Raw genomic sequence first — 58,693 nt, forward strand, 5'->3', positions numbered from 1 at the left:
AGTTTTTCACCCACTGTAACTTGCAAGGAGTCACCAGACTTCTCCTTCTCCCTCCATGAAAATTAAGAGGTTAGAAAACTAATCATCACTATTTCTTTCCCTCCCTCTACGAGACACTCAGGATTAAACAGAAACCAAATGTCCCATCAAAGCAACATTTATTTCCTCTCACCCTGAATAAGCACTGATTAGCTAAATTTCATGCTCAACACATTCCATTTCTTTCTGGTGAGACGTTTTGCATAGATTTGATTATTTAATATACACTACATAAGACAATTATAGCTGCATGCACATGTACAGAAATATGACAAGTGGGCTAAGGTTATCACTGTAGTCATGGGCTGTGTCTGAAATCAGCCCCTGGTTCACTCACTCACTACTCCCTATATACTAGACACTCAATATTGAGCAGTAAATCGAGATTTCATACACCTACTAACCATCGTCATCTTGCGACAGCTGTAGAGACAGACAAAGGTACTTTTCACATCTGTTCAATGCAGAGCATTGCAGTGTGGTATTGTCAGCAGTGGGCAGTGAATTTGCCATGGACACTATCCTTTGTTCCGATGGGGTTTTTTTTGAGGGCACCATATAGGGGATACATTAGCACTCTCAAATAAAATGGTGGCAGGTATACGCAGTCCACTATGTAGTCAATACAGCGCGATTTTGGACACAGCCATGGTGAAAAAGGGATTTGAAGGTTTTAACAGAATGAAACCTGAAACAGTTCACCCTCTAAATCCCTTAAATGTGAAAAATTCAATCTTGCTCTTATTGTGTTTGATTTTTTTTTTTTTAATTTGACATTTTCTTTCTTTGTAATTTCAGAAAACTACAGTAAAATACAGAAAACTTTTACTTTTTTCTAGATCATCTGAAACAGAGATTCTCAATGACCAGGCCACAACACGGTACTGGTCCGTGTGGTGTAGGTTAATGGAAAGATTATATCTGAAAAGAACAGACATCATCTATACACTAATCTGAGGTATGTTGTGCTATTTTTATCAAAGTTTATAGGATTATTATACAGCATTTGATCTTGTCATATGTTGACCATAGTCCACATTATCTTTTTTATTCGTGTCATATTTTTGTGGGTACGGATGCAGTGCGGGTAAACCTGCGCTAATACGCAATAATAACAACTAATCGCTACTACTAAAAGAACTTTTTTATTAATTTTTTATAATTTTTTTAAACTTGCGTAACGTTACAAATAATTTTTGATCTTACAAACAGCTGTTGCCGCCTGCTCGCCGAATTCCGGTGCTCTTAATTCAGTTCAGCTGCCTTTCTTATCACTTCTGTCGTGCATCCAAACTGAACAAGGGGGAAAACCTTACTAGCCTTCCTGGGCCGACCTCTGTCAAGCGTTGCGCCGCTGTGTCAGCTACGAGAACAAAATTAGGGAGTGGAGGAAAGCAGGAAATACCCTCTGCTTTACACTGACATCAAATAGAGTGCCGACGTTAACCAAATTTCCAGAGGGAAAAAAGGCATATTAACTCAGGTTCCTCAGCTTATCTGAACAATTCTACATCAACAAAACTGACCACTTGATAAGCCCCACCCCTCCTGTTGCTTCACCTAAATTTTTTTTATAACTTTTAAAAGAATGGGTACTTGAGTGCACGTAGCAGAAGCAGGCTTTCAAGTTCTAGCCAGTGACCATCAATTTGCAGGCTGAAAAAACAACGGTCGCTGGTAGATTTGATCAGCCCTAGCTGGCTAGATAATTAGGTTAACATCAGCTCTATGAGTTTGTTGAAAACCCTGTCTCTGGCTGCCTTTTTAACATACCCCGCTCACTCGTTTTACAAGAAGACTGCTGTAAAGGAAAATAACCAAATATGCACTTGATCACATTACAGAAGACAAGGCTTTTAACAGGAGGACTAACTAATTTGTTTGGCGAACCTAACTAACGTAACACTTTCTTGTTTAACAATTCAGGCTGGGGTTGCTGGAGTGGAAATGGTTAAGTTTTTTGTTTTGTTTTTTTAATGTAACCTTTTACCCCACAGAGTAATGTAGTATTAGATGCTCCTTGGACTTGCAGGCCACGGTACTACCATATATTGTCGATCAAAATTTGCAGCGGACAAACATACTTTTTAATCTGTTCCTTGTATATTTTCTCTTGAATTTTTGGTTTTGAAAGGCTAAAAAAAGACACCACCCTCCAAATTCTTCCTATGCCAATTATCACTCTCACAAAACCCTGCACACTGCTTCAACACGTAGAGAAAGAGTGACAGGTCCACCATGCCTAGCTATGGTTGCTAATACCCCATTCAGACCGACAAAGTGTCGCAGATAAAAGCTGCGTAAGGGAACTGTTTGCATGGGTCAATTAATTCAATAATACAGATAATACACTATAATACAGAGCCCATTCAGACCAACACAGTAAAGTATAATTCAGTGAAATTCTCAGGTTTATCAGTGAAGTGTTGGAAACCACACTGCAGACTGGAGTTTCTGCTGACAGCGAGAAACAGGGTGACAGTTGTGTCACGAATCAGTCCAATGTGGGTCGAACACAGGTTGAACTGATCCGCGTCATTTACAGGTCTGCTGTCTAAGAGCGCTATAAGCTATATTGGATGATTGCTGTTTAGAGAAGGGGTTTAGCAAATGGTCGGTTTTAGATACATGATTATCCTGATCCTCTACTTGCACTCTTGTCTGGATTGTTTTTTGGATCTTATTTTTTTTAACTCTGTTACAATATTTACATTGTATTTTATGGTTATATATTACCTTTTGCAACTGTATGCTGATACATTTTTAAAAACTTTTGCTACAGAGTTTGGACCAGGAGCTACAGGACAAGAATGTGTGAATGCTAAATATCACCTCTCCACCTTTACAATATCAAAATACAGAGACAAACATTTGGGCCCCCCAGTGAACATCTTTCTCAGTCAGCACCGACAGGCCGACTCTCTATTACTTTAGACTAATGACAGCTAAGGCCAATTTAGATGAAAATCCGCTGTTAGAGTGGTTGCCAGGTGCCTCATTATGTTCACAATGGCTCTTATTCACTGCTAAATGCATTCTCTCTCAGTGAGGGGCGATGAGGAAAGAGATGAAGCGATTTTTCTCCATCATCCTGTCATGATATCCAGAGAATCCCGCAGGGGGCTGCCCTGGTTGCTGCGTGCCTGCCTTAACTGCCCTCTCCCCTGGATGCACAGCATTAGTCGTGTCCCTTGAAATGCCCGGGGCCTCATTAGTCATGTGCCAGTCATGTTGTGAGCTCGAGTAAGAGTCCATTTACCAGTATACAGCAACAGATGACATTTAGGAAAAGGACAATCCTTTTTTTGTGTTTGTTTTTCATAATCATCCCATTTCCTTCTTCATCTTCATTTCCTCTTCCTCTATTTATCTGCTTTCATCTTGTTCTTATCAGGGCGTCAATAAGGCTATCAGGAAATCAATGCTCAGGTTAAATAAGATTACTTTTTCTCTAAAGTCCCTGAGTGATGCCTGCTGACATTGGCGTTGTCAGCCAAACAGATCAAGGCCACGAGGGAAGAGAGCTGTGGATGAAACTCCCCCCCTCCCTCAACTCTCTCTCCCTCTTTCTCACTCACGAATACACACCCACACACACACACACACACACACACACACACACACACACACACACACACACACACAAAGTTTTTAATTGGCATGCCTGATCCAGTTTCAAAATTCATGCATGCTCTAAAGCAACACAGATTTTTTATCTTGCAATCCTTAAATTATGTGAGGATTTTATTAGTGTTGTTTGTACATACATTTCTACGGAATAAAAAAAGTCAATATTGTCAGAAAATGCATTCATAATGTTTTTTTTGTATCTAAGGGAAGCTGCACTAACCAAGATTTTCTTTTTTTAAATGTATCTGTCTTGTTAGTATAAATCACAGACACAACAATACAGAGATTTAAGTGATACATCAAAATGCTACAATTTGCAAAGGTTGAGAACACTGGATGCCCCAGCAGCTGGATTTGAGGTGAAAACTGGCATCACGTTTTTTATTGGTCTTCTAACGTTCATAAATTTTCCACTGGAGCAAGCCAAAGCACAGAGTTTCCGAATGTAGCTTTAAATTCAGGATGGAAAGTCCACCTTAAAACAGAACTAACAGACAGTGTGTTATTTTATAGGTATATTTACATTTTACCATGGCCATGGAAAAAACATGTGGGCTGGGCAGGTGTCCACCTACATAATCATAAATCAAGACACCTCAAACGTAGCTCCGATTACTTATCTAAATCAGTGCTCATCGTGGTCCAGCCTATTAGATTGTTCAACTAAAAGACACATAAAGATAGATACTCACTGAGCTAAACAAATAAGAAGTTTTTGTTTTCCTTGGATAGAGGCCATTGTATGAACCGGTTTTCTCTACATAATCCATTAGTCTTAGGGACATGTTCTGATAGCCGGCATTCATTTTGAATTCGCTTCCATGTTGGTAAAATGCTCATGCATTAAGCTCCAAGCCAGTAAATCCCTTATTAAATCGTTCATTCGCAATCTCTCTGAGAGATGAAACTGACACAACGTGCAAAGAGAACAAACCTGGTGGCATATAGGAGTAAAGTTAAGTCAAGTGAAGTTAGTTCACCGCCACACTTGTTAGCAAGGCTGACTGACTGAACATGGTTGATCCATGGATGTATTAAGGAGAACTGGATACTGCATCAAACATGGCGCTCCATTTATTCCTATGAAAGTTGCTCACTTGTTACATTCTGCGAAAAAGCGCCTGCCATGTTTCTGCAGGCTTCCTCATGCTTCTGTGTTTCTGGGCCCATAGTGCATGCGCACTAGAGTCCTTCTCCATTAGATCCGGATGAGCGCACATTTGTCTAAGACTTCCTCTGGTCGACTCAGCTGCCTTCCTGATCACTCCACACACATGAATGAATGGGGTTTATGATGTTCAGAGAATGTATTCACCCTTTTACAGCCGCCCTTTTTCCAGTGATTTTATAAGGGAAAAATGCTTTTTCAGCCAGTGTGCGTCACCTGATGACGGCGGAAGTCGTTTCAACGCAGTTTGGCCACTGCGCCGAAATTACTTCGCAGCCAAGCACCATTCCTGGGGGGTTGGGTGGACTGCCTTCACTGAAACGTTTCAAAGTGTGGATACACTTAACCAGAGTCAACCAAACAACTGTGAAATGCAATATTTTTGGGAGGATACTCATGACAAAGGGGGGAACGACAGGTCCCTTGCTTAAATATCTCCCATCCCTCATGTTAAATAGGAGCTTGTGGCATTGGTGATATCGTGAAAAGGACAAGTGCTCCAGCCTCAGCCTACCGCTGGTGTTACACCATATTCTGTGTACTATCAGATTCTGTGACCTGTTGCTGCGCACAAACACTACACCTTCAGGTAACGGTAAGTGTATTGTGCTGAAGAAAATTAGGCCCCGTATTTATCTGACATTTTCTTCAATAAAGATTCAATAAAACACCTTCAAACCCCATCCCTAATTGTTTTACACAACAAGTTAATATTTATGTCTCCATAATATTAATATGGAGACATAAACATGTCTCCATATTAATCTGGGGACATTTTCTGATTTACAGGAAGACCTGTATTCAAATAAAACTTGTATTGAATTTAATATCTAAAACACAGACTCTTTGAGCCCATAGAGTCAGTCATTAATTAGAAATAAACAGCCAAATGTACAAAGTTTCACCCGTTGACGTTAGCATTTTAAGTCGTCATAGTTAAAAATGTTGTTATGGTGTTAATCTTGTTCATTATTAAAAACACTAAAAAAACTTTGGGATCGTAAACATTTCAACAATAACTGCAACCCAAAATTACCATCATTCCAAAATATGTAAGATAATAATATGTCAATTAATGGCTAAAATATGGCTGCCGTTATTTGTTATTTTTGGTTTGCAATTCTCAGCTTTTCTTTGTGCTTCTCAGTTTTGTTCTTCTCATTTCTGAGCTTGGCCAGAATTTGACAAATGTTCTGGGGGTCTTTTTTTTCATAAAGACCTAGGAGCTAGACGTGAGCATTTCATTTGCTGTGTGCTATTAGAGCCAATGCTAACACAGCGTACCTTGTGGGTTTGGCTAGGTTTAACTCTAAATAAGGTAAAGTCAACATCAAGAACAAACACAGATAATTATTGGAGTCTGTAGCTACTGTATCAAAGGTAATTAACTAGCAGTCATTTCATATGGTGCACTGTTTGAATAATGTTAAAGTTAGGGTCTCTGTTTCCCTGTGAACGGTTTTTCTATTTAGAAATAGATGATACTCAGCATACTGGCAGTGGTTTTTTTTGTTGTTTTTTTTAATTTAATCATATCATATTCAAATATTCTCAGAGAGAAGATATAGCTGCTGCGGTCCAGGGCCCTCCGTCCATTTTAAAGCAAACACTGGATCAGTGGCTACTATCTGTAAGATTCAGGCACATTGCTGCTGTAAATCAGAGGCACAATCATGTGGCTCATCATCAGGGTTAAAACTATTCTACACTGTATATGGTGAAGAGGAACGTAATGTGAAAAGCTATTCCAAAAACATTCATTTCCTTTTTTAAACTAACATATGCAGTTGTATTGGATTATAATGTGACCCCTTGTCTCACATTCAGCAACTGCTACTTGTCTTGTTCTAGAGAAAACACATGCATGTTTTATGTTTCTTTCTTATATGTTCGTGTTGCTTCCTGTGTTTTGTCTCATCTACATGAAATAACATTTAGGGGTTATCAATACTGTCCTATTTATGACAGGATGACCCTTATATTCTACCATCAATTATTATCTTTTATGCATTTGTCTGCATATGTCTGTTATCTTACTTTATACTTTACGTATAAACGTTTTCTTGCCATTATTTTTTATTAGTCCTCTTATGATCTTATATTCATTTTGTCTCTCTTTTTCCCCCAGACATATTATTAAATCTGGTTTTATGGTATGGTGCCATGGCATTAAACCATTTATGAATCTTTCTTATTATTATTGTATAGTCGTTCTTATGATTAACGTATTATTGCTGTTGTTATTAGCATTATTATTATCTTTATTGTTGTTAATAGCAGTGGTGGTACAAGCGCCCTCTTCCCTCTTCTCAATTCCCATGACCAGGCCCACACATTCGTGCACTTAGTACACTATCACATATGCAAACACATTCTTTCTAATGACATGTATTTCAAGTATTTCTCCCACATATCTCTAAATCTGTACTAATTTAATGACTCTATTTTGTATCACCGTGTGTTTGTTCTGTCCTGTTATTTGTACATTCTGTCTGTACATGTTGTTGTGTTGATCAGTAGCAAGTTGCTAAATTTGTCTGGCTGCCGTATGGTGCTGGGCAGATAGTACACCTGTTTGTTTGTTTTGATGTTTGTTTTTTGTAGTCATTTTTCAATGAATACAGCTGCAGCTTGCGACTGGAAATGAATTCACTTTATCATTTGATCCATTGTTAATATAAAAGTATTGATTGGTGCTTTTTTTTAACACACAGAAAATAAACGTATTTCCCAAATTGTTGAAATATTTTTTTAGGTGACTGAGGTTTTGTTTTTTTTTTCACTTTTGCCTTTAAACTTTTCGACCTGTCAATTGTAAAAATAAATTCAAAATGCATGACTTTGTTTTGTAAAGACCATTATATGGCACTAAATCTCAGCACTCAAACCCAGGCTAATATGGTAAGAAAAGAATTACATGCGCATGGAAAATGTTATATAGATCATCCATCATATGTTTGTCCAAGGCCGACAGTTTAATATTGCTGTGTTGTGTGTTCTCAGCCCGGTTTATTAAATATGATGCCAAAGTGCATGTCTCTCCCTGTTTCCCCTGTAATAATGACTCAATTTCTCCATGCTGCCCGCTCGTATCAGAGGTAAAGGTCGGCCTGTGTTGAAGAAAGTGGTGATCATGATGAGGCTCTCTTGCAGGTCCACTGTGACCCGCTGTCTGCTTCATAATAATAGCATCATCTGCCTGTTTTGTTGCGCAGAGGCAAAGGGAGAGTCCACCTCTTAGACAGCTTTTATGATACAAACTATTTTTGTCGATAGCATGAGTTTTGTAGGCCATGACAATCGCGTCTGATATTGTCTTCTGTATGTCTGCATTCTTTCATCCGATACAATTATGTTACAGCTCAGTTTTCGTGTCTTTTGCTCTTTCAGACTGGCAACATCTCCTCATGTCTTCATAGAAACTAAGGAAGTGTAATCAAAGGAAAAGGAAAGGAAACCCACACTCTTCAGTCAAGGAAGAAGATGCAGCGGGCTGAAATCGACCCGTTCCCTCATTGCCAGTTCCTTTTTTCAAGTCCACTTTCACCCAGAAAAGAACAAAGACTCTGAAGCACCACTTTGGAATCAGAAACTGAAAAAAAACAGAAAAAAAATGAACAGGTGCTTCTCTTTGAACAGGCACATCGAGGAACACATGAAAAAAGATGAACGCGACATACCTCTTTCGTGAAAAATGAAAGACCCGATGGCAAAACCATTCATCCATTTAAAAAATGGCAGAGACTAGGCCAGTGTCCTACTCTTAAATGTAAAAATTTCAACCTGAAATGTTATCTTGAAACACTACGTTTCAAAGTCTTAGGGAGCCTGGATACTGAGTTCTGGATCTGTTTTCTTTTAATTTCTCTGATAGGAATTGACATTTAAAGAAGCCCAGTTTGTTTGTACAATAAGTATTGGCTTAGAGAGTGGTGGACTGGTAAACGTCCATTATCCTCTCAAAATATTAAGCTGTCAGCTTCATAGAGTTGATAACTTCCAAAAATCAAAAATTGTTTAGCCTTAACTTACTGTGACAATTGTGCTGATGCTATGTGAGTGTTTTAACAGTAAACAAAAAAAACTCTACCAACACATGTAAATGTTGTATCACGACAGCAGCAAAAAAAAAGAAATAACCTGGAGATGATAAAAGTATTTCAATGAAAATACAATGCAATTATTACCATTAACGGGTATTAAAAGTTGTGTAATGTAACCAAACCGCAACAGCAGGCATCAGAAATTATGAATAATATCCACAGGCTATCAGGCACTGAGGCACATAGATTTTATTGACGTGGCAGCCGGCAGAAAAAGGGGCCGGGCTTGTTTCGTGACAAACCATATGCTTTTATAATCTACTGTCAAGTTGCAAGCTTTTATTTTACTAATATAGAAAACCATATATTGACTGGAGTATACCATATGGATATTTTCCGACTAAAGAAACCTACTGGTAGTAGACGCATCTATTGGCACTGTTACTGACTGGCATCTGGTTCATAGAGGCTTAAAACAATAGTGTCAATCACATACCTTTTGAATCATCATATACAAAAAAATAATAATAATAAATCAGAATTTTATAGGAATAGTTCAGCATTTTGGAAAGTACACTCACTACTTACTGTTATACTATACTATGCACTCCATACTTGTTTTTTGTGCCATTTTAGACTGTCCTCACACACTGATGAGTATTATATCAACAATAGCAAATATGTTTTTCTTAATTTGAAATATTTGAAATATTTGAAATTTGAAATGAAATATTTTGCATTAAATATTTTGTTCTTTCTAACCTTAAGAAATATCATGAAATAGTTTGCAGTGAGTTAAGTCGACTCACATGAAATACTTGGATTTTTTTTTTCCTTCGTGTGATAAGACAAGCAGGTCATTTACTGACAAGTTGAAGCCATGCATTTGTCCTAACCTATAAATATATGGTATTTGAAGTGACTCCATTAGTTTTATGAATACAAATATTACACACATAACTGCTAAAGTTTTATTTTTATTTTGAGCAATGTTTTGTTATTTTTCTGTCGTTTTCATTCTCTCGCGATCAAGCCCTTGCGGTGACAATGGCAAGGATAAACTCCATATTAACAAGTAGACGCCTTGAGCGGAACTGGACTCTGCGTAGGGAGCCGTCTGCCCGGACCAGTTGGGTTGAGAGAGAAAGAGAGTGGGTGACAGAGAAGGAGACGGAGAGAGAGAGAGGGAGGCGGAGAGAGAGAGCGAGCAGGAGGAAAGAGAACATAGCACCATGCCTCATGGAGATGTATAATGATAATAACAATAGTAGCCTAGTTGAGATGGGGTCTGTGAGAAAGGTGGCAGTAGCTGCCTGCACCAATCGGTAAAGTTTAGCAATTAGTCCTTGTACGATGGCAATAACATGGGAATTAGCTGCTTGCACCATTCTGTAAAGTATAGCTTTTAGTGCACATGCCATGCTATAAAGAGTAGAAGCTGTGTTTCGTGCCACACCATACAGGGAATGTGCCATGGTAAAAACTGCAGGCTTTCCTGCTCGCTCAGACTGGTTTGGTGTGGGGACATCTTGGTGACCCTGCTGTGCTCGATGCGTGCCATATAATGGTGAGGTACCAGGAATGTGTCTGCCCAGAAAACCTTGTTGGATACCGTTCACCATAGTGGTAGGGATAGGCTGAAGCATCCAGCTGCCGGGAAGCCTCCGGTGTCTGCTGAAGACAGACGTTAGAGTATGCAGTTGCTGCCTTTGTTGAATTTGTTGACTGAGACTGATGGAGCCTGCTGGACTGCTGTCAGCGGATGAATCTAGCGAACTTTGTTCAGGAAGTCGGCCGAGGCTTCGGTGCAGAGAGTTACTCCAGTTTGGTGGCATCACAGGTGTTGAATAGCTGACCTGGGTTCCCCTGGGATGATGTAGTCCTAGACCAAAAGGCACTGATCTGAGGACTTTTGCAGTAGTTTTTGAGAGCCAACCTCTTAGGATGGACATTTTTCAGAAAGCTGGTCTTTTCCAAGTGATTTCTTGCGTTCTCTTATGAGTAATGTCCTCTTCTCTTACAGGATGTTGAGATTAGTAAGACAGGACAGATATGCCTTTAATGTAATGTATCTCACTGATGACATCACACTTTATATGATGACATCATTCATGGGTTTCATCTGTGATCAAAGCAACATTCTGGAATGTGACTGATGACATCGCAGTTTATGTGACATCATCATTAATGGAGGTCCTGAGCGGGGTTAGGGTCAGCCTCTCAACAACTGCTCATCCAAAAAAGGACAGACAAAAAGACGGACAGAGATTTCTCCATTTATTAGTAGGATTTCTGTGTAGCTTTAGACACACGGAGAGCAGATTCTTTTTACCTCTGGACAGAGCCAAACCAGCTGTGATCCCGTTTCCAGCCTTTAGGCAAGGCCAATCTAACGGGCTCCTGTCCGCAGCTTCCTATTTAACGGACTGCTGTGAGAGTGGTATCAAACTTCTGATCTAACTCTTGGCAAGAAAAGGCCCATTTCCCACAATTTGAAATTACTTCTCTAACTCCCAGGCTGAAATTGCCCCGGGCACCGAACTTTCACCGACTCAAAGAAATTGTAATTGGTAAATATGCACAAGTAGTAAATGTCAATCCGATGAGTCAGTGTGTACTGTATGTGCGTCACAGAACTCTCAACATAGCCCTAATCTCTGATAACCACACAAAATCCCTGAGATCATTAGCCAGCCCCCAAAGCAGACCAGTGTGTGTCCAGAATTTAACTTGTGCTGATGAGTATGTTTAAACACGCTCCTGTCTTTGTCTAATCCACCTCTCAGGACTTCATTTGCTGTATCTTTGAAGTGTAACATAAACTGGTTTTGCTAGCAGAGGATCTCTTTTGACTCTTTCATCTCTGAATCTCGCTGCCATTTCAATAGGAATGCTATTTTTAGCTGTTTGGTTTGGTTAACCATTAAAAATCAATGGGTTTACAGGGCAAATTTGAGGCCAGCAGAAACAGAAATATTCTGTTTCCTGTTGTGATTTAAAAAACAGTTCCAGTTTAGATTTGTGCTTGTGTGTTTTTTTTTACAGCCATTCTCTCATACACATGAAAACCCCACTTGTCTGGGCACACCATTAAATATGAATCCTATTTTTTTGTCATCTATTTCAGTTTTAACAGCCAGGAGGCATTGCTTAATTATGCTGAAATGATAGAACAGAGTCCAGTGAAACAGCACACTTGAACCTTTCCCCACCTTAGAGTGAGATTTTCTCAAACAGCATTTGTTTCCATAAATAAACACTAACAGTTTTAATGGGAGTGGGTAGGAACAGTTGGATGAAAGTGCCGAAGAGCAAAGGGAGCCAAAGTAATGGGATTAAATGTAATTAAGAAACCAGTTGGATCAGACAGGCAGAATCAATCAAACCACCTGAAATGCAAGGAAGAGGATGGTGTAGGTCAGCGCTTTTGTATTTTATCATATCACATACATGGTATAGTACATACATAGTATTTTCACATTGATTAAATTGAATAAATAACTGCAGTTTTTTGTAGCCAGAGACAAATAAATCTTTTCAACAACTACAAAATAAAACATGAGCATTATACAGGGTGATTTTTACCAAATCCTTACTATCATAACAAGCTTTGGATAGAAAGTGTCATAAAATAACAATAGTTTCATTCAGTCAATGCACAGCACCTCCAACATGCTACAACAGTGCTTATCTATGTGAAATCCAGCATGAAAAGAAAAGTTTCCAGGAAATAAAAGGGTGATTTGGATTACTTGTAAAAAATTATGATTTACTGTATTGACATTTTCCTGTTATCAAATATCTGCTACTCTAAGAAAAAATTACAGTGGCATAGACTGATACAGGGAACATATAGAAACCATGGCAGATGGTCCACAGAAGGCTTGGAAAGGTTGTGAGCTGACGCTGTTGAATTTAAAAGTGTCATCTTCACTTGGCTGTTACATCTGTGATTCAGTGTGATATTATACAGCTTCATATTTGAGTACATACAAGAGAGCAAGCCAAGAACAGTGATAATGCTGACACCCACTGGACACTTTGGAGCGCCTCATTCATAAATTCAGTGCTTGTGTACACAGAAAATGTTTCACAGGGTGAAAAAAAAACACCACAAATTACAGATGCTTGACATCGTGTGAAATTAACCAAGTACAACATGACACTTAAACCTGCCAGAGTTTGGAGTCAATATTTCCACTCGGAGCTCTGGATGGGACAAGGTACACAAGCATGGATCACTGAACTGGACAGACATGTCAACAAAACAGAGAATATGGTCAGATTACACAGTAAACAAGCACCGTTATCTACTAAGTGCAGAAGTGTTGAATTAGGGTGGGTGAATCTTTAATACATGCAATTCAAATCATTACCCACTCTAATGCAAACACCTCTATTATTGTAAAGACCTTTAGAGAGTGTGAGTGAGTATGAATGTGGGTTATGAGGCTACATTTAAGGTGTACTATTGTCTTGACTTTTGATATTAGAAACACACATTACAGTTAAAAACCACATGTCAGTCAGGAGAGACTAGAGCAGGTTTACAAGAGCTTTATCTGTCACCAGTTCAGACTGTTTCTTGTATGCTGTATCGTGAATTTCCTTCTTAAAGCCATAAAGGTAGGGAAATTCAAGGTGTTGATCAAAACTTTGGCATAAAGTCATGTTTGTGAGGGAAAAAAACTAGAATCGTAACATCCAGGCTGTACTGAATGAAAGGGAGATAGGACAGATTTGAAAACTTAAGTACAGTAAACCTAGTGTTCTACTTTCACTGGAGATCGATTTGTATTCGACTCTTTGAAAAGACAATTCCATATTAAAACTTACAGTAATGCTGTTTGACCACGAGAAAGACATTTTATAGAGAAGAAGATCATGTCATCGCTTTTGAGAGCATCGGTGAACTGTTAGGATGTCTCTTCTGTGTGCCCATACTATATACGTAACTACTGTAACAGGGATGGCTATAAAAGAGCTTCTTGTGTTCCTTTAAACACAATTCTCTCTCGCTTGAGTACGAAGTTAAGTGCGGCACTTCTGCTTGAGCAGGACAACCTACTACTTTACACGTCCGGTTAACGGATACAAAATCTTCAAGGACTTAGCCCGTGAAACCATAATTAAATTGAATTATCGGTCATTACGCAGAAATCATCTGTCATAAATTGGACACTACAGGTTACATCTCTGGAGTCATCTGCCCAACTCTGAAAGTGCATTAAGTGACCACAAATGGTTTGCTTCAACTTTTACTCGAGCATGTCAATGTGATCCATGTGATCCACATTGGGCTCATTCACCTGCCTCTCCGGCCTCTCTTTCTTCGTTTTGTTTTTTCTATCAAACTCTGCAGTAATCTCAGCCAGCGTCTTGCCTTTGGTCTCTGGTAAGGTGAACCCCAAAAACACAGCAGACACCAAACACACGGCCAAGAAAGGCAGGAAGCAGAAGTTCCCCAGGCTGCTGACTATGAAGGGGAACAACATTCCCACCAAGAACAGGCTGATCCACATAAGCGAGCCAGCGACCATGTATGCTGCCGGGCGAGCCGCCTGGTCAAAGATCTCAGCGGGCAGGATCCCCGTCACCCCTGCAGGGCCCAAGCCAAAACTAACGATGTAGGCAAAAACACATGCCATGCTGAGGTAGGGAAGCCCCGCCACCCTGTGGCTCTGGAGGGTAAGAGCTACCGTAAAGACTACAGTCCAGCCAGACATAAGACTGTACCCTCCAACAAGAAGGTACCTGCGGCCCACACGTTCAATCAGGAGATTACTCAGTATAGAAGCAGTAAGCTCAGATGCCCCTGTGCCGATGGTGGCATACTGGATTTTCTCCAGAGGGATCCCTGCTTCAAGAAAGATGTAGGAAGCATAGAAGTAGAAGGAGTCATTGCCGCAGAGCATCATGGCACTACTGGCAGCCATGACTGTTCTGAGCTGGGATCGCAGGTCATGATCCTTAAACAGGGACCAGGGTGTCTTGGGAGAAGCTGCACATCCAGAATTTAAGGCGGTCAATTGCTGCTGCTGCTGTTGCTCCTGAAGCATCTCCTCCATCTCCAAGACAGGAGCCTCCCCGCCACGGAGTCTCCCAAGTGCCCGGACACATGCTTCCATGTCTCCCCGGTCAATGAGAAGGTATCTGGGGCTTTCAGGAAACCAGGGTAGGGCAAGCAGCTGCATTAACCCAGGCAAAGTGTTACTAGCTAGTAAGTAGGGCCAAAGAGACTCTGTGCCCAGCAGCTCAGTGAGCCCCACGACCTGACCCAAGAAAATCCCAAATGCGGTGAAGACAGCTGAGGAAAAAGCCACAGCACCTCGGAGGTGTTTGGGGGCGCTCTCCCCAAAATACATAGGCTGGATGTTCATACTTACACCTGAGTTCATCCCCACCAGAAATCGAGCAAGGATGATCATCTCAAACGATTTCGCCACCCTGCACGTTAGCACCAGCACGGCGCCAACAAACAGGAAGGAATTGTTGAGAAGCAGCGAGTTCTTCCTCCCAAAGTGGACTGCCATAGGCCCTGCTAGCAACGCACCTAGCAAACCTCCCATTGGGAAGGCTGATACAATCAGAGTCCACACTATGGTCACCTGAGGGATGTCCAAGCTTGTGCCCCTGCGCTCCATGTAGGTACCATTAATGAATCCCTGGATGTAGCTGGAAGGAGCGTTGATGATTGAGATGTTGTATCCATACTGGAAGGTGCCTCCAATGGCTGCAGAGCACACAGTCAAGGCCAGGATCCTGTCACTGCGTGATGGTTTGCTGATTTCTTCTGGCTCAGTATCGCCTGTGGAGTTCATCTGAAGCCCAGCTGTCCCAGAGGAAAGGCAAACGTGTATGCCCTTCCCTCTGTGTCCTACAGCACTCTATCTCTTACAAGAACTACAGTTAGCTTGTGGTAGCTTTAGCTTAATAGAAAGCTTTCTGGAATACAGTCAGTGTCTTTTGACTTCTGCAACCAAGCTAATGTTCTCCTTTGAAATGCAGGGAAACTGACCTCCTACTGTTAAAACCGGTTTCATTTGATTTATATTTTTTTATTTCCTCAGTATAACCTGTCAGGCAACGCTCCGACAATAAAATACGTCAGTTTTGCTTCAGTGAACCAGCCACAACTGCATCACACGGTCGTCCTAAGCCAACGGAAAAGTTCGAACGGTAACACTGTAGAAGTATTTTGCGTTGAACTATTACCATCAAATTTCTGAGCAGGGATAAGAAGGAATAGATAACTTGCGAAAATAGGAGAAAATACCCTGACAGCCTATTTTGAGGGAATCAAATTTTAGCCAGTGTTGCGTGTCACTGCCTGTGTGCGTACAGTGTTGTGATTGGTTTACAGCAAGCTAAAGCAGTACGTTATCTCTCTGCGACTATAAACTGTTGCAAGTAGGCGAAAAAGATGTAAGTAAAGGTTACCATTTCACTTAGTGTTTCTTTTTTATATTTATGTATGTGCAATAAGTAGCAACGCAGTACTGTCAGAGTCGAAGAACTACAATATTTTGGCTTTCAACACGCGCACCTGAATACCACCACAACATCCTAAACCAATATTAGCTCCCTAGCTAATGCTAACACGAACAGGTGTTTGGCTAGCTGAGCACCGTCTAAAGGGATCTATTTCGTTCTGAGTGGGCCGATAACAGTCAATAATCTGTGTACAGATCATGCAGTTTTAGCGAAACCACTCGAAGACAATATACAGCTGTATAGTCGAAATAACGACACTAGTGCATTTTCATTGCAAAGTGATGCATTGTCGTTGCATGTCTAATTTTTTTTATATTTGCGACAAAAACTGAGCGGTCAATCTTTGCTGCAAATTAGATGTATATTTTCCTGTATATTGTAATGTATTGGGAAGCTTTTATACGTGAAGAGACAAAATGATTACAAAGTTTTGTGGCTATTTTCAGTTTCAGTGAACACTGACATGAATTGACAGTACCTACGTGTCTTCAAAGTCTGACTTTAATTTTTTTTTTTAATCAAACCCATGTTGTATGATTAAGCACAATTAATTGTGCAGCCATAATGGTTTTTTTTACTAAATGTGGCATCTTATGTACTGCTCAGTGTTTCAAAAGGTTTCAAAACTGTGGATACCTATGCGTTTAAATCTTAGACAGCAACTTGTAAGTTTACCCACTAACCAACAGTCAGCTTGGAATTTTGAACTTACTGTTTGCAAACACCAGATACACTAGATATTTATACATCGATTTTTTTTTTTTTTTTTTTTTGCTTCTTGTGAAAATGTCCGATCCCATATCTGCTAAGTGACATCCAGTACCTTAAAGCTTGACTCTGGTTTGCTTTCTTCTCCTCCAACAGGGCGCCTTCCCCAACAAAGAGGAAGGAGGATGACAAGAGTAAACAGCGAGGTAAGGAGAAGTCCGGAGCCACGAAAGAAGGGACTGACAAAGACCGGGGCCGAGAGAAGAACCGTACACGGCGCAGTGCTTCCAGTGGGAGCAGCAGGTCAGAGGCTAATTTTACAAAATAAAACTGGATGCAGCTGCCAGGTTCCGTTTTTGCTTCATTCCTTCATTTTTCATTAGGAGAGAAGGAAATGTTAGATGAAAGCAGGTCTGTGTTGACTTTGGCACAGGATCGCAGTAGTGTTTAACCTTAGTATTTCCTATGGATAGTGGGAGATTCACACTTAAGGTCACACTACATGCTGGTTCAGCCACTTCCTCCCATCCCAAAACCTGCTGTTGTTTAGGTCCAGCTCCAGCTCCAGCAGCAGCTCGGGCTCCAGCTCCGGCTCCTCCAGCGGCTCCAGCTCCTCGGCCTCCAGCCACTCGGGCTCATCCAGCTCCCGCTCTTCTTCCTCCTCGTCCTCATCCTCCTCACCGAGCCCCAGCCGCCAGCGCCACAACAACAGACGACGCTCCCGCTCAAAGTATGGAACGGGTCATTACGAAATAGTTTTATGAATTAAGAAAGTAGTTAAACCTTATTTCTTTTATGTATAAATGAAGAATATCTAAATTCCTCACACTACAGTCAGGCATTATTGGTGATGTTTCTGAAAAATTAATTAAAGTAACAAAGTACATTTACTCAAGTAGGTGCCATATGTAAATTTTTGCTACTGCTAAACAGCCAACGTTAGCATTAACAGCTGTTTACGTACCAGTCTAGAAAAACCCTGTAAGTTCAGCATCAAACTTTACTCCTTTACTTGCCATGAGCTGTCTCCATGGTGGAAAGCAATGCCAGTGTTTACTCTTGTTTTGCTTAACGTCTTGTCTTGTAAACGCAACAAGGGCTGAAGCTCTTGGCAAGCGGCCATTATCACCACCAGCACCACCACCCGCTCCCAGCAAGAAGCCATGTTTGGTGGCAGAGAAAACTTACATTATAGCACCTTTTTAAGTACATTCTTTGGGTACTTTTACTTTACTTGAGTATTTCCATTTTATGCTGCTTGATACTTCCACTCTACTACATTTCAGAGGGAAATATTACACCTTTTACATCACTACATTTATTTAAAAGCTTTAGCTACTAGTTACTCGTGGGATGCCAATTATTAATACAAAATATAATCAACAAATAAACTATGATTAATATTCCCTAAACTATCCAGTGTTATATATATATATATATATATATAGTAGTTAAAATTAGCCCTACTTTTACCAGATGCTACATTAAAATGTTACATTCATGAATGTGTCAGTGATTATATTCTGTCAGTATAATACGTATTATTCTGAACTGGGCCATATTCATTCTGCATAATGAATACTTTTACTTTTGGTACTTTAAGTATAATTTGATGCTAATATTTTGAACTTTTACTCAAGTAAAACTTGAATGAATGCATTTATTTTACTTGTAACAGAGTATTGCTACACCGTGGTATTGCATCTCTTACTTGAGTAAAGGATCTGAGTACTTCTTCCACCACTGATAATAACTGATATGTGAACGTCACTGTAGGTCAAAATCAGCAAAGAAGGATGAGAGGGACCGACGACGTAGGAGCCCCACACCCAAACCCACCAAGGTCTACCTGGGCCGTCTGACGAGAAACGTCATCAAGGTGAATTCTTAAGCACACTACGGACCTCAGAGAAACACCCCTATGAGTTCGGCAGCTCATAGTGATGCTGCTGATGTGTTGTGCTTTGTAGTAGTTCACACTGCTTGACTGACTGAATTTAGTCTGGCGACCAGATACATTTTTTTTAGAATATTTGCATGATCGATACAGGCAGTGTGCATCAGGCCAAAAGGCAACACATGTAAAGCCACAAATCAATTTCATATTTCTCCTTTTTTACATTATGTTGGGATCAATGAAAATTGGGAAGATCAGAACAAATAAAGTGTGTGTAACATAATTAGATGTAATATACAAACTTCTCAGGCACTGCATTGAACTCTTTGCATTTTTGTTAGAAGATTAATAGTGACGAAGGTGCAGGAGTGTAGTTGTTAATTCACTGCGTGGAAGGTGCCTTGCAGGAAAGGATGTTAGTGGCACAGTGTAAGTGGAAAAAAAGGCAGAGAGACTTCATGCTTATTGTGTGATGATTGCAGGCTCCATTTTCCTGTGTGTACGCGAACGCAATTTTTTAGGTGGGAATATTTTGAAGCTCCTCCTGTCTGGACAGGAGGAGTATATTCCCGAAATGCTGGGAATTGATATTTATGCTACATATTTTTTAAAAATAAAAAACATTGGATAACGATCTCTGCTGACTACTTGAAAATATGAATGTATATAGATGTAGATGATGGGGCAAATGTCAGTGTGTTCTCTTTCGTGCCTTTGAAGGAACACATCCAGGAGATTTTCTCCACCTATGGCAAGATTAAGATGATTGACATGCCCATGAACCGCGTCCACCCTCACCTGTCCAAAGGTTACGCCTACGTGGAGTTTGAGACACCCGAAGAGGCGGAGAAGGCCCTGAAACACATGGACGGAGGTAAGAGGATGGGGAAGAACATGAACGTGGAAGACCGCTGAACATATTGTATAAGAGCCATCTTCTAAGCCACGTGTAATACAGTGTAGCTGACGCTGGAGGGGCATTTATACTAATGTCTAGAAATTAATGTCTAGATTTTCCTGGATGTACAAAAAAAAAAAAAAATTTCTTTCAGGTCAGATTGACGGTCAGGAGATCACAGTCACAGCCGTGCTGACTCCCACAGTGCGCCCTCCCCCTCGCAGGCTGTCCCCTCCCCGCAGGATGCCTCCTCCACCCTCGATGTGGCGACGCACTCCACCTCGGATGAGGAGAAGGTAAGCAGCATGTGATGAGTGCTGCTGCTGGATGGGGTGCAGATTTTACCACGGCTGATACAATCTCTATATAAATTTAAGTTTGTTGCGATGGCATTCAAACTCTACAATACTGTGTATTTAAAATGAGTAAGATGTTCCTTTTTACTCTTGTTATTTCTGATTTTGTGCTTGACACTGGCCCTTTGTTCTTACTCTTGCGTTCTGTCTCTTCTAGGTCTCGGTCTCCACGGCGACGCTCTCCAGTACGGCGCAGATCTCGATCCCCTGGCCGCCGACGTCACCGGTCACGCTCCAGTTCTAACTCCTCCCGCTAGTGATTGCGGGAAAACCACGCCCCCCACCCCCCCAGATCTGCTCCTCCACTGTGTCCTTTTGATCAGTGTGACCAAGCAAACATGGAAAAAAAATACAAGGTTTTATGGTTAAGGGTGATGAGAGCATGGACATCCAAATCATTACTGTTTCACTCGGTAGATTGTTTGAACCAGTGTTTGATGCTAACGTGAGAGCGTGCGCTGTATTACATTGCCTGTATTAAACAGGCAAGCTCTGTCTGAAAGACAGAAAGAAAAATCTTTTTAGCAGCTCTAAAGCTAAATGGTAATATTAATCTTAAATAATACGTTATTGGTGGTGGTGGAGAAATGGATTTATAATTCTATAAATAACTTGCTGTACGTAACTGCTAGATCTGCTCTACATGTTTCAGCTAGAACGGCCTTCCATGGGTCATGTGGGTGGAGAAAGTGGTTGTTCAGCGGAGACATCACTGTGTAGCGGCTGGATATGAGGTACTGGTAGCAATTTTTGGGAGTTTAAAATATCTGATAAAGATACATCTGCCGATAGTATTAATAATCAAACAATCTTGATACAGATCCCTAAGATTTTTTTTTTTTTTTTTTTTTTAAATTGTTATCAAGGTACATGCTAAAGAGGACATTTTACAATGTAAAAATAAAGGTGTCAGTGCTCCCTGATGGACACACTACGACAGACTGTTTGCAAATGACCTAAAATCTAGCTTTCAATTTCTGCACATCAATTTCTTGTTACCTATGGGCTGACACACACACACACCGATACCGGTATATCCGCGATGAGCTAACATTAGCAGATCTATTAGTCTAGCTCTTCTGGTACGTGTACCACAAGTATGCACAGGTGAAGGCTAAAGATATATTTTTACTGTAAGTGCTAAAATGGCCTGCTTTAGTAGAAATTGCTTACACCAGTTGAGTTAGTCCTACCACTATATCAGTGATGTGCTGGAAAGACACCAGTACGGAGTTGACATTTCATTTAAAAAAATGTATTGCTCCAAAAGCCATGTAATAAACCCTGAAGACAGTAGCCAAGTTTCCATACAAATTAGCGCAAATTTTAAATACATTTCCTGAAACTCTGAAAAAGAAATTCCAAAATTAATGCACGTTTCCAAACACTACTGCAATGTGAATATTAGGAGTTGGGCAAACTGAGATAAACGTAATTGACGCAAATTTGTTTTTATTGATACCTCTTTTTTTCTTTGTTTTTTTTATATATGTAAATTGAAAATGCAAATAAGGGATGGAAAATGGATGGATTGAGAAACGTGTTTTATTATCACCTACCATCATCTGTTGAAGTCGTGTTAGCACGGAGCAAATCATCTGCTGGGAATACATGATTGGTTCTCGTGTCTGTGCTCTCATCACTGAACCAGTAAACTGACTGATGACTTAAAGACAGACTTGAAATAAATCCTACAGTGGAATATGTCAGTCAGCGTTCTCTGAAATCCATCTGGCAGATCCAAGATGTCCAATATTAGTGACGTCAAGTGCCATTTTAAAAAATTTCAGATTTTGAATTGTGCTACTGGTCATACTTAAAGTATAGATCAATACCGAGTTTTAAAACAAGCCCCACTGTACCCCTCCTCCTCAGCTAAGGGCCACACAGTTAATCTGCGTATATGTAAATGACAGATAACAAAATAACAGAAGAACCATAGAGTTCAGTTGCCTGCAGTGACAGGCAGTCTGCTGACTCCCATACTGTTCATTTTTCGGTTGGGATTGGACTGAAACACCTGTGTTAGACATATGACGTCGTTATTGCAACTTTCCTTCTCGTCCTGACACAATTAGCTGAGTCTGCGACTGATGCTCCAGCATCACAGCTCATAGTAAATCACAAGTACAAAGGCAGCTATACACGTGAGTCGTATTGCGTAACATGCCAGTTAACAATATATGTCTCCTTTTAAGATAAGTCCAAAAATTCCAGTCATTACAAACAGGTCAGAGTGTCACTGCCTGGATTACTGGTGCGTCAGGAATTTCCATTTCTGTTTTCCACCTGTTTTTTATACGTCACACTGTGAACCTCTGATTCAGACGTTTGTGGTTTTAGTTTTGGCACTGAGAGTTGTGTTATATCCTGTCCTCAGTGGTGGGCTGATGAAACCTGCATGACTATGTTTGTGCGTGTGTCTCATTTTGTATCGCTGGCTTACTGTGCCGTTCAGTCCAACTCGCGGCTTGACAATAAAGGTCACGGTTTGAACACACTTTTGTCCGTCAGTGACTGAAACACATCACACCATGAATCAAGTCAGTACTTAAAGCTTTTTTTAAAATAATTGTTTCTTTGGAAGGAACACTAAGCAACCAGAATGAGCAATGACCAGCATTTCCTCATATTAGTTGGTTTATACGAAAGATTTTTCATCTGGGAAGTCAGTGCTTTACCGTTCCTCCTCTGTGACAGGTCTTCAGAATCAATCGCTTCAAGGTTTGCTATTCCCAAGCGAGTGAGGCTTTGAATACTAGCCTTTGAGGGGTCACTAAAGACAGGCCACTAAACTGAGTGGGACGTAGAAAATAACACTGTGTTCAGGCACAGGTTGAATTCAGAACAAACTATACTCCCATCAGCTGTGTACACAGCTGATGGGAGCATTGATAACTCCAACTTTTCCACTGTAGGGCAACACAAGCGCGTGGCCTCGATGACCAAATGTAGAACAAGTCCTTTCCTCCTGCCGTACGACAGCCTCAGAGGTCCACGCTGGGGAAAGTGTCAGCGCCTGCTGTGAACAGAAGCAAGGCATTTTTTCCTAATTGTAATATACATGCATACATGTAAGTAAAAGCCTCCAATCACACACAAGCTTCATTCGCTGCCCGTTTTTGTGTTGTGGCGCGTGAGCAGGCAAACCCGAATTAAAGTGAAGGGGAGAGAGAGAGGCCATCTGGACCTGTGGCACAAGCGTAACAGAACACCTATTATATCACTGAGGTGCAATTTTCAATCATGGGCCCAAATAACATTAAAGAAATAGTTTGACATTTTTACTGTTGCCAAGAGTGAGATGAGAAGGTCAATCCCACTTCCCTGTCTGTGGGTTAAATACAGAGCCGGAGGCAGGACACAGTTGGTTTACCTTGGGGTAAGACTGGAAGCGAGGAAAGCAGCTAGTCCCAGGATCAACAGTCCACCCACCAACAACCCTAAAGCTCAAAGCTCACTAATAAAGTGTTTTTCATTTGTTTAGTCTGTACACAAACAGAAAAGTAAAAATCATGCAGCGGTCACGTCACAAAGGGTCCTCCGCTCGTCTGAGTTTGACCTATCCAACATGAGCGGCTTTTTTTAATTTGAGTTTATAAACCGTTGTTTAAAAAACTACCTCAAATTACATTTGAAATAGCATAACTTGAAATTTCACACTGAAAAACGGCATCAATTCAGACAGATGATTTCAAAGTAAAATGTTTCATTGCCGAAGGATAACATCTTTTGTGTCTGTGATTTCAGTACATCACACCGCTGCTGAAGACGTGTAGAGTTGTCTTCCCGCAGGTTTTTCTCATCCCTACAGGGAGGACACATACTGATGAAAAACTGAGCAACCACCCAAAACCACAGCTGTTCCTTTTTCTCTGGAATGAGGCTGTGTGTGTACGTGTGTGCGTGTGTGCGCCATTACATTGGTCTCATTTATACCGAAGATTTTCCTTCTTGAACATCCGAGCTTCACAGTGTCCAGGGCCAGCGAGTGTCCACAATCAGTGCTCTTATTTATTCACTCTGGTGCCGAGACACGACTGTCTACCATGTCTTTAACTTTGCTGCTTTTCTTCCTTGAACAAAGCGAGTGTGGCGTAATACACTGTCGTCAACTAAAAAGAAAGACGTGTCTCTGATTCCTGTCAGAAGTTAATATTTTGGGCACGGGAAGTTTTCCTGTTGTATTACACACTGATGGAAAAGGCTTTTCTTGGTCCTTTGCATATTGGAAAGGCCATCGTGCTATTTCCACAGGGACCATTGAGGCAAATGAGAAACAGATGCTGCTGCAGGATATTTGGTCGTCTGCTGGTTGACTGGCAACCTTACAGCGACCAAGAGACTCCAGGAGCTGCGCCCAGCCAAGAAATAGTCCGGCACATGTTCTCTACGACGTGTCGTTTTTACCCTCCAGTTTTTCTGCAGATTTGTTTGGTTTCTTCACTTTACTTAATGTTTTAATAGGGATCACATGATATTCACTGGTATCCTATCCACTGTTTGTGCTTCATAAAAATGTACGAGAAAAAAAATGCAAGCGTATGGATGAAGGCTCTTAGGTTTATTTTTGTGCTTTTCCCCTTATAAAGATTTTGCAAAGTCCGGTATTCCCATTTCAAATCAAAGGCAGCATGAATAGGGAGAATCTGAATATTCCAAAAAAAACGTAGGACCTTTTGTTTCCCACCGATGAATTTAACTTGTTTTTCTCCACAGAGGGGGATAAGCTGCCTCACCCTCTGAAAGGCCTTCAACAGCCAAAACGAAGATGATGCACGATGACCTGCTAAGTAGAAATCTTCACATTTCTCACACCATTTCTTTCTGTTATGTTCCTAATTTTCATCTTAGATCAAATGATCTGTTTCCTTTGTTTTGAATACATCTCAAGATTTTAACTGCATCGTTGTGGGACTCTAAACCAAAATAATCACTTAGACCAAGTCTCATATATGGGGACTTGGTGCCACTGGTAGACGCAAACTTTGAAAATCCGTAAAGTTTTGATAGTTCGAAAAAATATATATTAAAAAAAAAGCCTTATTGTTTGGAAAAAATAAGTGTCTAGACTTCTGATATAGCAGCACTTTTAAGATCAGCATTTTTTTTGTCCAAAAATGATCAGACACATCAGGGAGCCGCGCTGTTGCACTGGGGGACACTGTTCCTGAACTCTAATGGACGTGGGCACTGTGGTTTATTTTGAGTTTCCACAGACACTGGGCTGCTGCTGCTGATACCCACTAGAGCCCGGCTCGATAGTCGTGTCTACGTACCCATAGGCCCGGGGCTGACACATTTTGCGGGACGTGTTGACTGTAACAGAAAGACAGAAAATATTGCCAGCCTGTCGTCGGTTTCAGACATGCTTGCTACAGTCCATTTTTATGCGCATCCACTCCGACATCTGAGGCTGGAGTCTCAGTGGACGCTGCACCCAGAGCACTTGACACGCAAGTGACCTTTGAGGGGCTTCCGCCTCGTTACTCGTCACGCCCGTGTCAGCGCAGCGCCCCTGATGTTCACGTCAGTCTGCTGCGGTGATCCAAAGCAGAGCCGCAGCCTCCGGCGCAAGCAGTCCGATCGGAGCACGCGAGCCCCAAGGACACCACGACGCAAGTGCGCTGCAAACAGTTGGCAACGCGGCGCTCGCGCCGCTGAGCCTCCAGCAGCCGAGAAGAATCAGAGAATCTACAGTCAGTCGATGCACAGTTTAGTTTAAATACAAAGGATTTACTGACATGCCAGTACAACAGCTCTATATATTATACATTTCTCTCTTATGTACACAAGTGTTTGATAAATTCCATTGTACTGTATGACCTCAAACTAAGGCCCCAATGCAGACCACAGTGTCCTCCTGCAGTCATTCTTCTCAGTGTCAGACTCACAGCTGGCGTTGCCTTTAAAATGCTTTTTCTTTTTTTTTCTTTTTTTTTTAAAGGACTCGTGTTGTCGTCTTATCCCCGACAAAACGTCGGATACGTTCAGTTCAGAGGAACGAGTTTCTGAAACAGCAGCCGTGGCGTGAGCAGGTCAGGGTTTGGCGTCTCCGTCCGCTCGGCTGGGCGGAGGATCCATCAGGTCCTTGAATCCCAGTTTCTCCAGAGGCTCCTTGGCCATCAGCTGACTGGAAGACACAAGGAAATTATCCAGCTCTGATTATTAAAAAAAAACTGGAAAAAAGAGACCATTTGTGCAGGATTTTTTTGATGGTCCTTACTGCTGCATGCGGCACTCCAGGTAGTCTTTGGACTGCAGCCGGCACTGGGAGTTGTCGAAGCTGTTGTCTCGCAGACACTTCATGAACGTCTCCTTGAAGGCCTTGCACTCCCCTGGGAATGACAGCCAGCCACAGTCAACCCAGGTTAATGTGAAACACTGGCCCCCTGACGTGTGTCTGAACATCGCCCAGTGTGTGTGTGTGTGTGTGTGTGTGTGTGTGTGTTTATGTCGGGGCTGTTTTTGAGGACTCTCTATTATATACAGTACTAACGTGCGATGTACTTATCCAGGTGGCTTTAACCACCCAAGTCTGTTTTATTCCGTTGTCCCCGATGCCAACCTGCCAACACATTGTACTTATTTAATGCAGTAAAGAAGAAAAAATCCTGTGGGGGGACAAACTTGAACACTTACACTTAGGCTGGACAAAATCGACGATCGTGTGTTTTAAAGTCAGGACACAGTGGCATGTGTATATATATATATATATATATATGGCATGTATCTCCAACAAGTCTGCAGACTACAGTTGTCTCTCACTGCTCGCGTCCACAAAGTGAGAAAACGTTCAGGTTTTTTTGTTTTGTTTTGTTTTGTTTTTGTTTGTAAGTTTTTACAGAGCATACAGGAGATGTGGCGTCAGTGTTATTCAACCGGGACACAGCCGAAAAGTCTGCGTCCTCACTCACCGAAGTGATCCAGGGGGAAAGAGCCTTTATCCGGGGGCCGAGGTTTAAAAGCCTTCGAGCCGAAGTTCATGGCAGTCGACATGTTGCTCTGAGTTCAAGTTGCTTTATTTAAAAAAATTTAAAAAAAAGAAGCTGCGAGTAGTCTGAACTACAGGAAGACAGCAGTCACCGTACGGAGCTCCGCCGTCGCGTGTATATGACGTTTTGTTGTGGGTCGGCAGACAGACATTAATAATGGAGCGGATCTCGTCGATGATCCAATAATAATAATAACACTTTTCACATGAAGTCGGCCTTGATTTTGTTCTTAATAAACATAAAGCGGAAACAATCTCATAACCACCAAGCATATGAAGAACTAGCTTAACAATTCTATACAATTAAGGGACCCAGAAACAATCGATACAATGTCGTTATTCACAATATGGCCCAAAGGTAAAAAAATAGAAATATCATGGTGAGACCACGAGAAATGAACCAAATACTATTACCTACTATTAAACACACCCCGACATGGTGTTGAGAAGTGGGCCTGGACATAAAATGGGCCCGTTCGACGACAAAGCAACACGCCGGAGTCATAAACTTAACGATGTACCAGCGGCGGACACAATCTTAAGAGAGACGGATGAAGACACTTCTAAGAGTCTGTGTGGATTGAAACAAAGCTGCCGAATAAAGGATGGAATATGCGCCGGACACCACAGGAAATAAAAAACAGGGGGAACCATTGGTTGAAAACTACAAATTAAAAGCAGTAATACAATTAGATTAAAAAAAAAAAAAAATACTGTAAGGTTTTTCTTGATTTTTTTATTTCATTGTTTTAATTTTATTTCCCCCTATAATCCTTTATTAATCCTCCCCCCCCTCCTTCTTCCTCTTCTTCATTTGTTTCTGTATCCGTGCTGTCTCACCTGGGGGGTTTGCACCAAGAGGCGCTAGAGCCTTCGGGGAAACCGTCGTTTGCAGTTTTGTCACGGACACCGGGGGGGGGGGGGGTCGTCACACGTGGGTTTTGGCTTTTTTCGGGACGCGCCGTTAGGCGTGTTCAACTCACCCACCGCTGGATGTCACACTTTAGCAGGATATAAGACTGGATGGAGGGGATGGAAGAGAGACGGGCAGACAGGCAGGGAGGGAGGGGGGAGGTGATGGTGACATGGGCTTGATTATAATGCAGTCAGCGTGACTAGGTGATAGAGCTATCAGAGAGAGAGAGAGAGAGAGAGAGAGAGCGAGCCTCGGCACTGATCGTTCAGTCTCATCCAGTCCCGTCTCCCCAGTCTGCTTCATTTTCCAGTCCAGTTCGGAGGCTGCAGGTGATCGGGCAGTCCGTCCGTCCGTCCTTCCGTCTGTCTGTGGATGTTCAGCGGATGTCCTTGCGCAGGCTCTTTCCCACCGCGGTGAGGCTGGACGGATAAACTCACCATGGCTCTGGAACCGGAGGGGAGCAGCCGGCTCCTGCAAGACGTGCTGGCGCGGCCGGGCAACGAGACGTGCGCGGACTGCGGCAACCCAGGTAAGCAGACACCCAGGATCACCGGCTCCGGTGGCCGGCGTGGAGCCAGCGCACGCTGCTGCAGTTGCACTGATGCAGGTAAGCTGCGGTGCACAAGGTGGGAAGACGAGACCCCCCCCCCCCTCCCGGTGCCTCCAAACCCAGCAAGTCTGAGTGAGTCTGGTCCAGATATGAGGACATTAAAGGCCCGGCAGGACACAGCTACCTGAAAACGCCCTTTTGGCAGGTGGAATGAGGCCTCGTAAAAGCAGACTGGACTCTGGACTTAATCTGAGCCATAAACAGATAAAAAAAAGAACCCGTGTGTGAGGGTGTGCAAAGACACGGCACCTGCCCTCTCCACAGCTGTCACTGTTGTTTGTCCACGGTGTGTGTCTGCTGGTGTCCTGGTGTCATCATGTTCTACATTGTCAGCAACCTCCATACAGCTTGCTCAGTAATTACTGCTGTGTGTTTTTTTGTTTTTTTGGTTTTTTTTTGCTTCACATGTTTGTTTTTACATTTACTGGAGTGTTATACATCCATATGTTACAGGGCACTACTTTCACCTGGGTTATGCTATTCCCTTAGAGACAGACCATATTTGTCCTCATTCCTTTCTTTGTCCCTCCATCCTCTACCCAACCCCCCCCCCCCCCTCCTCACTGAAATGGCAATAAACCAGTCAGTGGCCACCAAGGCTCTTGTACGGGCCGTACGCCCAGTGCTTGGAGCCGAGCCCGCCCAGGATGCCTGTTCCTTGGCCCTGGTTACGGCTCCTTTGAGGACTGGCTGTAGCAAAAGCAGCGACTGGAGCCAGCAGCGCTTTCGCAAATTTAGATAGCTTTGTCTGAGCGGTGGACACTTGGAGAGGGATTTCATTTTGACCAGAGGGTGTTGTCTTGTTGGGAAATAAGCAGACGAGTGTCTCTCATTGTGGTTGCTGCTGTAGGTGTGTGTTGACCACAGCAGCGTTCAAGTATCTGACATTTTTAGGAGGCCTTTTGCTTCTCAGCACCACCGACTTACATAACGCAATTCAGCCGATAGCCAGTCCAAAAAAGCTGTCACATAAACTGCCGTAAACACGCTGCTGATTTTTAGCCACGCGTGCGGCAGCTCTAGCGTCGGAAGCGTCAGTCTGTCAGTTGGTTGGTCCACCACTTTGGCCCAGACTGAAATATCTCACCGACTGTTGGATGGCTTGGCACGAAAATTGGTACAGATTCTGGTGCCCAGAGGATGAATCCTAACGACATTAGTGGTCCCCTGACTTTGGTTTATGACCGGAATCTTTAGGATGTTGAAGGTGGTAAACATTAGAAATGCTACAAATCAGCACTGTCATTGCAAGCCTGTTGGGGGAGAAGTGGCACAAAGCCCGATACCCACATAGCCTTATTTGACCCCCGGGATACTTTTTTTTTGAAATGTTGTTCCTCTAAACTGATCCTCAGTGATCCACTGTGCTTAGTTAAAACACTGACTCTCAATATTCCCATGCTGAGATTGTTCGCCAGTTTTGCAAGCACACCATTTACACCTATGCAATCATTACACAGTCAAATTTAGCCTCTGTGAAACGAAGGTGGGACAGATGTTCTGTGTTGCACGGCTGTGAAAAGTACATCTGGGATATGATACGACGGTTCTGGCTGGAGGGCAGCAGCAGCCAAACAGTCAGAGAAGCAGGTAATTGCAGGGTGACTGGTTCAGATCACAGCTGGTGAAGTGGCTCATGTTTTTTATTCCTCAACAAGTGTAGAGATTCCCTTGAGCAAGCCTCTTCAAAGACAACTGCTAGTGATGCTGCTCGGTGGTAAAAGGTATAGCTTTGGTTGAATTCAACAACTGCTTTCTTCCATATTTGCATTCGTACTCACTGGGCTCATTTCATGAAATTTCAGAGGAGCAGGCTACACAGATGAAAGCTGTTAGGATACCCATCCATCAACCGAACCATCACCCCACCCACTCCCAGATCAGGAATTCCCAGGCTCATAATTCATATCTCATAATGTTCACGATGTGAATTATTGATGCTGGACGGGATCTTATCTCACTGGCTTTTTCGGAAAAATGCCACAGTTTGATTACAGCTCAAAACGCCGCAAAGTAAACAGACAAACGTGCACTGGAGTGAGCGTGAGCTAAGGTTACTTAGGAGGTATAAGGAGAGTGGTTAAGTAGGATGTAACAGGTAGTTCTGTCCTAAAGATATACGCTGTAGACTGATAGATAAGCCAAATAGATGACTAGGGTGGTAGACTTTTTTTTTTTAGCTGTGGCATTTTTGGGTTTATTTCTACTATACCCCGTTAGTGGAATACCAAAAAAATGTGCAAATGATTGCTAAATATCTGTCACTTGGCTTCTTAGTAAGGTTTCACTAGCAAAAGGTTTGGAACCACTGCTGCAGCCTCGTTTCTACTAACAAACACTAAAACGGCGTCTGCAATAATTTGTAAAGTGCTGTCTTCCCGTGAAAACAACTTCTGTCTAGTGTTTCCAGGTGGTCTTAATGAAGAACTCTGTCCACAGTTAAATGTGAGCAGTAGAAAACGTCTTCGTCCTCTTTTCAGTCTTCAGACGACCAAACTGTGCATCACAGCCAGCATCTGATAAGGAGTGGGACAGACAGCCCAGCTGATCAAATCATTATTTTATGATCCTGACGTGACATGTCTGACATAATCAACATATAAACAGCTACGCACACAGCCGGTTCCTCTGCTGAGTACCAGCCTGTTACACCTCCGCTCAGTCTCCTCCTGTTGCTGTGGTCACCTTTGCTGTGTTGTAATACAGCTGAATTCATAGTGTAGCTGTTCTCATTCACATATTTTTCTGTTTCTGTTGTCACTAACATTGCTGTGCTGATAAAATCATTATTTTATAATTACGACGCCTGAAAAAAAAAAATCAACATACAGTGGAGACAGCTTAATGACAACAGCTGTGCTGTGGGTTTGGCTTTTTTTTTTTTTTTTTGGACCCTGTTTGAAGATGGAGGCCGTTTTGAGCAGAGCTTGTTTTCAAGATGACATGATTTAGGCACAAATTCAGTCAGATATATCAACGATCAAATGTTTAGTTCCCAGTCAAAATCAGTACAGAAGTGAACCAATTTTACATAGTTATACAAGCAGTGGAAAGCTGAAAACTTCCAATATGGATGCTGCATTACATCACATGAAATCCCTTTATTGTCCGTGAATCAGCGGTGACCTGGCTGTCCTCCCACACCCATATTTTATCTACCCATCACAGATACAACATCCATTAACCAGACAGAGACCCTGCTGAAATTGGTCTAAAAACACACATAGTGGCAACACTGCTTGTTTCTTTTTTTTATGCTTAGTCATTCTTACTTTGCCCTTCTTTACCTTTACACTTTTTCCCCCCTATCCTCTATCCACTGGTGTTCTCAGATGAGACTGCTGAGAGGCTGAGCTTGGAGTTTATACAGCAGAGTTTCTCTGTAGCTCAGCAGCGTTGTGGCTCTGCCCTTTGCTAAGGACACACAAATGAGTTATTCCCTCCAGAGAGAAGCCTCAGCAGTCCTCTAGAGCAGTGAAGAAAGTGTTTGTTGACCAGCAGAAAACAGCAGGAACTGTGATGAGATAGGATGGAGTTCAGCCTATTATGGTAGCTCACTCACAGCTTTCCTGACAGTTTTTTAATGTTTTTTGGGTCGTTTTTTTTTTTTTTTGTGTGTTTTTTAGTTGAAGAATGTTGGAGAAAACAACAGCCTTATTGCATTTCCCATTGCGACTTCAGGTTATTCCTGTCAACGAACCTCTGTCTACCAGAGTTTGTGGTATGCTGCAGGTGCGTTTGCTTTTCTTAGAGCACTTTGGGAAATAAATGATGTGGGAAGACAACCCGTTAATACTTCAGCAGGATAATGTGACCATACCTCTGCCCTCTACTGCAGAAAGAGGAAAACCTGAACAAGAGGCCTTGGATAGCAGTAACAAGCTCTGTTAGCTGAATGTTAGCTAAAATGTTACAAAGCTCATGAACAAGATCCGCTGTTTGCAGCTGCACCGACAATCAAGCCAAACTAAATGAGTGGCTTAAACCACAGTGTGTCAAAATCGAAAAAGGATTATTCTTGTCAGCAATTGGTAGTTTCAACTGCTAACCAATGGCAGATGAATCCAAAAGAACTGACGTAGCTCTATGTTTGCTTTTCAGATTGTTCATTACTTTACCATCTGTTGCAACATTATCAGTAAAGTAGCTAACTCTTTCAGACTGAGGCTTAAGTGAAAGGAATAACTAGAAATCATGCCCATAATTCATGCAAGCTAGGAATAATGTGGAAAACAGATGAAAAACAAGGGAATGAGGAAGGACTTTTTGGGGCAGCATTCTTTCTCTGAGCATTCCCCTGTAATTCGATGGAATACATCACCCTGACGAAACCCCTGCTTTGTACTTATTCCCTTGCACATACAGCTAGGTACATAATACAATTTTCACGATTTTGCCTCCGTACACCACCACAATTGATTTGAAACAAAGGCATCAAGATGTGATTGAAGTTTAGACTTTCAGTTTTAATCCAAGGGTTTTAACAAAAATATCACATTAACCATTTAGGAATCACAGCCATTTTTTATACATAGTCCCTCATTTTTAGAGGCTCAAAAGTAATTGAACAAATCATATGAGGATTATTTATAATACTTGGATGAAAATCATTTGCTGTCAATGACTGCCTGAAGTCTGGAACCCATGGAAATCACCAAATGCTGAGTGTCCTCCCTTGAGACGCTTTACCATTCCTTTAAAGCAGCCACCTTCAGTTGCTGCTTGCTTGCGGATCTTTCTACCCTCAGGTTTGTCTTCAGTAAGTGGAAAGCATGCTCAGTTGGGCTGAGGACTGACTTGGCCATTGATGAATATTCCATTTCTTTGCCTTGAGAAGCTCTTTGGTTGCTTTCGCAGTATGTTTTGGGTCATTACCCATCTGTACTGTGAGGCACCGTCCTATCAGTTTTGCAGCATTTGGCTGAATCTGAGCAGATAGTAAAGCCCTCTACACTTCTGAATTCATGCTGCTACTTCTATCACCAGTCACATCATCAATAAACACCACTGACCCAGTTCCACTGGCAGCCATACATGCCCATGCCATAACACTGCCTCAACAGTGTTTGACAGATGATGTGGTATGCTTTGGATCATGATCAAGTTCTTTTCCTTCTCCATACTCTTCTCTTCCCATCATTGTGGTAGAAGTTCATCTTGGTTTCATCTGTCCAAAGATTCTTGGTCCTGAACTGGTCAGGCTTTTTAAGATGTTTTCTGGAACAGTCTAATCTGGCCTTTCTGTTCTTGAGTGTTAGCTGTGGTTTGCACCTTATGGTAAAACTTCTGTAGTTACATTCATTTAGGCTTCTCTTGATTGTAGACTTTGACAAGGATACGCCTGCCTCCTTGAGAGTGTTCTCTTGAAGCAAAATTACAAAAATTGTGTCAATGTCTAAATACTTATTTACCTAACTGTACATATTCTCAACCAGGGAAAAAACAACTGTGAAAAGACTCTGGATGATAGTCTTTTACTGTCATCCACCAGGCAAATCCACTGGAGTAATTCAGGGTTCTGATAAGTATGGTGGAGCAAGTCCTCATAATAAAGGACAATTTAAAATCAACCGTAACATGGATAGTAGGCCAGTGTTGGGAGGCTGTATGGTTAAACCTGCTAGCCGCTTAGAATCCATGCAGCTGTATTTTGAATGAGCTGGAACGTTTTAAAATGGGTATTCAAATCAGAAAAAAAGGCCATTAAAACAGACACGTCAAGAAGTAACAATAACATGTACATAAGTATCAGTATCCACCATGGTCATGAACATTCTAATCGTTACCTACATTGGTGAAAACCGGCAAATGTTGTGATATTTTTAATATGCTCTTGAAACTTAGATTTGCTCCAGATGGTGGGTGCTCTCAGGTGTTTAGCAGTCAGAAGGCCTGGAATGAGGAACCTTTTAAAGTGTACAGAAATGTCAAAATAAAGCGACCTTTGTTTCTTTAGATAAGCATTTCTGGTGTATCTACATTTAGGAGAGAATTTGTCATCTGTTCTTCTTGAACACTGTTCAAGAAGAACAGGGGAGATATCATAGGATATCAAGTGCTGCACTTGGATCAAGGAAGTTGAGGTCAATTCACATTTCACCAACAGTTCCAAGATTCCAGCCAGTGACCTTCTAACAACAAGCCTACATAACAGCTGCAAAACAGGCTGTTTAAGCAACCTACTTCACTCGGAGGCACTTGCATTATACAGTTATACCCGAAAAGGCTCCAGCCTTTGAGGGAGCACTAAAGGAATCTGAGCAGCAACAAGGATTCTACTGAGAGAACAAATCCCTTCGTAACAAATACAAACATAAACATCAAATCTTAGTTTAAATAAGAATAAAAACAGGAGGGTGGAGTTGTGGAGGGAGGTGCGTTAATAGTGTTGGCACAAACATCTTGACAAGAGTGGTCAGTGAGAAGAGTCAGCACGGCTATGATGTACATGAATATCACAGGATGTTACTAGTCAGCCGGTGGCCAAGCAACTGATTAATGAGCCAGTGACAGTGAAGCATGAATGACACAGCTGATGCGTCAATCACGTAATCAATCAGGTATAATGCAGTGCTCCACTTAAGAATGTCACAATCTTGTATGAAATGAGAGGGGAACAATAACTTAAGGATAGATAAAATCCTCATACTTTAAATGGACTATTTATCCATGAACTGAATCAGTTTTAACTTAAAAGAACTGATGCGTAAATTTTGATTCTGTTTTGTTTAGGGTATTTGTTTAATTTTGCATACTGTATTATGTTATTTATTTAATTTCCATTATTGGGTATATCCTGGGACATTATATGAAAGCTACTCATATTTGTATGAGGTCAATATATTGTGCTGCTAGATCCTGGTGGGTATTAATATCAGAATGTTTGTTTTATGTTGATGAATTTGTCTCAGAAATTCCATGAGGGATGGGCCATGTAAATAAATGGAAATGAAAACCATTCATTCATTCATTCATTCATTCAATATAACACAAATCATGGCCACACGGACTCATTCGACATATTCAAGAGGAATGCCTAATGTGTCTACTATATTTAATGTTCACTTTTGCAAAAAAATCCATCTGAGAAGTCAGCCTGTAAGAAATGAAGAAAGCCATGATGATTTTCTTATAAAAGCCACGGGCATTTTATACATTTTATAGAGCCAGGGTCAACTTTACATGCAAGTTCAGTAAAGTCTAAGACTGAAACTACCGCTGTCGAAAATAAAAATGTGCTGTTGGCTGGGGGGGTTTAGCTGAGACATGAGAGGGTCACAACCTCAGCTGGCCCCACTGTTTAGTCATTAACCCCCACCATGACACAACCACTGACAGACTGATATGTGTATGTCCAGACACACAAATGAACTCATGCAGATGCAGAAAAGTGCCTGCAAATGCGCACAGGCACAGGGACTGCTATTGTATAAAAGCCCCCTCATTCATTTATCCTGCATCTGCCCTGCAGTAACGCCACAGGCACTTCTTTCTTCAACCTTGTGTGGCTGAATCAACAGCTCTGTTGTCTCTCCACCCAACAAGCCCTGCAACTTCTGCAAAACTTGACTTTTTTCCTAAACAATTCCTAAGAGATGGAGCCAAGATTAAGCTCTTTAACAAACATCCCTCAAACAGCATATGCGCTGTGGAAAGGAAAAAAAAAAAAAAAACTGCTGTTACACGGCATCAGTAGTTTTCCACCTCCTGTTTGCTACGACTGTTCGTCTGATGTTCACAGTAATCCTGTTGAGAAACATCTTCTACGTACATCTAGAGGAGGAAGCCCTGGTTGTGTGTGTGTGTGTGTGTGTGTGTGTGTGTGTGTGTGTGTGTGTGTGCGTGCGCATCTGCATGTTCGTGAGTGTGTGTGGTTAGTCAGTCATGCGGCCACAGTAATCTCCATGAGTGCTGTCTGCGTCTCAGTAAGGCCTGACTCAGACAGCGATGACCTCACCGCCGAATGGCTGGTCGTGCCTTTTGGTGTCAGCAGGGGTGTGTGTGTGTGTGTGTGTGTGTGTGTGTGTGTGTGTGTTTTGGCACAAAAGAGACGTAGCAGATATAGAAAGGAAGAGGTATGATTTGTTCACATCAAAGCACCATCTCGAGTGCTCTGTGCTTGATCACAATCCAGAGTGATTAAAGGATGACTTGACATTTATAAAAATATTGCCTGCCTGTCAAAGGTTAAAAGAGATGAATCGAAGGGAGATTATCGTAGATGCCACATAAAACCCTTGGGGATCCTAGAGCTCACATCATCTCTCTGCATGATAAAGAACCCACACACTTCCTCCCTCTCTCTCATCCATGTCTTGTACCATAGCCCTCCTACCTCTCCTCCTCCATCACTTCCTTATCTCTAAACCCATCTCCTCTCTCCCGCTGATCCCCAGTCAGGCTCTGTGGCGTCTCCGTCTGTGCTTTCTCCAGCCTCAAGAGGACGGACAAAATGCAAGAACAGTAGTTTTCGCCCTCTTCCCCCCCTTCTCTCTTCTGTAGCTCTCATATGACTCCCTTGAGTATTGCACGCTCTCATTGTGTGTGTCTGTGTATTCATGCATGTGTGTATTCAAATGGCTGCGGTGCACCATGCTGAGGGTCTCCCTGTGTGAGGAATGGCAGCTGCAGCGAGAGTGAGATGAAGAGAGAGTGTGGTGGCTTCTGAGTGTTGCCCATTGAGGATGTGGCATTCTCTGCTCGCTAGCGGCCATGCATACTTTACGTCTAGTTCTCAACTGTTAAATGTCCCGCTTGGTACATATGGTCTCGAGTCTTAAATAACCACATTAAATGATTCTTATCAAAAATGTTTATATTAGATATTTGTGTTTAAAAAGAAATATCGACTGGTCAGTCAAGTGTTGATATCAGTATTCGCCTCACAAATCGAGAACAGATAAGGCTCTCAGGAATGCCATGGTTATAAAACAAACAAACAAACAAAAAAACTAAGCACGACATTTGGTAGTTATTAGTGCTGAAGCAGTTACTCAAGGAAATCAGCAGAAAATTAAACAGTTTTGATAAGTGACTACATGGTCGCGATTTAGCAAGCAACAAATGTATTTATCTAGAAACAAGGCTGCAGTAATGCAAGCGGCTGTGAGGCTGTATTTAGGCACAGTGGTAGTTTCATCTTAGCTAAATGGTCATTTCAGCATGCCAACATGCTCACAGTAACAATGCCAACATGCAGAATGGTAGCGGGTATAATGTTTCCGATCTTGGTTTAGTGTGTTAGGACGCTAACGTTTGCTAATTAGCACTAAACGCAAAGTATGTCATTAGTTTTGCAGGTATTTGCTCATAAACCAAACCAAAGGATTGAATAAAATGAAATTTTGCCCTGATGATGGCGTTAGAGGAAAAGTTAAGGATTCACCAAAGATAATAGGATTCATCCTCTGGGGGACATGAATCTATGTACCCAATGTAATGGCCAATTGTTGTGTCCAACTGACGTTGCCATCCATAGAGCCACACTGCTAGCTTGGCTAAGAGTATCAAACTTTTTACTGGTTCCAGTTTCTCAAATGTTTCTTTCTTTTTTTTTTCTCTCTCTCTTCGTTTTTGTATTATTGTCAGTTTAATATCTTTGGGTTTTGGACTGTCGATCAGACAAAACTGGAACGTTATGATTGCAGTTTTTCAACATTTTCTGACGTTTCACAGACCAAGCAATTATTTGCTTAATCAAAATTTTAACGGACAGATTAATTGGCAATGAAAATAAACTTTACTCACAGCCTTTAAACACAATAACCACAACCCCTCCAGCTGTTTTTAATGGCCTTATGTTATGCAGCTGTTGACCACCTAACTGTAGATTGACCTTTCATCTCTACGGGTATTGAACTGTATCTTTTTGTGTAGAAATTACGTACATTATTTGAATAAATAATGGACAGATTCACTGCTAATTGAATAATCATCAGTTGCAACCCTATACTTTCCAGCGTTATTTATACCACATTATGAACAAGAAGTAGAACACGTTTATACTGTATATTTTTTTACTGAATCAGGTTGCATCTGTCAACTATTTGTTTGATTAACAGATTCATTTTTTTGTCTATATAGTGTCAGAAAATTGTAAAAGAAAAAAAATCCATCAGTATTAAATTTTTATGTGATTTCCAATGAAAGCACAGACAAACATGAATTCATCATATTGAGTGTCCAGAAAAAGCAAACATTTCACATTTTTCTTGAATACATAACTAAAAAATGAATCAATCATTAAAGCTGTTAACGATTGATTGCCTATCAATCAATTAATCGACAACTGGTTTACATTTTGACCAGGACTGCTTGTCATTTATTTATGTCTGGCTTACCTTCTACGTTTCTCCCTCCCCCTCTGATTGTCGCTCTCTCTTTTTCTCTCTGTCACTGTCTCTGACACACTGCGTGTCTGACTTTGATGGCTTCATATGCACGGCCAGAATCAAAGTCTGTGTGTGATACAATGACTCAGACGTACCTTTTCTCAACACCCACTGATGCTGCTTCTGAGTCACGTTGCAGAGAAAAAAAATCTTTATTTTTCCCTTATTTGTACATTCTCTCTGGCTGATGAGGAGCCTTTTAGTTTTCTGGAGCTGTACTCAAAGTTTGTGTTTAATCACATGATCATATTGGCATACGGTCTGTTTAGAGGTGATGCATAGCTGTTTGTGTGTGTGTGTGTGTGTGTGTGTGTGTGTGTGTGTGTGTGTGTGTGTGTGTGTGTGTGTGTGTGTGTGTGTGTGTGTGCGCGCGAGTGCGTGTGTGTGTGTGTGCGCACGCATGCATGCCAGGACATTTGTGTGCCTGTGCATACGTGTGATGATGTTATTACAGTGTACTTAGGAGTCTGGTGATGTAACTAACCTAATAACTATCTTGGCTGACTTCTGATCAGATCTCAGGTGGTCTGTTTCCTGTCAGTAACCTAAACAGGATGTCCCCAAAATCATATTTTACTCGACCAGAATCCCATATAATATTTGCTTCATTTACTTTGCTCCTATTACCTTCTAACACTGCCAGCATCAGCACTTTCAGTATTTATAGCCTGAACTTTTAGCCGCTGTTCTCTTTATTGCAGCACCTTTATGACAGGACTTTCTGACACCTCTTCTTTTATCTCTCCTCTATCTCTTTCTATCACCCTCCTGTACCGTTCTGCCCAAATTAATTTCCTTCCTTCCCTCTTTCTCCCCACACTCACCTCCTGTCCTTTCCCCTCTATGCTTGTTCTCCCTACATCATCTCTTTATTCTCATTCCCCACGGGCTCTCCTTCCTTGTCTCGATTCTCTCTGCTGCAGAGCCGGACTGGGCGTCGATGACTTTGGGCGTGTTTGTTTGCCAGGCCTGCTCACTCCTTCACCGGAGCATCCCGCACATCAGCCGAGTGAAGTCTGTCCAGGACACGTGGGATGCCAGCGAGGTGGAGGTAGGGCAGTAATGGCAGATATACAGCATACTGCAAAGTCTCAACTTAAATATATCCATCAAAAACATGTAAATATCACTTCCCCCTTCTCTCAGTGGACTCCTGACATTTGATATTTGACTAGTATTATGTTACCCACCTAATTCTAAACACAAGTTGTTTAACCTCAAAATGGCAAGGTTATTTTAGATATTCATTTTCATTTTAGTTGATTTCAGTAAATACACTCAGATGAATGATGATAATTCTTCCCCCTGTCAAGATGGGCAGACTCTCTGTTCATGACTCATACGACGGGTCTGGTTCCCTTGTGAATTTTGTACATACCAAGGAGACAATTCTGAGCTCAAGGCAGTCGGCGAATGCACCGCCTTTTCTTAAATCACTCATACCATCCATTTAAAGAAATAACTTGTCATTTGGTAGACATGTTAAACAGTTTTATTTGCCAAAAGTTAGATGACAGGATTGATACCACTCTCATATCTGTATGGTATACTGTATATGAAGCTACAGCCAGCAGTCGGTTAGCTTAGTTTAGCAACATGACTGGAAGCAGGGGGAAACAGCTAGCTAGTTATTGCTGGACAATTTCTTGGCTATCCACAGTTATTCCCGGAGTCTCGTGTTAACTTGTCATTTTTTTCTATTCAGTTTTAGAATGGATTAAACAAATGAGATGTAGCATTTTAATAAGTGAACTTTAGAGGTGCTAGTAGGTGGATTTTTGTAAAGCATTTGGCAGAGCCAGACTAGCTGTTTCTTTAGTCTAAGCTAAGATAACCAAGTCCTGGCTGTAGCTTCATATTTAACGGATAGATATGAGAGTGGTATCAATCCTCTCATCTAACTGTGGGCAAAAAAACAAATAAGTGTATTTCCTAAAATGTTGAACTCTTTGGAATTAAATATCTGAATTGATTATCTGCATGAATCTGATTTCTGCTAGGTTAAAATTAAACTCTGAAAATGAAAAACTGTGTTCATATAGTAGTTGAATTCTAAAAACTAATTGTGTCCACATCCAAGTATATGGAACATAAGTATATATATTTAGTGTGTAAATTGTATGAATATGCAAACAAAAAAATACTAAGCATGGAGTACCATTATATTTGTTGTTTCTATGTAAACGATCCAGACTGAGATCATTTTCTTAACAATATGCGTGTAGAGGAGCCATGTTGCTGAAATATAGGCAAAGTGATGGATTTTTTTAAACCTGAGGCAGTTCTGCTTGCTGACATATACTGTAAATTCAGATCTCAAGAACTCATACTGGTCGCTGCTGTTTATTTTTTGCTCTGTACTTGTAGGGGTTTTTAGGAGCCCGAGGACAATAGGTTACCACAGAACCAAAGGAGCAGAGTTTAATCTGGTTTAAAACAGCCAATATCGTTCAATTAGTAATGCATGGTTTGGCTGTGATAACAGTGCCTCATCTTTAGTCTTTGTGCAAGACAATGAAATCTTATCAGCCCAAAGAACATTGATCTCCACCTGACCCTGACCTTTGACCTCCCTTGGGAAGGAGAGAATTTCCTCACAGGGATCAAGTATTATTCCATTAGTGAGACTGTTCACAGGTTTCTACTGGGTGTAAAAAGAAGCTGAGCTGTGGCGTGCCTTGCAAACATGCCCCCTTCAGAAACACGTCAGCAAGAAATATGAGTTCTGTGCAAAATTGTAAACACAGCAACGCATACTTTGTCATAGGTGAGACTGCTTAAAGTGTGAAGTTGTCCCTTGAATGTATAATGTCAGTGCTAAAACACCACCACCAGGTGACAAAAAGGACTTTAGGGGAGTTGATGCTGATGTGAGTCATGCGGGAAACCAGGAGGGCTGAGATGTGGGATGACAATAATTGGGATGTGATGGTGATTTGGCTTAAGAGGAGAGTGGGGAGCAAAATGCAAGAATAATACAGTGGAGTGTTGGAGTATTTGGAGATAAAAACCTAAACAGAAGCAAGATAATAAGATGAGTGGATGAAAAGAATTGATTGTACCCTTTGTGAGGGTTTTGTGTGTCAGTTTGTGTTAAATATCCACTTCAGTAATTGTAGTGCTGGGAGAGTTTACGGTTGATTTTAGATGCCAGAGTTTATTGTTGAGCCTTTTGGAACTGTTGTAGTCCCATTCCACTAAAACTTCCACAAAAGAGCCACTTTTGTTGAACAGTTACAATAGTATTCACCTTAATAGGTGAACCTATCTAATACTGGGTTGGATACCGCCATGACTTTAACAAACTGGTACCACAAATGTCCTACAGGGATCTTCTTTCTTGTTGACTTACAGGACTAACGCCACTATGTTTCAACAGATATTCCCCATGTAAAGTCACCGTCAAGTCCTTGGAACTATTTCTAAAAAATAGATAAGCACTTTATTCTGAAAAATGGCTATATGGCTTAAGAAAGTGTTACAGACAGATAGGATAATATTATCTTCAATTTGAGGTGAAGGAGAAAAATGGGAAAGAACAGTCTGGAGAAGTTAAACCACTACAAAAAAATGACATATAAAAATTCTGGAGAAGGCATTATCAGACAGCTACAGAAGCACAATAAAATAATTGGAAATAATAGTATAGGAACATTTTCGGGTACATTTATAAAAATAGCCTTGGAAAGAGATTTTTTTTAAAAAGATGGCACATCTCTAGGCGAACGTTGGAAAGTCAGAATAGCCATACTCGCATATTCTAGTATGTGATGTTGAAATGTTTTTGGAAATGTAAGGTGTGGACTATGAATGACCAATAAAATCTTAAAATCAGGGACCTCAGTAATGAACAGTTTTGTTCTTAGACTATACATTCGCTGCAATTGCAGGTAAACGAATACATGAATAACAGATACATGATCCCCAACTCTTTTATTTTTAAAAGGTGCGTCTATTTTGTGTTGTTTCTCTACTGTTGCATCACTCAGCATTCAGAGATTCTATTGATGACGTTGAGTTGAGTTGAGTTGTAATCAATCTATACTAACAAAGAACTGTTATGGTTATGGTACCATTAACTTTAAATGATAAAACGCTGCAGAAAGTTTGTGTTTTCAGCTACGACATGTTAATGAAGAGGGGGCGCTCTTGGGCTAACCAGTGGCTCGTAATAACTAATTCTTTGGCAACAAGTAAAGTGGGGAAGTAGTGGAAACACAAAGCACAATGTAAAGTACAAAAACAGCAATAACAATGCAGGGCACACATGAAATGACACTAATGTCCAGAAGCCTATAAGATGCATGCTACGAAGCTTCGAGGGTCTTAACCTCTTTGTCTGTGCTTTATGTTCCATCTTTATCTTTCTTGTCTGCAAGTCACTCTGCATGAAGGCCACAACCAGCTCTGGCTGACCATATTTGGCATTCTAGGGACGCTTCTGTATGTAAATTAGCCTTTACATGATGTGCAGATGGATGTATAACAAATGAAATTTATCATTGTTACTGCATGAAGGTGGGAATATACATGTTTTGATAAATGAGGCCTTTGTTTTATATGATGCCATTGTAGAGGGGAAAAATCTGATTTATGTGTTCTCATTTTGTTGTTGCCACGTTATTATAGAGATCTGGTTATTTTATTGAACAGCTTGTGATTCAGTGTGAAGCAGTGAGCACTTTGCATAAAAGGGGAGGCGCACCAAATAAACTGGGTACTGAGAGGAAATGATGTTAAATGGCTCAAAAGTAGTTTGTGATCTCTTGCTTTGATGACACCGATATCATGCTCTAAATGTCACATCTGAGGTTTCAGATGCATCACATTTTGGCAGCGGATGTGTCACATATCTTAATTTCTGTGACTTCTTTAGAGGTTTGTATTTTGGTTGCATTTTCCAATGCTATTTGACCTTCACAATAAAAAGCCACAGTGCTGCATCCCTTCCAGAGCCCCTCAGAGGATAAGAGAGGCGTTCTGAGGGATTCAGCCAGCTGGATGGGGCTCAGGGATTATCATTGGATGATATAAACCATGGAGGGAACGAGGGCAGGAAGCAGACACGTCCCAATGCAGTGAAGCCATTTCCACAATTAATCCCATAGGAGAGCAGGGGCTTCATTGTCAACTGATCAAGTTCTGTCATACGTCAGTTTTTCTACGCTTTAGCTAATTTTTGTCATCTTATTTAAAGTGAATGTTACTTTCTTCTTCCTATTGTTGTTTTGTTGCCATTATTCTCTAGGTCTTATTTCTATGAAATGTCATGGCTACTGTTATGTGGGTCTGCTGTAACAGTCGTTACCTGATGGCATTTAATTTTACAAAAATTAGTTTTGTAAAACATCCTTAAGGAACAAAGATGTTGGTGGTCTTTTTTATTTTACTTTAGCTGCTCTTGTTTTGAAGAGAAAAAAATCTAAACTGATAAAATTGCACACTTTCTGTAAGTTTGGAAATGTAGACCATTGTTATTACACTATTTTTTAATGTTTAATGTTGTTAAGTCCCCATGTCCTGAAATTCACACTCCAAGATTTTACCTGATAGTGTTTTTCAGAATAAAATACCTCTAAACTGTGGATGGTTAACAAATGGTTAAATCTACTGTTATATAAAATGTAACTTGCTTCCCATTCGCCCTTGACTATGTCAAATGCAGCGATGTGGAAACTACTGTATATTCTATTGAAGTAAATATTTGACTGAACGGCATTTAGATGACCAGGTTGTGTTGTCATGTCTCCGCTTCAGTTAATGGCTGCTATGGGAAACAATGCAGCCAAGGCCAAATATGAGCAGAAGGTTCCTGCTTTCTATTACAGACCAACACACACTGACTGCAAGTAAGTACATTCTATGTCACATGACAATATTCACTTGACAAAGATCTACTTTTCTGTATTGTTATTACATATTTTGTCAATCAGTTCTTAGCTGAACTTCTGTAATTGTACAAGCATCACTTAAATGCCAACGTGTGTGTCAATGTATAATATAACCTTTATTTAACAAAAAAATCAAAATTTTTGCTGTGAAAAAGGCCTATTGGAGTGGTGTCATTACGAGCACAAAATAAGAAACTGAAGGTGAAATTTCATAATTTATTGAATTATTTCACAATTTATTGGTCCACATATTATCACCTCATAAAGCCGTTATTGCGAATGTGTTAGCTAACAGTCGCCTAATTATACATCTAACAGACAAGAGGCAGAGTTAGAGTCATGTTTCTGGTCACTTGGTGAATACAAGTCTGACATTCACTATCGTTTTAGCTCTGCTTTTGGTCTCCACCAACTCCTGACGGAAAGATCTGGCTCTTTAGCTGCTAAATGCTGCACGATGTTCACCAGCTCTTCACTAACTGTGTCTGTCTGCAGTTTGGTGCTAGACCAGTAGCTTACACTGGGTTTTTCAGAGTGCCCAAAATATCACTTCCTCGTACTCTTTGTGTGTATAAAAGGCCTATAAAAAGATAGGTGAAATTATATTCACACACCCCCATTGGACTATTTCATGCTTTACTGATATAATCTTTCAATTACAGTGGATTATTTCAGATTTTTTGACAGTGATCAACAGAAAAAGAAAAAATTGCATTTTATCTGGCAGCTGCAGTATGTGCAGTCTAAGTTTTTCTAATAGCATATATTTTTGAATATCCATCTGCCTCCAAAAATTCTTGAATTTGCTCCTCTTTTCTAACCTTTTCCATTCAGGCACTTTAGTTGTCCATCCGTCTCTCTCTCTTCGTGTCAGCATCTGTCAAGTAAGATTTGATTAGAGCTGACAGAAACAGAAGAAAGATCAACAAAGCTCGATTGAAGGGGTAGCATCTTCCTCTGCGCCTTGGTCTGTGCCACAGTGTCTGGTTGTGTTCACACACTCTACTCCCCTGACAACCAGAGGGTTTAGTGTTTAAGATCCAGTGTCACTAGAAGGTGTCATTCAAAGAAATATCCCTTTCTTTTAGCTCTTGGCGCAGATAGAACAGCCGTTTTCTTTCTAAGAGGGGCCAATAAAAAGAGAAATGTGTAGAGAGAAAAAGGATGAGAGCAGTTTGGAGCCTGAAGGAGAGACTGAAAGGTTGGAAGAGGTAGAGAAGGAAACAGGATGAGAGAGACTGTTGGCATGGTGATGTGCTGATTGTTGCCATTTTGTTTCTCCACACAATGAAGAGGAAGAAGGTCTAAAATTCAGATTGCTTCCTTTATATGCAGCTTGGGTAGAAAGTGTGGAAAGCAAAGTTAGTGATCACACTTGACACTAAGGTCTTTGTGCTTCAGTGTGTTACAAATCCTTGAGTGTTGTAACCCAAAGGCTGTTATATTATTCTGTTTAATTAGGGTAAGGTAAGTAAACCTAAAGTAACAACAGGGATAATGTTCTGCTTGCTGGCCTATTATTTCCATGTTATTATATTGTGAAGTCAAAAATACCAGAGTGTAGCATCCAACTTACTGAGAAATAATGGTTAATGTGTGTGTGTGTGTGTGTGTGTGTGTGTGTGTGTGTGTGTGTGTGTGTGTGTGTGTGTGTGTGTGTGTGTGTGTGTGTGTGTGTGTGTGTGTGTGTGTGTGTGTGTGTGTGTGTGTGTGTGTGTGTGTGTGTGTGTGTGTGTGTGTGTGTGTGTGTGTCTGGATGGGGGCAGTTGGTGGGTGTATAATTGACATGAGAGCTAACTGTGTGCGTTTTACATCATGTCTGCAGGCTGCTGAGAGAGCAGTGGATCAGAGCCAAGTACGAAAGGAATGAGTTTGAGTTTATCGAGAAGCAGGAGCCTTATTCTGCAGGTACGTGCATGCTGACACACTTTTGTTATTGTACTTGTGAAGACCCTAACCAACACTAACCCTAGCACTGTCCAAGCTGATGCCGACCTCCTAAGACTTCAGACTTAAAAGAAAAAGCAATCAACCTTGAAAACTCCTTGGGGAAACGTCCCAGTGGAGGCCAGTGGCAGGAATTCAGTTACCCTGAAACATATGTCGACGAATTAAAAAAAAAAATCATTTTCATCCTTCCTCTCATAAGTGCTTGTGTATATGTTGCATGTATATGTTTGCAGTTAAAAGCATATTTAAGCAGTGACACTGTAATTGTAAGTGACTGAACATAGAACTGCCGTTAAACAGGGTGTGTGTGTGTGTGTGTGTGATCGTGTGTGTGTGTGTGTTTGTGTTTGTGTTTGGTTGGTTGGTTGCATATGTGAGCTTGTGGAAGCATGTATTTGTGTGTTGGGTCCAGCAATGTGTGTATCTTCTAGTATACATTTCACGTCTTGTTGAAGATGGAGTCTTCTGATTGGCTTGCAGTGACCTCACCCGTTTATTGTTACAGCGGACACACATGCACACACATACGCTCACGCATGCAGACAGAGTGTAATAATATGAGTCATTCTGTCATCTCTTTTTGTGCATTCATGCTCTCTTCATCATTCATTGTGAGGTGCATGACATCTACGTACAGTTTGTGTGTATATGTGTGTGTGTGTGTGTGTGTGTGTGTGTGTGTGTGTGTGTGTCTGTGTAAGTGTGGCTGAGACTGACTGCTGGCAGTAACCTGGCCTCCACAGCGGCCAATGTTAACATTGACCTGGTATGCAAAGGATAGGAGGAAGAAAAGGAGAGCGAGGGAAGGAGGTGAGGGTGGGGACAAGGTGGGCTATTGATCGATGAGGTAATGCCAGTGTAGGTGAATGTTTCATGTCAGAAAGTCACAGCCACAAGGTACATGCACGCACGCACGCACACACACACACACCCACGCACACAACGTTGGAGTGAAATGAGCGTAGAGGATGAAAAGGTAGAGGTAATCTGTGGCAGTGAGTCAGGAGAATGGAAAAAAGAGCAGGTCCGTAAAGAGACTGTGGGTGAACATGAAGATGAGGCATGTGAAAGATTAAATAATGATAAAAGGAATATTCTGCTTACTTTACATGAGGTTTTTGGCTTTTGATGTTCTGTAACCACACCAGTACCAAAGACTGTTCAGCAGGTTCATCAGCACAAGCTCACACTGTGTTAATAAGCACCGTAAAAACAGGGTTTTACTTTAAAGCTGCACTCGTGAATATTTTCATTCTAACAATGGATCGACACCCACAGAGAATTACCACAGACTCTCGGCTCCGTGGAGCGTTTTAGCGTCTTTTAGCATGTTAAGAATCACCTAGCGCATTGTTTTGGTTTAACGGCACACAGCTTTACTGGTTAGGTTCACTCCCCCCAAAATTAGCTTGGTTATCATTTCATGATGCGATCTGCATTATACCTACCAAAGCGCCAAATACAGCATAAATAAGGCATTTATGGCAATTAATTGACCACAACAAGGTTTATTTTAGAAAGAAAAACAAACATTGTTTATTGCATTGGGAACATGTGGAACATTTCAGTTAGTTAGGTTCTTTTTTTTCTAACAGGAACCTTTTACAACCTTTTTATTTTTCTTCCTTCCGCAAGGCAAAATAAAAAGTCAGTTATACTGTTCCACATGTTGCCAATGCGATAAACAATATTTGTTTTTGTTTATAAAATAAACATTGTTGTGTTCAATAAATTGCCATAAGTGCCTCATAAATGCCTGATGAATCAATAATAATACAAAAAAATATTATATATACAAATCATTCTAATTTTTTAATTTTTTTTTATTTTGTCAAAGGTCCAATAAATACTTTGAATAAACAAACATTTTCAAAAAACTTGAATTTTCTGGCTGTTATTTGATGTGTCAGGCTTAAAGGGTTAAATTAAAACAGAATATATTTTTTACCTTATGTATAGTGGTAATTAGCCTTACAGATACAGTAGTCCTGGGTTTATTTTCCCAGGTTTTGAGATATCTCAAAATTTCTGCCTCCACTTAAATATATTCAAAGTCCATAGCTTCCTCTGCTACATACATGAGAGAGATCTTCCTTTGTCTTTTCTTTCACACTTCTCGACATAATCATTCAGGTTTCATTAGCCCCTTTTACACTCCATGCTTATCATATTCGGTGCAGGAAATACAGTTTATTTGACAATTAGCGCCCATGATAAAACACTTAGCATCAGGCTAATTAGTCCCTTCTTTGGGGTGACACCTGATCACCGATATACATCTTCCTCTCATTCAAGCCACGGAAATAGATCCAGATCAGAGAGAAAACACTTCACAGTGGGACAGAAATAGAGGAGAAAAGAGAGAGATGGAGGCAGTATAGGTGGGGGATTTTACCAAAATAGGCTGAAGAAGAAGGAAACATTACAGGCTATAAATGGAAGAGCATATTTTAACATAGAAAGGGATGTTCATTGATACAGAGACAATACAATCTCTCACTATCTGCTGTCTCATGCTGCATTTCCTGCTAAATGCTTTCCTCTCCTGTCTCTTAGTTTCTTGGATGCTCTGCCGTGTTTCCTCACTCTCTCACACACTTGTCTCCCTTTTCCTCATCTTCATCCAAACAAGATCTCAAATGATCTTTGCTTTCAGCTGAACTGAAGTTTCATCTCACACAAAGCAGTTAGGCAGCTCGCCATTACTGTTATAAATGTCTCATATCATTTATCTCTCGCTTCTCTGACGGGTTTTTGATACCAGCTTCCCAACCACATACAATTTTTCTTCCTCACTGCCCAGGGTACAGAGAGGGGTTTCTATGGAAACGAGGAAGAGACAACGGTCAGTTCCTGAGCCGAAAGTTCATCCTGTCGGAGAGGGAGGGAGCGCTAAAATACTTCAACAAGCAGGATGTAAGCAGCTGATTTGAAATTGTGTTTACGGTGGCAAAGGCCAACCATGCTCAGGAATATGGGAGTCTACTATTTGTTGTTTATGTCTGCCTCCGTGCAGGCCCGGGATCCCAAGGCGGTGATGAAAATTGAGACCCTCAATGCCACCTTCCAACCGGCCAAGATCGGCAACCCCTGCGGCCTGCAGATCACCTACCTGAAAGACAACAGCACAAGGAACATCTTCGTCTACCACAGTGATGCTAAGGTACAGTATCACACTGATACTTACACTCAAACGCACTTGTCAACTCAATTACTGTGAACTCTTCTTTCTCCTTAATAGTTTTCAACAATGCAGTGTCATGCTTCTCATATGCCCCATATCAAGTCTTAGATTACAGTAATATAGGACACTAATATGGATGCTGTCTGCTTTAAAAAAACACACTTGGAGTTGGAAATGTCCTTTAATAATTATGGCTAGTTCCGACCAGCATCAGTGGCTCCAGTAGCCACAGTGCAGCTAGAAATTATTTCGACAGTGGCACAGTTTGCGTTTTTCTGGCTCTGAGACAAAGACTACGAGGTTAAACTGCTGACTTTTAGCTTTAATTTGAGGATTTCCATATTTAGATTCGGTGACTAGCGTAGGAAGTGTTTCACTGTTTAAATAGAGAGGGGCTGCGATTGCTACGTGAGGTTAAAGAGCTGAGAGTCAGAACCTCATAAGCACTGTCTGATCTCAAGTCCAATGTGCTGAAGTACAGACCAAAAACAGTGGAAAATGTGTCACTGTTCTACTGCATACAATCAGCACCGTACGTCTGTTGTGAAATAAGTTGCATTTGCAATTTTTTTCCTCATTATTTTGGCTTTGTTTTCATAAATGGCCTTGAATTTAATCCAGCTAACCGCACTCAGGCCGTGTCCACTCCAGTGAAATGTAGCCTTTCGAGCTGGTCAAGTCGGTCAGCTGTGTCGCGTGCCGCCGCCACCGCTGCCGCTCATGCGGCATTGCCTCCACCCCGGCATCCACCTGTGGGTCCCGGGTATACGCTTCCCAAGCAGGCGAGTTGTCATCGACACGCCCCACTCCCCGCTGCTGTGCCAACCTTGGTGCTTCCTCGTGGGGAGTGATGAGGTCAAAGTCTAGATGTCAAATGTCAACGCTGTCCATATTCTGCATTCACATATTGATGTATGTCATGTGAGCTGGCTGACTGACATGCAGATAGACGCATCTTTTATTTTTGGTTTTAGCTCTACATCCACGGTAAAACCGTGGTCTCAGCTTTTAATGGTTTTATAGATTTGTATTTTCGACCGCAAAGCTTTAGGAAATTATTTGTAAATGCTATGGGTGGTGCTTTATTTCATGGGCCCTATAATTATTTAATGTCCTAGGGGGTTTCTTGGAAAGGAACCATGGAATTTGGTACCAGTGATCGGGGAACAGAGACAGATGTTCTGAGCAAACAGATAAAATGTATTTATTTTAGTTTTTAAGAAAGAATGAGGAATTGATATAATAGCTGCATAGTTGTGTAGATTTTACAGTTATTAATTACCTGTGAATTTCCTGTAAAATACTGCTCAAATGCGATTGACTGGGGGAAAAAAACCGACCCACATCAGTCCAGGTAAATAGTCACTTATCATTGTTAACCTAACTAATAAACATAAAGTTCGCGTTTTTCTTTCCTGCATCTTCAACTGAGGTGCTGCTGCTGTGACTAAAAGACAGCAACTGTTTATGTCATTTATAAACACTAGTCCCAAACAGCAGTCGTTTCCAGAAACCTTCCTAGAAAAGGTACAAATCACGTGCCTTCTAGGCAGCTGTTGGACCGCTACGAGAACTATGGGACCTGTTTGGGGAAAAAAAAAGAAAAAAAAAAAGGCCAGAGAGAGAAAGAAGAGACAGAAACTGAAGCCAATTCGGGAGAGTGAAAGGAGGGTCAGAGACGGAGCCCGAGAGCGCGCTGCCCCCCTCTGCCGGCGGACCCGCGTCACCGCAGGCTGCGGCCGCGCGAGTTCACCGGGTTCGCGCGGCGTTGCCGTCACTCTCGTCCTGTGGCGGAGTTATCGACTTGGCTGCAGCACCGGCTGCCCGAGGCCGCACCTTACTCCGTAGAGAAGACACCTTCACTGGCACCGGAGGGGGTAAAAATAAAAAAAAATAAAATGGAAAAACTCCAGCTTCTTCCCTCGCAGCCCCAAAATTCTTACTGTGAATAGACCGTGAGCTTGATTTTGCAGCGGGGCATCGTGCTGTCGCCGAGGGTGCTCATTTATTTATCTGTTCGTTCATTCATTCATTTTCCGCAACAGGAGATGGTCGACTGGTTCAACGCTATCAGGGCGGCCAGGTTCCACTACCTACAGGTGGCTTTTCCTGGGGCGAGCGACGAGGAGGTGAGGATGACCGTTTTTTTACTCAGGAGCCGCGCCGCCACGGAGCCCGTAGTTCGAGGGAGGAACTGTCGGAAGACACCCGATCCTCAGGGAATCAGTCAGACGGGTTGATTTAAGACAGACGACTTCCCCCGGGGTTCAACCTGGAATCATTTATGTCAATTTGAAAAAAAAAAAAAAAAAAAATCATCCATCTCTGAGTCAGGCAAATGCATAATAACCTATATATATATATATATATAATGATACCCATTATCATTTAACATTTCATGCATGCTTTTATTTTGTGAGTCTCTTTTTGTCTTTTGTTTTCCAGTTGGTGCCCAAACTGACCAGAAACTTCATGAAGGAAGGCTTCATGGAGAAAACAGGCCCGAAGGTTTGTGCAGGGGTTCTGCTCACCGGATCATACCTTTCCCTTAAGCTGAAGTAGGGACTAACAGTGTTCGTTTCCCCTGTTTCACCGTCACGTTGGCCCAAATCTGACCGCACTGTCTGCAGGTCTGTCGCGGTACAGCGGCTCCCGACCTTTTAGCCTCACGACCCCTGAAAATGAGGCTCTGTCCGCCAGCGACACAGTGCAACATTACTGTACGTCGGTGAGCTGGGAGCGGCTCCACTGGAGATCGTTTGAGTCATTTCTGGGGGCTGAAAGGGTGAAAGTATCTGATACCTCATAATAAATAGAGCAAATAAAAGAAATAAGTCAGGAAAAAATATAATTTTATAGATCAGAGCTATGTTTTTTTTCTTCTGTTGTGTTAACCGTTTCCCAGCCAAGGGCCACATTGACCTTAGGCCTGGCCTTGTTGTTTGTCTGTGTTGGAATACTACCTGGCCGCAGTGTGGTCATTCGATAAAACACAAATTCATTTCGCGATACGCAGCTTGCGGGCACAAAAAAAACAGGTGAAAATAAAATAACGCATCCGTAAGGCTATGAATTCCCGTGGGCTACTTTACGAGACGGGCCCTGAAGATCAGACGATAACGCACGACCCGTCTGAGGGCCCTCCCGCCTTGCCACAACCTCTCAAGATTTCACTTGTGACAACTTAGAGGGTCCCCAGCTTGAGATCCACCGATGCAGTACAGTAATAGTGATAACAGGGCTTCAGACATCCCGAAGCCCTGTTATAATGGGTTATACTTTTTGCGCAGAGCTGTTTCCTCTTCTCATAATCTCCATTCTCTTTTTCTTTGCCAAAGCACACGGAGGGCTTTAAGAAGAGGTGGTTTACTATGGATGACAGGAGACTCATGTATTTCAAAGACCCTCTGGTAAGAGGAGACCAGCTTTTGCTTTGTTCGAGCCCATTACTCGGCGGTCCCAGGTCTTTCCGCTCACCCTTGTGTCCCCCCTCCCCCAGGACGCCTATGCCCGTGGTGAGGTGTTCATCGGCAGCAAGGAGAACAGCTACACCGTCTTGGCCGGCCTGCCCCCGTCCACCCAGGGCTACCACTGGAACCACGGCATCACCATCGTCACGCCGGACAGGAAGTTCCTGTTCGCCTGCGAGACAGAGGCCGAGCAACGGGATTGGATAGCGGCGTTCCAGAGGGTCATCAATCGACCAATGAGGCCGCAGGAATATGCAGGTGCAGGGAATAAACGTGTCCTTAATCGGAACATTCTAGGTGCGATGTGCGATCTGCATCAGTTTTTCTCCATCAAAATGAAAGACAAGACGTTTGTCTTTTTAAAACTTAAGAAAAAAACAGAAACATACAACAGAAACATGGAACACTTCTTAAAGACTATTAAATTAAAAAGTAAGAAGCTCGGTCTTTGTATAACTTTTGAAAACTTGTTCATTTGTGTTTTGGTGCAACAGCAAAACCGTTTCTTGGGCGGTGGATTTTTCTGCCGCTAACATGCTCAAAGGAAAAAATGTTTCTCTATTTAATTTTATCTCTTGTGAGGCAGATTAAATGGCATTTGCTTATATTAAATGTGCTCTACAAATAAAAATTACATGTAATATTAGTATTATTATAAAAATGAAACCATAAGTGGCAGGTTATGGAGAGAAACAGGGAATGTGTGTTGAATTTAAGGTGATGTTGAGTCCTAAAAAATATTGCCTCTCAAACGGAGCCTATTGGTCGAAACCATACTCTATTACCTGCGTCACTGCATTACCTCATTTTATTTGTCTGTCTCTGCAGTGGAGGCCCATTTCAAACACAAGCCTTGAAGCCCGCGGGAAGCCAGGACTCCAGAAAACTCCAAAAGCCAGTCTCAGTAAGATCAGAGACAACCCCCTGCGTGTGACCACAGACCATGGCGGGACGAGGTGGGGTGGTGTTGGGGGACGGGTGGGCGGTTTTTTTTGGATGGGCCAAGATGAGAGAAGATGATGAAGAAAAAAAAAAAAAAGGAGAAAGAGACAGAGGTACTCCGGTCTGTCTGTGTGTGGGAAACTCAAACTCTAAATGGACTCTTGGCCCCTCATGAGGCGAAATGCTGGTGATCTGAGGCCGAAGGGTAGGTGATGTCCTCCCTCGTGCACCTACCGACCTTGTGCTATACATTACCATGCCAACCACCCCCCCTCTCCTCAGCCATATGGGCCCTCCCCCCTGCAGCAACCTCCCCTCTCCCCTGGATTTCATCATGTGAATGGTTCGTTCTGCCTGTAATCTAATGTAATTATGTAATCTAGTCATTTCACTGGTTGCTTAACAAAGACAATGCATTGTTAATTTATTGAATGTACAGTTTTGATGACAGTGGCTTACCGTGCGTGTGGAATCGTGACCTTTTCGTTGAGGACGCTGTGAGGTTGACCCTCTGGCACTGACACCCTGTTAAACCTGAATCTACAAAGTGCTGTTAACAACAAATATGCATAAAAACACACACAAACTCTCAGTGATCTCTGTCGCTGTTAACGTAGCTTGAGGTGGCTGATCTGCATCCAGGCAGGGTTCTTTTAAAACCTCAAACTGACAGCTGTTCTCGTATTTATTTGTACTGTTGAACATACTGAGTCATTGTAGACAGTTATTGCTGCTTTAAAGGATTGTAATGTGACAGGATTGTAATTTATATAACACTTCTACAACTGTTTGATTTACTTTTTGCATCTTGTTTGAAAGACACATTGTTGTGTTGATCCTTAAATCACAGTGATAGTTTGTTTCATTATAAAAATCTTAACATCAATACAGACGAGTCTGAAATCAAGTGGCAGTGTCTGATTTGTTTTCAAACTAGTCTTTAAGACATTTCAGTCGTGTCTTCTGTGTCTTCAATACCCAAGGACTGGCGATTACTGGACAACTTTGGTTTGTTAAAACGTGGGTCTTACTTTCATCCTGTTGGCCATCATTCCTTTTGGTAATAATTGGATTTATTTTATTAATTGAATGCAGATATTTATCGGGACAATATGTATATATAGTATGGACCAATGTCACATAACAGAGCATTCATAGCCTAAGTTAATGTGAAATGCCTGTTCCTACTGTAGATTCGGCTTTATGCAAATACACAAAACCCAACAAAAATACATACAAAACAGCACAAAACACCAAAAACAAGTTAACTGCTGAGATCTGGAAATGAAGTGAAGTCAGACAAGTGTTTGCCTCGTGTTTCTCGCCTTGTCAGCAATTACTCTGGTGAGCACAAGGTTACCAGAACCGAAAGACATGACAGCCAAAGCCATAAAACCAAGGCCCAGGTGGAAACAATCCAGAATTATACTTTAAAGCAAAAACTTTAAAGTATATCTCTATACCACTAAATGTTCGTGACTACATAAGCAACAATTTAAGATGAAAAACATCTTTAGGTATTTTTATTAAGAGTTGATTTTTTAGAGTGCACACTGGAAGGGCAACTCTATATTGAAAGCGCAGGTATGTCCTGTTGTCCAGCAGATGGAGCTCCTCTGTTACTTTAAAAGGGAGAGCACGTATCGTCACAGTGAAATCATCATAGGGTGAAATCCTGCCAACCCACAGGGGAACGTGTCCTCCTTGAACCAGAATGGAGGGACTAAAATGACCTGAATCGCAGTTTTGAGTTTGTTTTTTTGTTTTTGTTTTTTACATTGAATTAGTAAATAGTAATGCAGACAGGTGACAAATGAAATAAATAGTTTGACATTTTGGGAATACACTTATTGGCTTTTTTTGCCGAAGGTTAGATGAGAAGTTGATAACCAGCCCCATGTCTGTACATTAAAAGAGCACTCCACTGATTTAACATTACACTCCTATAACATTGTCAGACTCAATGCGGACAGATTAAAGAAAAGAATCAAAGAGGTCATCTTCTTTTCTTCCTCCTCGTGAAAACCCACATTATCCACGATGGACCTCGATTGCTGACAGTTTGGTCGGAGATTTGAAAGAAAAACTTGAATGCGTTCTCTACACAGGGCACGAGGGCTCACTGTACTGTTTAAAGAAGGTCGAAGATGTTGTGAATCTCCATCTCCATCTCGCCATTACCACAATCAATGCACCAAATGAGGGGACATCTTTCAGAACGGGCTCCAGAAGAGTTCTACAGACTTGACGCGTCCATGCCCGGAAGCACTGAAGCTTTTCTACAGGCTCATGGAGTAATGGTAAACAGCAGATTTCAAGGCCTGAGTAGGCGGCGATAGCTGCTTGGCGTTAGGTTGAGGGGAAACTTGGTTTGTCATGGAACTCTGTGCAGACGATTGTTACGGAGGATGCAGTACTCCAGTATTTTCCTATTTGTTAAGGCCTATGGCTGCTCACTCGTTCCACGTTACAGTAGATGGCGCTCATCGGTCGCCGTAAAGGGAGACTACAGACGTGTAGTGTCGCACACTCGCAGTGGCACAAAGTGTGGACTGAAGGTCTGCTGGTGTAAATGTCACCTGATGATCTCGCCACTCTTACACAAACCTCCACATACACATGCTGGCACCAGGGCCTTACGGAATTATGGGTAACTCAATGTTTCTTCTGTCTGGCCAGCGTGTTGTCGTTGGCAACCGAGTTGTCATGGTAAACTGCTGAGACAGTGAGCCACTGAGCTGCAGCAGCCAGGTGGAACCCGCACAGGAAGTGTTTAAAAGCGGGTGGGACTTCGGCTCAGCAGCCACGGTGTTTGTCCTGAAGACAATATGGTCATTGAGGCGCTGGCACATGCAGCAAACATTTCGTAATGGTAAAACTGCTGCTTCACTACATCGTAGTTTGGCCTGAATATTAAAAGAAAAACCCTTATTTCATATTTGGTTGTTTTTATGTTCTAACCATTTCTTCTGATGAGTTCAGGACATTCTTTGGGTGTAGGACTTGCTCTTTAAAACTATTTTTAACCTAGAAAAAGCTCAACAACACATTAAAGTCAGACTTGATCAATAAGTTGAAGCGTTTATTGCACCTCTGAAAACCCTCAATCCAGCTGTCCTGTCCATCAGGCCCTGCAGTCAATAATCCAAGCATAGCTGAGCCTCTGAAATTAACCAGTCTCCTCTCAGGAAACCCAACAGGAGCAGCTGTTGGACTGGAAACAAACTGGAAATGAAGCATGTGGAAAGGAATCTATTGTGTCTGCTTATTGGTGTGACTAATGTCACCTGAATGTGTGAAAAGAAAAATGTATTGTGAAATCACTGGGAAAGTTATAATTACATGACATTTTATGGCGTTTTTGCCTGAAAAGGAAGTAAATTCCATAAGAACTGCAATGAAGTTCTTAAAGGGTTGTTCTTGGTTTCTCTTTTAAATCAATCAAATTTATATAATATGAAGTTGGTATTGACACTTTTGTCATGTTAAATGGAATTGTTTTACATTTTGGGAAATTTCTTGGAAAGAGACCGAAGAGAAAATCATCAATCGTCAGCCAGGAAACAGCTAGCCTGGCTCTGTCCGCAAGCATAAAAAGGTCTGCCTACCAGCACCTCTAAAACAAACTAATAAATACGTTGTACCTCATTTTTTTAATCTGTACAAAAGCATGGAAACACCAGGTTGTTGTTTTACAGGGGATTATCTAAAGACTCCAGGAAATAACTGGGTCCGGCCAAGAATAGTCCAGCACTAACTAGCTAGCTGTTTGCCCCTGCATCCAGGTTTTAAGCTAGGCTAAAGTAACTGCCGTCTAGCTGTAGCTTTATATTCAGTGCACAAGCAGGTGAGTGGTGTCAACCTTCTCATATAACTCTCAGCAACAGCGCTCTGAAGTGTATTTCCAAAAATCGGGAACTACAGCTTTAAGAGACACAGTCTTTCTCGTCAGGCTGACGGGAAAAATATTTGTTCCATTCAAGTTATCGGTTCTTGTATTTTTAATTGCACTGCTTGTTCTGCTAATTTAAAGAATCCTTAGTGAATAATGCAGAACCTTCACGTATCTGCTGTATAAAAAGAAATACCTTCAATTTGAATCAAAATGTAAC

The 58,693-nt window shown here is 41.5% G+C and overlaps 4 protein-coding genes across 5 annotated transcripts; 2 read left to right on the forward strand and 2 right to left on the reverse strand.

Annotated features, from left to right (window-relative positions):
* Window positions 1–12,292: 12,292 nt before the first annotated feature.
* Window positions 12,293–16,196, reverse strand: LOC120794351 (solute carrier family 2, facilitated glucose transporter member 11). The gene has a single exon (XM_040135348.1). The coding sequence runs from the start codon at window positions 15,699–15,701 to the stop codon at window positions 14,139–14,141; it is 1,563 nt and encodes a 520-aa protein (XP_039991282.1). The 5' UTR covers window positions 15,702–16,196; the 3' UTR covers window positions 12,293–14,138.
* LOC120794352 (RNA-binding protein with serine-rich domain 1-B-like) lies at window positions 15,426–22,733 on the forward strand. 2 transcript variants are annotated; one of them, XM_040135349.1, is made up of 7 exons: window positions 15,426–15,524; window positions 17,239–17,385; window positions 17,633–17,812; window positions 18,859–18,961; window positions 19,700–19,853; window positions 20,032–20,173; window positions 20,391–22,733. In XM_040135349.1, the coding sequence occupies exons 1-7, from the start codon at window positions 15,496–15,498 to the stop codon at window positions 20,488–20,490; spliced, it is 855 nt and encodes a 284-aa protein (XP_039991283.1). In that variant the 5' UTR covers window positions 15,426–15,495; the 3' UTR covers window positions 20,491–22,733. The 2 variants fall into 2 exon arrangements, with proteins under 2 accessions (XP_039991283.1, XP_039991284.1); XM_040135350.1 differs by lacking the exon at window positions 15,426–15,524 and adding an exon at window positions 15,901–16,305.
* Window positions 22,734–25,932: 3,199 nt separating this feature from the next.
* On the reverse strand, window positions 25,933–27,379 carry LOC120793947 (cytochrome c oxidase assembly protein COX19). The gene is made up of 3 exons (XM_040134410.1): window positions 27,151–27,379; window positions 26,460–26,571; window positions 25,933–26,366 (listed from the first exon to the last, which is right to left on the reverse strand). Exons 1-3 carry the CDS (start codon window positions 27,230–27,232, stop codon window positions 26,273–26,275), a joined length of 288 nt encoding a protein of 95 aa, XP_039990344.1. The 5' UTR covers window positions 27,233–27,379; the 3' UTR covers window positions 25,933–26,272.
* Window positions 27,380–28,407: 1,028 nt separating this feature from the next.
* On the forward strand, window positions 28,408–55,484 carry LOC120794446 (arf-GAP with dual PH domain-containing protein 1). Its single transcript, XM_040135536.1, has 11 exons — window positions 28,408–28,672; window positions 40,068–40,195; window positions 44,902–44,993; window positions 46,861–46,943; window positions 49,789–49,901; window positions 50,002–50,148; window positions 52,215–52,298; window positions 52,615–52,677; window positions 53,508–53,579; window positions 53,669–53,897; window positions 54,468–55,484. The coding sequence occupies exons 1-11, from the start codon at window positions 28,582–28,584 to the stop codon at window positions 54,494–54,496; spliced, it is 1,131 nt and encodes a 376-aa protein (XP_039991470.1). The 5' UTR covers window positions 28,408–28,581; the 3' UTR covers window positions 54,497–55,484.
* The last annotated feature ends 3,209 nt before the right edge of the window (window positions 55,485–58,693 follow it).

This window comes from Xiphias gladius, chromosome 9 (assembly GCF_016859285.1).
Source record: "Xiphias gladius isolate SHS-SW01 ecotype Sanya breed wild chromosome 9, ASM1685928v1, whole genome shotgun sequence".
In the NCBI taxonomy this organism is placed as follows: domain Eukaryota; kingdom Metazoa; phylum Chordata; class Actinopteri; order Istiophoriformes; family Xiphiidae; genus Xiphias; species Xiphias gladius.

What these genes read in the sequence shown, in the direction of transcription:
- LOC120793947 (XM_040134410.1), bottom strand. Translation starts at nt 27,232, where the DNA reads ATGTCGACTGCCATGAACTTCGGCTCGAAGGCTTTTAAACCTCGGCCC. An exon ending in TTTCCCCCTGGATCACTTCG is followed by an intron (nt 26,572 to 27,150) that starts GTGAGTGAGGAC and finishes TGTCATTCCCAG; the next exon opens with GGGAGTGCAAGGCCTTCAAG. An exon ending in CTGGAGTGCCGCATGCAGCA is followed by an intron (nt 26,367 to 26,459) that starts GTAAGGACCATC and finishes TGTGTCTTCCAG; the next exon opens with TCAGCTGATGGCCAAGGAGC.
- LOC120794352 (XM_040135349.1), top strand. Translation starts at nt 15,496, where the DNA reads ATGTCCAAGCTTGTGCCCCTGCGCTCCAT. An exon ending in AGACGACGCTCCCGCTCAAA is followed by an intron (nt 17,813 to 18,858) that starts GTATGGAACGGG and finishes ACGTCACTGTAG; the next exon opens with GTCAAAATCAGCAAAGAAGG. An exon ending in CCTGAAACACATGGACGGAG is followed by an intron (nt 19,854 to 20,031) that starts GTAAGAGGATGG and finishes AATTTCTTTCAG; the next exon opens with GTCAGATTGACGGTCAGGAG.
- LOC120794351 (XM_040135348.1), bottom strand. Translation starts at nt 15,701, where the DNA reads ATGAACTCCACAGGCGATACTGAGCCAGAAGAAATCAGCAAACCATCA.
- LOC120794446 (XM_040135536.1), top strand. Translation starts at nt 28,582, where the DNA reads ATGGCTCTGGAACCGGAGGGGAGCAGCCGGCTCCTGCAAGACGTGCTG. An exon ending in CGCGGACTGCGGCAACCCAG is followed by an intron (nt 28,673 to 40,067) that starts GTAAGCAGACAC and finishes TCTCTGCTGCAG; the next exon opens with AGCCGGACTGGGCGTCGATG. An exon ending in TGGAGAAAACAGGCCCGAAG is followed by an intron (nt 52,678 to 53,507) that starts GTTTGTGCAGGG and finishes TCTTTGCCAAAG; the next exon opens with CACACGGAGGGCTTTAAGAA.